The following is a 67,544-nucleotide window of genomic DNA, read 5'->3' as shown; positions in this document are numbered from 1 at the left end:
ACTTTCGTGTTCATTATGTCATCACAAACCATTGACGGATAGTCCCCCAAAAAAAACATTCACGATAGCCCCAAAAACCATTGACAGATAGCACCACGAACCATTGACGGATAGTCCCAAAAACCATTCACGATAGCCCCAAAAAACCATTGACGGATAGCCCCTTAAACCATTCACGATAGCCCCACGGACCATTTCCGGCAAGGTTAGGTTGGGTTAGGTTAGGTAAGCATAGTTTAAAAAGAGAAAAAATATCGTAAGGAAAGGCACGTTTGGAAACACTGTCGAGACCGCGTGACTGTCGACGCTCGCGCCATCTGCAGGTACATAATGGAAACAACGGCATAATGTTGTCAGAAAATGCAAGTTCCTTACATAAAAACTGATTATTTCTTGTTCTGTAGCATTCTATGGTGAACTTTTCAGTTTCCGCGAAAGAGAATACCTCGAAGAACTTCGACAATGCTACAGAAACTGATTTCAGTAAGTAGTTTCGCCTGCAAATTTGAAGAAATCCGTTCGGGCGATATCGCATATTTACCAACAAATCATAGAGGCGAAAGAAGACACCTATTTAACGTTGTTGGTGTTTGGCAGAGACGCAAGGGAGGAGAGATATGCATAAGCGAAAAGGAAGCCAGAAGAAAAAAAAATTCCTGTCATCTTCAGTTCATGAGTTTTCCTGGGTTTATCTCATCTTGGTCGAACGGTAACATGAACATTTCTGGCACACGCAAATGCATGCAGCATTCGATCCATTAACTTAGGCATATGTACGTATTCTGTAAAGCAAATATGTCCAATGTAATGTAACCTTTTGTTGAACAAGTATGCAAAATAGTTGCTGACCTTTCCCAACATAGCTATAATAGCTTGCAAATTCTTTGAAGCATTCCGTGTATCATTAAAGTAAGGAAACCAAGACCAATTATTTCTTCTTCATGAAAAAAAATGTGTTCTCTAAAAAATGTTTACGTGCACAGAACTGGCAACAATCATGTTACATAATCCCGTATATACATAATTATATTTCTACACGCAAGACCGAAAGAACAGTCAATACAAATTAATTTTAGTGTAAGATAATTGATGATAATTGTTTCCACTAATTCCTTACAACATTAAAGTGGTACAAAAGGATTGTTGGCGTTACGGAAGCCGTAGGCTTTAATTTTGAAACGAAACAGGAAAGTAAAGCTGTCTACTATTAAATGGTAAGCCAAAGAAGTTTTACCTTGCAACGCTGTATCCGCCGGGTAGGTGACGTCATACTATAGCAACACAACTGCTGGAGAGAGTACAGACAAACTACACGTGTCTCTTGGAAACTGACTCTCAGAAATAAATGCAACGTTTCGAACCGAAGCGACACGACAAGCTGCACCGTTTATCTCAATACCATGTATAGTGTCGCCTCGGTCTGTTCGCGCATGTGCGGTAAATGTTTTGTGTTTGTCGCTTCGGTCAGAAAGCTTCCTTAAAGCTAACTAAACTAACTCTCTAGCCTTCTTAAACCCGAAGGATTATGGCTGCAGCAACGCAAGCTTTCCATCTGTCCCTATCCTACGACTTTCACATCCATAGCAACGGGTTGTACACAATGCTGGTGACTGCATCGAAGGGCTGTAAAAGTTTCACAGAGGTATGCAACTCTTTCGTATCATTTGAGAATAAATAGTTGCCACTATTAAATCTACAACCCACGTACTTGAAGCTCTTATACCGATACGATAGGATGGACGAATACGACTCCTTCATGAGGATACTATTTGCAGATTCAGACTTTAAAACATAACCAGATGAAACCAGTAAAAAATACAATGAAGACACATAATGTTTATGAATTCAACATGGCCACATTGTTGCAATTGTTAGGAACTAAAATAGCGTTTATGTTTTGTAACTTAAAAACGGTTACCAAGAAACACATCGATAACAATGGCAATTTTAAAGTTTATATAGCTGACATTATCCAGTAAATCCAGTAGACATGTGGTCGAACAGATAGTTGTATCGAAGAACAGGTCGTGCGGGTTAGAACCTGCCTTTGGATTCATTGTCGAGATGAAAATTGGGTAATTTTATTCCTATTCATAAATGTAATGAAAATAATGTTTCATTCCTTAAATTAATGCTTGGGTTAATTGTAATGTTCAAAGATATATTTCTTGATATTCATTGCTGGTATTTTTGCCATATGTCTAATGTTGCAACACTACAGTTTAGCTATTCGTTTCCTTTTCTAAAATATTCTGCATACAAGTTTTAAAATTATATTTTTACAGAAAAGTTTTTACTGTTTTGTGATTGATTGCAAATTTCAAAATGAAAACACTATAGTTTCTAAGTTACGATAAATGTTTTATTGTTGGAAAATGGCATTGCAACAATGTGCCAATTGCAATTTTTTTTTTAAAAAAAATTACGTTTTACTTCAGTTGTGTATTCACTAACTACGGTTGTGGAGTTTCGTCCCCTAAGACAAAAATAGTATTTGTGTGTGTGTGTGTGTGTGCGAAAGTGATATTCTGCAAAGAAAGTGCCTCTTTGGTAAGTCACGGCATTCCATGTAGGCTAATCGGGACTTGCATCTAAATGTGGATTCCTCACCGCTGCAATGTGCTTCGACAGAATCGAAGCGCGGTCCCTTTCATTTCAAGGCAAAAACGTTACAACTACACCAAGGGTGGGGGAGGTTCATCACGTTATTCCTTCGACTCATTATGTTTCCAGGTTCGAATCCCGACCGTGATCCTAAGCAGACAACGGATTCATACGTAAATACACAATCTTCATACAATGCTGAAATCAATGTTGTTGTGTATTATCTTTGCGAATTGTGGTATGTAAACTTAAAAAATGATGTTTTTATTATCAATATTTTTACATGTATTGGCTTTTAGCACATATTTTAGTTATTTTTGCATATAATGTCCATATTTTCAAATATTTTTCGACATATGTTCCATTTTCATGCTAATACTACATTTTCTTTCTTGGTTAAATACCAAAGGTTTACCGTTAATGCATTTGTCATTGTAACATTCTTGACAACAACAGAAAATTCCATCTCAATCTTTCATGTGAACTCCATTGCTTATTTTAAATATACTCCCATTGCTTCCTGTGATATAGAACCCAGTTTTAGTCGATACAAATCTTTATTTATGGACAATAGGAGGTTCACGATTCAGTACTTTTTGTCTTTGGATTTTGCATTATAATTAATGTCATGTAAGACTAATATATTTCATTCATAATTATAGATGTGTGGTTTGTTTAATGACAATGGCAATTTTTGATAATTGTAAGTCCATATTTTGATTAAAATAACTAAATATATATTCACATATCTTAGAACCAACATGGCAGAAATGGAACCCCTGAGGAGAATGTGTAAGTTGTTCAACTCAGTGTCTATTAATAACCGTAGTATCGCACTTTTCAGATTTAGAAGTCATTGTATTTTCTGAACACTGTAGCCTGTACAAACAGGACACAATTAAGATTGTTATGTTCATAATCTCACCCTAAATTAGACATTATCTATATTTTTTGTTTAACCTTATTAATATAAAATACTGTTTCAATTTTAGTGTCGTATGTTTATCATTATGTCTCTTATATGTGCAACTTATTACTCAATATCTCTATTACACTACTACTATTTACATGTATATAAGCTGTATAACTTGTATACAAATATTACATAAACTCTATCAAATCAAGCAATATATGAAATCAGTCATGTTTATAAGTATGTTGTAGATTGAAATGTCACATTTCTCACTTGATGTAATATTACCTTCTTGTTTACTCTGTGAACACTGTAATTTGGCATGTGCCTGTGTGTTCGAAATAAATAAATAAATAAAATAATAAATATAAATCCGTCCCTTGATCATGAGAATTAACTTTACGTTCATCAAAGATTTCAAGTAGCTCAACAGTTAAAATATGTGTTAATATGGATAAGTAAAACAGTATTTTTGAAGCTGTAGACTAGAATACTGTATTTAATTGTATAATTTTAAATATATTAACAATTAGGTGGGAGGGAGGGTATCACGAAGTTTGTAGTTGAGCAAACTTTTGTCAAGAAGGCATTAGAATAAAGCACTACGCTGTAATCCTAGGCCCATGATAAGTCTTAGAGACATAGAAGTACTGACTTTTAGGCGAGGGTGGGGGGGAGAGGCTACTGGGGGGAGAGGTGTTATGTATCTGTCAGATCGTTAAAGTCTGTGGATCTGGCGTTACATGCAGAGTATCAGGTCTATTACGGGCGGGGGGTTGGGTCGTGGACGGAGCGGAGAGGGCTTCAACCCACGGAGGTTGAACTTGGGTCTGAGATACAGTGCTAGAGTGTGCGTCAAATCTCCTGCATTTGGCCTTGAAAGGCTGAACAGCACCAGCGAATCACAGACGTGCGGCGTTGCCTAGTTCCGTGACAAGGCGTTTCGCTCAACCGTGTGAGATTTCGACATGGCACCGCTGCGGTGCGCTGCTATTGGCTATCGCTATATGCAGGAGAGTTGATGCGCACTCTAGTTTCCTTGCAATATGATCTAAAACGTTATGCGAACATCAATTGTCAATTAAGTTGTTGTGGGAGTATAGTGTTCACGAGGAAACTAGAATATTTTATGTGTTTATATTCTGGGCACATATGGAGCCCATAATTGCCAAATGGAGGGGTAGTGGTGGGTAGATATGTTTTATTTCCTTAATATTGATGGTAACGCGACTTGTAACTCTAATGGATTGGGTCAGTCGCCGAGATTTTGATAAAATTACATAGATGTTTCGGAAGAAACAGGCTTCCGAGATCAAGGTTTATCACAAGCAATGTTTTGCTATTGTGTCATCGAGAATGACAGTGGTCGAGTGGAAAATGGGCTGAGGATGTCGAATCAACCCTTCCTAATAGAAATTTATTGTTTGGAAAGGTTATGAATCTAGGATTCCAGACATGTAGGATTTGTGGTCAGAAATCGATTGGAAGTTGAAGAAAACGTAATACGTTTGAGGAACCTCCGTTATAAATGAAACGGTAACAGTCTGATATAGTGAAAACACATTTCACTCGTTTATTTCCGAATTATTTACATTTGTACTTACCTTATATGCATAGCGGAACATTTTTTAACTTGGGATTGTTTTTTTTTCACTGAAAAAAAGCTTAATTTTTCATATTACAAGTATTTATAGGTCGTTGCTAATTCGCTTTCGTTACACACAATATGGCGGGCAAATCTTGACTCACGTTGTCTATCGTCAGCTGATATGCAGTGTTTCCAAACTTATGAACCGAAAAATGCCGCACAAACTATTCACGGAAGGTTAAGTTAGGTTCAGTTAGGTTAGGCAAACATAGAAAATTAATTTTTTTAAAAAAAAACAACCGCTCACACGTCATCTTGTAAAACTACCGCATGGTTGCTACACTGACTCAATCGAACGCACGGAACATTTGTTTCTAGTAGTCGACGGTAATGGTGCCACGAGCTATCGTGCAACGGAGATACATTAATGTCGAAAATTACATTATTTACCGGCCGAATAAGTTGAACGAATGGAAAAAACACTATTCGCAGCTTCCAAAAGTCCACAGGAACTCCATTCCGTAAGTACTTTCCCGTAATTTCTCCTGTAAATTTGAAGAAATGTGTTTTCACTATATCAGACTGCCAATGAAACATAATGAGCCTAATTTACGTGCAGACGTAAGGCAAGGGAGAGGGGGGGGGGGGTGGTACAGTAAGGAGTTCCTAAGACGGAAGTGGGAATGGTGAAAGATTTTGAGTTGAAATTGTAATTGTGGAGGGGAATGAGTGGTTGAGATCTCTCCCGCGGTCTGGTGTCGAGGCTATGGGAGTCAGACAGCACCGCAAATCTGGTGTAGAGATAAGCAGGTTCTTTTGAAGTTATTGCCCTGTAGAGAAGGGTAAGATTGTGTATGTTTCGCAGATCAACTACTTGAGCCAATCTTGTTTTGTGTTGAAAACAGATAAGTGATCCCTTATTTCAGATTGTATATAAAGCGAACACATATACAGGGTGTCATTTTAATGGCACCCACGGACCATAGAAACGTATAGAGGACATCAAAACAAACAAATTTTCTCCGTAACATTTTTCTCTTTGGGGCGTCGTTTGGGCGCTACAGTCGTTCAAAAAAGCCCGTTTTGCAGCCTGAATGCTGACATCCCAACACATTTGATCGGATCTCTGACGTCATTTCCTGCAGTGAAACAGCGCATGCAATGTTGCAAGGAACACACAAATTTTGTGAGAAATGACAGACTACCAACCACATTATTAACAGTAAAAAGAAGCAAGGAAAGCGTCCAGTAGACCGAACATCCATCCTACCAGCACCAGAAGCACAACAGAAGCCCACCAGAAGCCCGAAACGACGCTCCAACGAGAAAAGTGTTACTCAGAAATGTTTTTTTATTTTCATATCCTCTAGACATTTCTGTGGTCCGTGGACGCCATTAAAATGACACCCTGTATAAGCAGAAAGAATGTTAAAATTTCGAGTGAGTGGAGGTTTACAGCCTTCAGCCGTGTGGCGGCGCTAGCGTGCATGGTAGACAAAAATGGTGGTAACGCCGCAACATCATACACAGTGTATTGTGTGCCAAATTTTCAAGTGTTACCAGTCATGTGGACTGCTAATATGCTGGGACGCAAAATTTGCGGCAGGCGAGAGATTGAACTATTCTCTTGTAAATTTTTTCTTTACATTTCGCACATTTCATGAGGATTACACTATATAATGGTAAAACATCGAACAAGAAATTTGAAACGGATCAAATCTTCAATTATCCAATCATAATATTTTTAATCTCATTAATTTTATTACTGCCTTATGACAACTTCGAAAGATAACAGCCTAATAGGAGTTTAATAGTAAAATCCTACAGTCACGTTCTGCTCAGACGAAGACAAAACACTGCCTCCGGAAACTAAGCACAGATGGTAGGAGAAAGAATACCATTGCGTAATATTCGCTACGTCTTCACTTACAGCCAAGGTCAATCGCAAGTGCTTAGAATGACAAGAAGTATAATGGAAATGCAACTTTAAATCATTCCAACCTTATTTTCGAGTGTGCGAGATATTATGTTACCAGGTAAGACTGTTAAGAGATTACAAGTAGAAAGAAATGTATGTTTTCAATTAGCCTGCGTGTGAAAATACGCATGCTTTATGCCAACATGGTGATATTAAAATTATGTCGCTTTAGTATGTAAGTAAGTGTTTCTCAACCGCCGGGCCGCGGCCCCATGCAGGACCCTGGCGTCAGTTACACCGGGCCGGCAGAGGTTCACCTGAAGTTTGCGACTTGCAGTCCGAGCTGGTAACCACCTGAAGAGATGGCCTTTCATTCTGGATTCACTAGCGATAAGAGGAAATTATTTCTCGTCATTGCTGGTGAGAAATTGCTGAGGGGGGACTGGAATGATGAAGCTACTTGCAGCCCAAGCTGGCAATCTCCTGGGTAGACGGGTTCGATTATACAAAATGCTTTGGCGACAGTGACCGTGAGCGATCAAACCATCTGACCGGGGAGGGGGCGTTTGCTTCCCGCCTCCAAATTTCGAGATTGACGGACGAGCAGCAATTTTCATTAACAAATACATTGATGTGGAAATATTCTGATTAACTGGAATTTTCCTGTGTGCGAAATGCAACGTGGCAATAAAATTCAGCACTTACAAGATTTATTTAATGGTACTGGTCAGGTTCGATTCTCGGAGTGAGTCATCCCAGGTGAGAATTCATCTCTGCTTAAGCAACTCTGGGGTCCCTGGTTCGAATCCTGGACTTGGCATGGATGTTCATAGTGACTGCCCCTTATCAATCTCATCCTCATCGCCGCGATGAGTCAAAAGTGGCAGAAAAGCGACGCCAAGTATCAAAACTCAAATCAAATCAATTAAACGCCTTTGGGATCCACCCCGCATATATCAAAATTGGCACCTGTAAGAAAATCTTGGGGTAAAGGCAGTGGAGCGTGGTGATGAACGCATCACTTACAGTTTTGCCGAGATGGCCACCACAGCTGCACTGTAAAGAAATGAACGTCAAATACAGTAAAAAAATACCACGTTGGCTATTGCAGAGTTAACTGTAATGTAATTTAAGTCATTCAGTTTTGAAACATGTGTTAATGGTGCACACAACTGCAATTCATAATTAGTATGATCAGTGGCGTGCCCAGGATTTTCGAAAGGAGGGTTACGAATACTAATAGTAGTCATGTATTATTTTGCCATCTTTTCTGCCTTTTAAGTTATTTTTTTTAGTAATACTAAGCCAAAGGGGGGTTATGACCTCCACGAACTGCCACTGTCTATATGCAGAATAAAATAGTCCCGACGTTTAATATTCCATTCAGATGCCAATTCCATATCTACTTCATATTCTACTCACGTCACGAATAAACGTGCGCTCATGATAACGAAAAACGGTTGCGTCACGTTTTCTTAAATTAACAGGCAGACAAAAATAATGGGTAAATTTCTCGTATCGGACAAACGGATTTCTTCAAATTTACAGGAGAAATTACTTACCGAGTGCAGTTTCGTTATACTTGTGGAAGTTTGGGGCAGTGTTTTCTCGCATCGTTCATTGAATTTTGCCGGTAAATCATCTATTTTTCGATATAAATGTGTGACCGATGCACGAAAGCTCTTGCATCCATTTACTTCCAGGTGGATGTAGCCTGTGTCTGATGACGTAATCCCGGTCAGTGTTTCCAAACACGTATTTTTGTAACTGAAGAAGGTATGTTTCCGCAAATGGTTTGTGGGGCTATATGTCAATGGTTCGTGGGGCAAAGTGTCAATGGCTCGTGGGGCTATGCGAGAATGGTGTGTGGGGCTACGCATATTTTTTCGAAACCAATTTTTAACTATTGTAACCTATACGTGACCCTAACTAACCTAACCTTACCGGAAATGGTTCGTGGGGCTAGGTATGAATGGTTCGTGGGGCTATGCGTCAATGGTTTGTGGGGCTACGTAGGTATTTTTGGGTGCAGTGGGGTGGAAACACTGCATGCCGAGTACGGTAGTGGAACTGTGACCGCCATTTTGCGTGTTACCGAAAGCAAAAAGAAACGAAGAAAACTTACTCGATATGTCGCAAATAGAGCTTATTTCCGTGAAATAAGCGAAATGCCACCTTCAGCAATGTTTCTCAATGCAGAATACGTAAGTACGAATATTCAAATTAAATGAACTAGCAAATTTCAGCCGTTTGTCCGATACGAGAAATTTACCAAATATTGTATATTTTACAGTAGCTTGTAATATTATCTCTAACCAATCAGAGGTTCTGCCTAAGGGAAGCGGATTCCAGCCGCAGAGCCAAAACTAATGCCATCTATCGAGGAAAATCTTAACTAAATGGAGCTGACTTACTTTTGTAGTGATTTCTTAATCAACATTGATCAATAATTATTAGGGACGTGACGCTTTCGTTTTAGCGATAACACCAAAAAGTTGAGCAAAGCAAAATTATGTTTCTAAAATGTATTTGGTAAGTTAAGTATTTCGGTGTTTCGAAAACGCGAAATAACGAGAATTACGCCATTTTTCAATTTAACACCTAATTTTACACTTTAACGCGAAAAATCCTTTGCCTTGATGCAGACCAAAATCGGTTTGGTTAGCATTCTGTCCAAATGCCAAGTGCATGTCTGCAAGAAGACTATGATTCCGATTGTTCTGGACAAAAGAAACTTCTTATCATCACCCAAAGGAGGGTTGTTTCATCAGTTGAAGCCAATGAGTGCTTGAGAAACGGAACCATGAACTTCTTCTATCAAAATGCTGTATAAGAAGCTTATGATAAATGCTTCATGTCTTTGAGTGATCGAAGTATTTCGCCAGGCAAATGTGAAATGCCTTTGATGTTATTCGTTAATCATTCCAGGGTTTGTTTCTGAAAATAACCAATAGATGGCAAGTCAAAAAGTATTGTAAAATGAACAGGAATGTTATTTTGTACATAGATATTAAAATAATTTTCTATTTTCTATATTTCTGTAAAGATTTATTGCAGCGTATAATTATGGCGCACTTGATGAAATTGCAAATTGACAAATTCGTATTTACACGCAATTAATTATTCATTACCTAATCTCAGACATTGTTCTACATCTATCATGGGGTTGCTTAATACCACAACTTCCTTTTTATTCAACATTCCGAGGAATTTCAACGTTTATTTGGAAATGTAACATAAATTGGTATCAGTGAGTATGGATAAGCTCAAGGTTATTAGAAGTATTCGCGATTAAAATTACCACCTGAGCGCTAGTGTCGCTTCCAATATAGCCGCTCTAAGTAGGATAAATCTTTGTTTACATTCAGCAGCAGTACAAAATAGCAGCGTGTTGCCATGACTGGTATGGTAGAAAACTTTTAAATTACGCATTATTTTTAAATATTGCGAATGCGATGTGAATTCCAGGTACTCCAACAAACGTGAAGCTGTACTGAGAACGAAGCATTTAATTATCATAGGCAAAAATAACACGGAAAATGCAGACGAAACTATGTATACGCACTGGTTGTCCAAAGCAGTGCTGTATCATCTGCACGTCATGTTGTAACTGGGGTTCTCGGAAATTATTTGAAAATAAAGGAATTGAAATTGACCTGTACTTGAAAAGCAGGGACAGGAGAAAATTGCGAACATATCGTTGCAGTTCTTTCTCGAAAGAGAAAGGCTGGTTTAATAATAAAATTCATGATTTCATGACCAGGCTATACTCACTGAAAAAGGACATAGTACTGAATGAGACAGTAACATTAGCATGTCCACTTTTTTTTCTGGTTACATTTGACATTAATTCATTCTCAAACTATTTCCATCTTCTCTCTTAATCGACTTGCACCTATTTCAAATTTTACACATACGTAATACCGGTAATACATGGACGCATTGGGTAAGACGCTTCATGATTTTTCGAAAAAAAATAATTATAAAGTACAATTTAAAACTTTATTTTCATGGTAATATATATTTATCTCTCGAAAATAAAGTAAGCAGACTCGTGCATTCTTCGTAATTTCCTTGCCGGATTACAGTGTTATATCCCCCATACCAATCTTATGTCAATTACTTTTTCCCTGATTTATTAACAAATTTCATTTTGTTGATTCCATGGGGTGGAAACACATGGAAACTTTTAATTTGTTCTGACCCATAAAACGATTTAGAGCAAAAAAAAAAAAAAACCTGAACAGTAGACCTTACTCTCTCGCATATTCCCCATGCTTTAAACGACTTCAACACAACGTATCCTACTTAGAGTACTTCCTAAAAATCCCACCAGATGGCATATCGGTTAATTTTAATCGCTAATAGGATAAACGTATGTACGTGAAACTCCTATTTCTACGTGGTCACGTGATCAGATTGGATGGGTCAGATTTGGTACGTATAAACTTATTGTAAAGTTCATTCATGTGTGACTGTGTTTTTAAAAGCATACAATCTTTACAATCAATAATATCAACATATAAATAAACCAAAAGTCAAGTGGATTATCAGTTTGTGATTGTGTATCAAGATTATGCGTGAACGTCCGAAAAGTAGGGGGGCAACGGGGGTTACGTCTTCCATGTAAGATGATTTTGTGATTTGATATTGACATTGAATGTCAACCTAAAATTATATGAATCGCATACATGATTTAATTTAAGCCAGTATTTTATGTTAATTATGAGAAGTATGTTGCATGAACGTAACTTCAAACTGAATGCGTGTTTTTTAAGGGGCCAATACGAACAATATTAACGAATAGCGTTCCGTGTGAGGTTATACAATTCTCTCATAACTTACACATTCCATATTCACGATTATGAAGTAGTATCTAAACAATAGCTTTTCCTTGGGTATGTTCACATTGCATTGCAGAATTATCGTTGGTTTTATATGTCCATGAAAAGCGGAGTCTTAGTACGCTAAATGATGTAATTTTTTCTTAGTTTTGGAGATGACAAGGATCTGTTCTACGGCATTTCAGCATTATGTGTGTGACATTTTACACACAAAATTTAAGATTCCAGACATGAGATTGGATTAAAATATTCATAATGAACTGATTTCATAGAATTATTAAGTACTTTGAGGTATCTCTTAACAAATGAAAAAAATGAGTATGATGGTATAGGCTTAATGCATGAAAGCATTAATGATAATGTGTAGGGACATTGAATTTTCGCGATGCGCGAAATCGCGAAATGTGAAAAAAAAAAATGCAATTTTGAACATTCTACACGTAACTTCACCCCCAATGATGAAATATGCATGAGTTTTATTCGCGAGGTAATGCGAAATGTGTGCTTTTCCACGAAATGAACGCTTTTTCGCGAAATAACCGTGAAATATCATCAAATTAAGTAGAAAACACGCAGAAACTGGCAATCGAGGTTGTGCGCGCAAACTGTCGATTTGTAACGAAACGTTTGCCTAAAGTTTCCTACCACTTGCAGCTGAAGAACATTTTATCTTCCATCACATCAGGCAGACGCTGCAAATTAGGATTTCCCATGCACATAATCTCATTTGGAAAACTTCGCTCCCTGTCAAGCTGCATTCGTCTTTTCCCCCGAATGTCTACTCAACTTCCAGTTTCATTGAACTTGCTAGCTTTCATTGCCTCTGCACTATGGCCTCTAAATACTAAGCCTTGTCTAGCAAGAAAAGTAAACTGTCCTTGTCCCACCCAATCGCCTCTACTGGCAATTACACTTGAAATCTAAGTACTTGTGTATGTGTGCAGTACATAAAAATGAAGTAGTTTATCAATTTATAGCTCTTTTGTATGTTGTTTCCTCTCATGATGAAAAAGTGTGTGCCAATTATTTTTTTTCCACCGCTGGTATATACCGCTGATCTAACATTTTATTTACCGCTCTCCTCAGTTTTTATTTACCATAAATTTGCCTCCCTAATAATGTGTTAAGTGTGTGACGCTTTTAAAATGTAGCAAACTTTGATTTCATTTGTCTGTGAAGTACATAGGCCGGAGGTGTTAGTAACTTTTATTAATAAAATGTGTAAATTACATGCATTCACAATTGTCTAAACCTTAATGAAATTAATAACAATAATATTTGCTTCAGTGGTTTGAAGAAAGTCCTTGTCTGCAGTGATTCGACCAGCGTGCTTCAGACAATGTAATCTCCGAATTCACGGCATCCGGTTGTGCAGCGTATCTTCCGACGGCTCGTGTCCTTAACTGCCGCTGCTGTTGTTCGCTTCTGCTGGATCCCTAGTCACGTGGGCATCAAGGGGAACGAAGCAGCCGATGCTGCCGCCAATTTCTGGTTCACCTTTTGCCAGCTAGCAACCTGCAGAATGTGTTTCTTTGCTGCCTTCTTGACGCTTGGCAGGAAGAGTGGGGTGCGGAAACGGTGAACAAGCTTCACGCTATTCGGTGCTATGATCGGTGCATGGCGTTCCTCGTCCCGTTCCTCTCGTCGAAAAGAAGTTGTTCTTAGCCGACTGCGTATTGGACACAGCCGTCTAACGCATGGTCATTTGCTGCAAGGCCTGGACCATCTGTTGTGCGTACTTGCAACGTTGTCTTAAGTGATTCGGCACATTCTTCTCGAATGTATCGATCTTAATTACTTCAAACAGGATTTTAAGCTTCCCAACGATTTGTCATCTATGTTGGGAGACGATGTCAGTGTTTTAACTATTTTTTTTAGGTTTTTGAGAAAAGTAGGCCTCTTCCATTATTTCTGAGGTAGTTTTTAAATATCCTTACCTTTTCTAATGTGTTGTACTTGACCTATGCTGGTCCATCCTCATTTTTTAACCTTTCTCAACCCCCTTTTTTAACTTATTATTTTTTTAAATTTTGAGGTAAGTGTTTTAGATAAGGGTATATTCTCCGCATATATTGAAGGGTGCAAAATGGCCTAAATTGCAACGCACCCAATAATTGTAATTCATTCAATTAAAAACAAAAGTAATTTTCATATTAATTCATTTTGTAATTAACATGAAGTAGGACCACTTTTCGTGGAATATCCTTTCTAATATTTAAGACATAATTTCTTATTAGTTTAATGCGTCTCTTGATTCGAACATGATACGAGAAAGCAGAAACGGAATTACTAAGAACTCAATCTTGAGATTAGCTACACGTTATCTGATAAGGAATGTTAAATTCAAGGACATATTGCTCAAGTATGTTTTATCACTATTCACTGGCAAGTACAAGTACTTATATAATCTTGAAACCAGTGTTGCCTAATGTAAATCGTGAACACGTTCAGACTTGCAAATTTTAGACTGTGAATAACCTATGCCGTACACGTATTCGTGTGCAAGGGTTTGGAGACAGCTGTGGGAACATTTTCCAACAGAGGCAAGTATTGATTTGATTTGATTTTGATTTAATTTCATTTATTTTACTTCGCTTCTTGTGCCACTTTTGGGTAATTTGCGAAGATGGGGATGAGTGATGATATGATGCAAGGACATCACAAACGTCCATGACCAAGCCAGGATTCACACCCTGGATCCCTGGCGTCGTAGCACGATATGCTAACCACTCCGCCACGGGGGCCGGCGAAGTATTGATTTGAATTAGTTGCTTAACAATGTGTCAAGTCACTTGGATATATTGCTGCTTGTGTGGTTAAGAAAATGCCATACCGAGATTGTCGGTATAGAGTATAGAGTTTGACTGAAAGCGGGATATCCGAGTTCGATTCCCGGAGGTTGGGGATATTTCCGACTTTGTCCCTGTATAAAGCGGCTCTGGGTTTAACCCAGCCTCTGACAAATACGTACCTCGGGTGGAGATAAAGGTGGCCAGATCGTGGTGCTGATCATATCACATCTATCCATGACCGAGAATGTGAATATGTGTGGGTCCTACATCAACATTGCCTGTATGTTCCTTCATAATAATAACATAATATATTACTATTATTAATCATAATTAGAAGAAAGCCCTTAAATAATATTAAGCACGCGCGAACAAACATACACACACACACACATATATATATACTGGGTGTACCAAAAGTCCCATTACCCCCCCCCCCCCCCTTTTTGGTATGGTATATCAATGGTGGTCATTGGTCTAATTTAATGGTATACCATCCTCTCATCATACGCATGCTGTTAAAATAACATTTTGCAAGTTTGTCTACAATTCAAAGGGGGGGGGGGGGTGGTCACGGGACTTTTGGTACACCCTGTACATAACCCAATTACCCAAACTGCCCCATTAAGCCAAGGCCTGTCAAGTAGCTTTTTTTCATTGGGTGAATATTAAATTAAAACTTTTTGGACATTGATAACTGAAATTGTCTATCTATTTAGTCGTCTTGTGCAAGGTTTTACTGCAACAATGACGTTAAAGATATATGTTGAAATGTTTTAGATTATTAAGTGAACAAATATGTTTATATTTTTAGCCAACAATAATCTGAAACTTTTCCATGTATTTATTGCTATACGCTCTTTGCAATGCACAAACTGCCATGCACGTAATAGTTTATTGAAGTCACCGATCCTTCAAGAACAAGTTTACATTTGAAAGCCTAATTTGTGTTAGGACGTTGAATACTATAACCATGGACGTCCGGAAGGGGGCAAGAAAGGGGGGTCACGGTCCCCCCTGGAAAATGAAAGTCTTCCCAAAAAAAGTATATTTCACACATATAATTTCATTTCAGCCACAATAATATAATGTATGTTAACTATTGCATGAACATGATAAATTCAAATTCAAGGAATGTTTTTTGAGGAGACAGTGCAGTGCTATTTTGGCGTAAAATGTGCCTTGTTTACCCATTGGGAAAAAATAGTTTGCTTGCCCCTCCCTGGGAAAAATCCTGCGGACGTCCATGATTATAACACAAATTTAACATATAGGCTACATTAACAGCGTCTTCGAACAGTGCTCAAATCTTAAATTAAAATTGAAAATAATGGAAGTCTGAACCTAAAATTTAACACATTTTTAATACAACATTTGAATTTGCAAATCTAATATTTAATCTAATATTTAAGCTTCCTGTTATTGGATAACAATTCCTTGTTTGAATTTTGTAATAACTTGCTTATTGAAATACATTTTTCTTTGAATACATGACCCACTTTAATCTCTAAAAGCATACAGTCAAGGATTATATACATGAGGATAACCCAGCTACATAAGCCATGGCGAAGGCGGAGATCACTAACAGGATACGGAAGTTGCTATACGACATTTCCGTTGGAGACGGAAGTTGTTAGCGCCATCTAACCGCTTGGACGAAAACTAGCAGCCTTAAACTGATGGACAATTAATGGGATCTGCCCTGTCAAGGTTGTCATTAGTCCATGAGCAGAGGCTAACTCATAAAACGATCGTATAAATTCAAGGGATGTACATTATAAAGTATATTTGTATTAAATTTATGAAGTACTGCGTTACGTCGTACATATTAAAGCACTTGAAATGATTGTAAAGATTTTTGACTTTCATGGAAGATTGTGACGCATCTCACTATTCTCAAAGTTGGTTATTGACTAACCTATGGTAACGCATCGTGGATTAAGTTTTTGTTATAAGTACATTTCGATTTAGTGTGGTTATATTTTACATTATCAACACAGGTTGAGTTTGATCGCTCTAAGCGAAGATAGAAACTCTACATATTTTATGTGTGTGTGTAATTTAAATTCGTGTAGAATTAAATTTAAGTTTAGTTGGAAAATAAATATTTCTTGTATCCTACAAATGAGTTTTGGCTGCATACGTGAATAGTTATTATTTTAAAGGAAAACCTAGACATATTTACAACATTTTGGAATAGTAAGTATTTTTTTAATTAATGCCAGTAAGAAGAAGACAATGTTCAAGGTTAACGTTGACGAATCAAATAAAAAAAGTATATAGTGAAGGTTACAACGTTACAAATTCTTACAGTTTGACATTATGTGGCTAATTCTACCTCTATATTTGCATACGATGAATTTTCATTGTGACTCCACAGTATAATATTTCTTCTTTGATAAATGTGCTGCGTTACGGATAGTTTGTTATTTTAGTGCAATGGGGAGATATTTCGGTTCTATTATTGTCCATCTCATTGCATATCACGTGGGTTGCAATAATTAAACTCCAAGGTAAATAATAGAGAAATCCTGAAATCAATTACAATAATGAACCATCAAGTAAGATTTTTAGTGTATGAATTAAAATGTTGTTTCTTGCCTTGAATTCTACGAAAACCAGAAAATGACCCAATATCACATATGTTTAGTAAATGTATAAGAAATTAGAGTATTTTCTAGATATTTCCTTTGGACAATCCAAGACTAGAATCCGCAATTGTAATTATTCCTTTTTTAAATTTATTATATTCCAATGAAAAAAGTCGATTTGCTTTCCAAGTATCGAGCTCAAACATCGATATGCGTGTTAATCGATAGTTCCTCATTGTTCGAATACGTTGTCTTCCCCCACCATATGGCACTGCTTGTACTGGGTATGAATAGCCTGTGGTTTATAAGGCCTTAGAAAAGTGTTAGCACAAGTCAATGAATAATATGCTCAGTGTCTCATCCTGCAGTACTAGATAATCCTTGATACAGTGGTCTATCCACACAACACAATCTGATGTCACCACGGTTTTTGTTGTTGTACAGTGGGATCTGATAGAAGTTAAGAAAAAGATAAAAGATTGTAGAAGAGATACTGTGAACAAGTCGAGTTGGAGAGAGATTGTCTTTTGTCTTTGTTGAATGTCTTTCATGTAGTTTTTATAACATGAAGTTACAAGTTAAATAAATGTTGTTTTGTTCGTTAACGTTTTGCCTAATTTAAAGATTATTACAATTGGCGACGAGGATAAAGATGGAACGAAGGTACCAAGAATAATGTGTATAAGAAGATTAGTCTTATTATGAATAAGAAGCTATGAATAATGGAGGTTAGTAATCATGTACAGTTTTTTGAACAGTTCGATGTGGAACGTGGCAATATTCAAACATACATTGAAAGGTTTGACCAATTCTGTTTGGCAAATAATATTGCAGAAGATAAAAGAGTTTGTACATTAGTTTCCGTAGCTGGCGGAAGAGTGTACGATATACTAAGCGATTTAGTGGCACCAGCAAAAGTTTCACAAAAGTCATATGAAGATTTATGTTCTTTATTGCTAACCCATTTCAGGCCTAAAAGAAATGTCATAGCTGAAAGGTATAAGTTTCATTTGTTGAGACAAGAGGAAGGGCAGACGTTATCTGAATTTGTAATATGTTTGAAGCATCAAGCAGCTAATTGTTCATTTGGTACATTTCTTAATGAAATGATGAGAGACCAATTAGTTTTTGGCATACGTAGCGAAGTAACAAGAAAGAAATTATTAGCTGAACCAGAGCTTGATTTTATGAAAGCAGTATCCTTATCATCAACCATGGAAATGGTAGAACAAGATGTAAGGTTATTTTATCAAAAAGATAAGACTGTATTTAGTAATGTACATCATCTACAAAAAGATAGAACAGTTAGTCAGCAAAGTAAGAAAGGTGCTTTCAAATGTTCAAGGTGTAATAATGTACACGAAAAGTACAAATGTCCAGCTTGGAATGTACATTGTTTTAAATGTGGATTAAAAGGTCATTTTCAGCAGTGCTGTAAGAATATAAATAGCAATATTTTTAGGAAGGAAGCTTCAACTAAGGTGAGACATGATGTTGATACATCTATGAAGCCTTTGTTGTTAAACGGCGTACATGTGGAAGTTAAACAACCTGTGTACGGTAATAAGAAAAGTAGGTTAGACTTAAGGAGTCTTAATGAGAATTCAAGTGAATCTTCACATGAGAATAATGTACATAAGAATCAATTATATGTACAAAAATCGGATGTTGAAATGAGTAGCTCTATAAGTGAAGCTGATAATTGTTTAGTTAGGTTGATGTGCAATGGCAAACAGGCCCAATTCGAAGTGGATACGGGTGCAGCAGTATCTGTTTGGGATGAGGAATTCCATACAACGAATTTTAGGAACATTCCAGTTATAAAGAGTGTTCTCACTTTACGGAATGCAGATGGGAGACCACTACCAATAGTAGGGAGAGTTATGCTGAATGTGCAGTTAGAAAATGGAGGATTAAAAATGCCCTTGTACATTTCCCGAAATAAATTGAAAACACCTATTTTAGGAAGAACCTGGTTGGATAAATTATGGCCAGAATGGAAATCTTGGTTTCAGTTAACGATTTCTAGGGACACTTGTTTGTTAACAGTATCTAAGCAACCAAGTTTGACTAATCAGAAAGTTGAATACTTAATAAATAAGTACAAAGAAGTTTTTTCTGGTAATATTTGTGAGCCTATTAAGCAATTTAAAGCTACAATACCAATCAAGGAGGGAGCAGTTCCAATATTCAAGAAAGCATACGAAGTTCCATACAGTTTACAACCGAAAGTAAAATCTGAATTGGATAATTTAGTTCAATTGGGAGTTTTGTCACCTATTCAGTATTCTGATTGGGGTACACCTTTAGTGGTAGTAAAGAAAAATAATGGTGATCTATGGCTGTGTTCTGATTTTAAGGTAACTGTCAATAAAGTGGTATAAAAAGTAACTTATCCTTTGCCACGAGTGGATGATTTACTTAATTCTTTAGTGAATGCAGACACATATGTAGTATTGGACCTGACCAAAGCATATCTTCAACTATTACTCGATGAGAGTGCTAAAAAGTTATTGGTTCTCAATACTAAATGGGGATTGTTCACTTACAACAGGTTACCAATGGGTTTAAGCTGCAGTGCACAGATTTTCCAAAGAACAATGGATCAAGTACTGTTAAATTATACATTTGCCAAATGCTACCTGGATGATTTAATTATAACAGGCCGTGGAGAAGAAGAATGTTTCAGTAACACACAACTAGTTTCGGATAGATTGACATATTACAATATAAAAGTTAATCTCGATAAATGTCAGTTCTTCAAAAAAGAGGTAGACTATTTAAGTTACAGGATATCTAGTAATGGTTTTCAACCTTTAATCAAGAATAAGACAGCAATATTGAATTGTCCAGAGCCAACAAACGTTAAAGAATTGAAGTCATATTTAGGAATGATTTCATTTTATCATAGGAGCATGCCAAAGTTCGCTATGAAGATAACACATCTTTATGAATTGCTAAAGAAAGGAGCAGGTTGGTCGTGGACAGATCGACATAAAGCGGAATTTCTTGAATCCAAAGAAGCATTGCGAAAAGCTGAGATATTAACTCCATACAATCCAGATCAAGATATTGTATTGATTGTAGATGGAAGTGGTGTAGGAGTTGGGGCTCAGTTGTGTAATAAGATTGAGGGTGAATTGAAAACAATTGCCTGCACTTCGGCGACACTAGCGCCTTCAGAGAGAAATTACAGCCAATTTGAAAGGGAAGCGTTAGCTTTAGTGACGGGCATTAAGAAATTTCATAAATATTTTTATGGAAAGCATTTCATAGTCTATAGTGATTCTTTACCTGTAAAATATATTTTTGGCGAGGCAGCAGCAATTCCATCGTTAGCATGTTCACGTTTACAGAGATGGGCCTTGTTATTATCACAATACTCATACACAATTGTTTACACAAAACGTGTAGATGTACCGGATTTTTTATCTAGATTGCCAATAGAGGAAGACACAGGGGATGCTGAGGAATCTTTAAATTATATTGACACCTTTGAAATTGAACCTCTATTGTTAGATAACATAGTAAGGAAGACGAAAGAAGATGACATTTTACAAAAAGTTGTACAATGGGTTGATGTTGGGTGGCCTAATTCACTTCCAAAAGAGTTTCAAAATACTGTTGTCTTACATTATTACAGAAGGAAGAATGAAATAACAATTAATAAAGGATGCCTTATGTGGGGAAGACGTATAATAATTCCTAAAGAATGCAGGGAAACAGTGTTGAAGCTGTTACATGCAGAACATGTAGGTACACCTAAAATGAAGATGATGGCTAGAGAATTCTACTGGTGGCCTTTAATAGACGAGGATCTTGAAAGGTTGGGAAATCAATGTGTAGAATGCAATAGTTTTCAAAGAAGTACATCCAAAAACAAATATGTCGGATGGAAACAAACAGATATTCCTTTTGAAAGAATACATGTTGATTTTTTTGAATACGGAGGAAGGAAATTTTTGCTATTCATTGATAGTTGCTCTAGATGGACAGAAATATGGCAGGTGCGATCGACAAATGGAGAAGAAACTATAGAATGTTTAAACAGAAATTTCAAGATATTTAGTTATCCTTCTGTTATTGTGTCAGATAATGGACCGCCTTTTAGGAGTAATCAATTTGAGAAATTCTGTGAAAAGCATGGAATAAGATTGATACATTCACCGCCTTGGAATCCGGAAAGTAATGGTTTAGCGGAAAGGTGGGTGCAGACAGTTCAAGGCTTATTAAGAAAGAAATATTTTCAAAGTAGAAATGAGGGACGTAGAATTGACTGGACAAAAATTATAGATAGTATTTTATACTATCTAAGATTTTCGAAGTGGCAACGATTAGGAATGTCACCAGCAGAAAGAATTATGAGTTATCAGCCGAGAAGTATATTCAACTTACCAAATTGCCAAATAGATGAAAAGGTAGAAAATAATAAATATGAGGCAGAATCTTGGATGCCGAGATCAGGAGAGATAGTTTGGGTAAAAAAATTTCCATCCTTAGTGCCTAAGTTTATAAAAGCTCAGGTGATTAAGCGAGTAGGAGCAAGGCTTTTAGAAGTGAAACTTAGAAATGGATTTACAAAAAGAGTGCACAGACATCAAGTGGGAAAGCTTAAGAACAACTATAAAGGTCAGAGATTGGAGGTTGAGAAGAAAGAAGAGGAGTTGGATGACTTTTGGACGTTTCCAATGTATACAGAGGCAGCACCAGGACATGGGGAACCAGAGGCAGCTGTACCTGCAGAAGCGAGGAACATAGAAAACAGAGAATTTCGAAGATCTTCTAGATCCAAGAAGGAGCCCGATAGACTACAACTTACCTTTGGTAACAAGACCTATGAATGATTTTTTTTTGTTAGAGGGGGAGAATTGATAGAAGTTAAGAAAAAGATAAAAGATTGTAGAAGAGATACTGTGAACAAGTCGAGTTGGAGAGAGATTGTCTTTTGTCTTTGTTGAATGTCTTTCATGTAGTTTTTATAACATGAAGTTACAAGTTAAATAAATGTTGTTTTGTTCGTTAACGTTTTGCCTAATTTAAAGATTATTACAGGATCCATGAGTATTACCCTGCAAATTGTCCATCACCAAGTTCGTGCTCTTTATTTGACCCAATAAGAGCTTCAAGAATTTAAAGAAAACTCAAAACAAACTGTTGACAACTTCTGCACCGGCATACATAAAAACCTGTCGCTTAAAAACACATAGGATACAAGAGTAAAATTAATGAAAATAGTCATGGACAATTTCCACGGTAATACTCATGGATCCCACTGTACATGATCATTACAAAACACGCATGAAAGACCATGCATTCTTATGTAATGAAATTGTGGAAGATACGAGACGGTGCAGAACTCCACAATCGTACATGAAAAGAATGACATGTATTAACTTCGAACATCCTTCATGTCGCATCTTAAATTAAAAGGAATGTAAGATTGGCACTTTGTGAAACTCGGCCCTAAAACACACCCTTTTTAACCACTGGTGCAATAACGGAGAATCACACAATGGAAATTGTTAGTTAGGGCGATTTCTGGGAACGATTTTTCAATACGTACTATTATCTTTTCTGGTTTGCAGAAAAAAGCGAGGGAAAATTCCTAACAGCCTTCATACAGGCAAATGCATACAGAATAATGCACACATAATCGTATTACGTGGCAGTTCAAGATATTCTTCGAGAAAACTCCGGTAGAGTTCAAACATATAGTTCTGGCAAAATATTCAGAATTTGTTAAGGTATATTCATGTGTAAATGCAATACATACAAGAAATTATAATTAGAAATTATATGTAATAACTAATTGTTCGTCACTACTTCGCAAATCTTATATAACAAGTCTTATATAACATGTATTTATTGAAGTGCCTAGAATCAAAACGTTTCAAATCCATAGCAGTAAATTTCAGGAAATGAGAAAACTGTACCTAATAAACTGTGCAGTGTAGGTGGATAGTGTTTATTAATTTCCCATGTACGAAAGTAATTTTCGGGCAGTATTTTAGGAGTCTTAGATCATAAACACACAAACTACTGAAACATTGATTGCATACAATGAATTTTGTTTCCAAATGCAACTTTCCACAATATGAATGTTTGCAGAGAGTTTCTATTAAACTATGAAAGAGTATATACACAATTAATTTGCATACATGTTTGAAACTAATAGGTATCATCCTCTACATTGAAACACACAATGAAATAACTTGTGAGAGAATGGCAAGGCAACTTAATATATGGTCGGTCACACAATCCAATAGAACGTTCTGATAGGACGACAGGGATGTGTTCATTTCTGATTCCGAAAATAGTTAACTGCGCCATGGATACTTCCAATAACCTTGATGTATATGGTGGATGTTGAAATTAAGCACTGTTCTCTGTTCTCAGTTCTCAGTATTAATTTCAACAAAGATGTGGCGGGTTTTTGGGGATATTAATGTTATTATCCAATTCCACGTACGAAGAAGTATAAGACACATTCCTACCTAGTTATTTAAGAATTGGGTTTGGACGGTTTTAATTTTAGGCGTCTTCATTGTAAGTGTTCTGAAATATTTATCTGTAAAAAAAAAGTATTTTATGTGTGTTTGTCCATAAGAATTCCTTTCAGCTTGTTGTTAAATATTCTTTGCTAGGTTCTTTCATGAAATCAATCAGATGATTTATGAAGTACTCTTCTACATTTCAAGAAGTAAAGGAATAAATCTTTAGGCATCAAACACTTACAGAACACTAAAGCATACTATGTCTCAGGCTCGGTTTCAAATCGTACTATATATTGCTTATTTTAATTTTCAGGATTCCTGGTGAATTTTAGAGCATCATCATGATAGAGCTACTGTTCGTTGTTGTCGCACTCATTGTTGGGATTTACATGTTCCTGACTTGGAACTTTGAGTATTGGAAGGAATTGGGAATCCCATACGAAAAGCCTGTTGTACTGTTTGGTGGTCTCAGAGATGTGTTTCTGACAGAGATAGATTTGGGGGACCATTTCAAGAAGTTGTACAAGAAGTACGACGGCAACAGCTTCAACGGGTTTTACCTCCTGAGGAAGCCAGCATTGATGATCAGGGACCCAGAACTGGTGAAGAGCGTTCTGGTAAAGGATTTCGATCACTTTGTGGACAGGTTCTCCCAGGTGACCGAAAGTTCTGATCGTCTGGGAAGCAAGACTCTGTTCAGCACCTCAGGAAACCGCTGGAAGTCTATTAGGATCAAAATTTCACCAGCATTAACCTCCGGGAAGATGAAGATGCTGTTTGAGCTCATGGCTGAGTGTGGTCAGGAGCTTGGAGACATTGTTCGCAGCCACGCTCAGAAGGGAGACATTGTTGAGATCAAAGACCTTACCGCAAGATATACGACGGACAACATAAGCTCTTGCATCTTCGGGATCCAGTGCCACAGCCTGAAGAATCCAAAAGCAGAGTTTCGTGAAGTGGGAAGGCGGATGGTGGAGCCATCTTTGAGAAGTCTTGTCGTGCAAGTGGGGCTCTTCATTTTCCCAGAAATTTCCCGTCTACTTAAGTTAACTTTCGTTGAAAAATCAGTGCAGAACTTCTTCCGCTCCGTTATTAAGGACAATATAAAACACAGGAAGAGCAATAATATTTACCGACCTGACTTACTTCAACTTCTTATTGACCTCAAGGACAAGGGCAGCATAGCAGATGATGATGGCGACGAAGATGAAGATAAGAACAAGGAGAATGCGAATTCAATGCTCAAAATGCCTTCCAGTTATGGTGAGTACACGATGTGAGATTTCTTAATACCTATAGTTGTACTTGATTTTTCAAGAGCTTCACTGTTGTCGTGTATATGAATCATTATATCACAGTTACTTTAAATCTATGTTGACTACTTAGTACTTAGATATGGTATTTTATAATGTATCAAGCTCGTTGACAAATTTGAACTCTGAAAATACTCCCAATACACTTCAATACAAGACAAATATACTTATATTATCAATTTGTCAATTCTACAAATGTGCAGGAAGAAAGGTAAAACGTTTAACACAAACATTATATAAATTTGATGTCTTGATACTTTACCATTTTTCTGACCCAGACCAACCCTTCAAGTACCAAATTAAAAAGTCTTCATATCAACGTAGTTCAATTCTTACTACATTCCTATTTAGTAAAGTTAAGTTTCTGGCAATGCTTTATGTTAAATAGGAATCCCGATCACTACTATATTTGTGTAACCCTTTCTGTGAGCATGCAATAGTGTGTGGTTTCAAATATGACCTATAATTTCTGGTCCAATACTAGATGTCTGTGACAAGCCGATTAAAATGGATGCATATTACGATTAGTATGATGTATGTACAGTGGGATCCATGAGTATTATCGTGCAAATTGTCCATCACCATGTTCGTGCACTTTATTTGACCCAATAAGAGCTTCAAGAATTAAAAGAAAACTCAAAACAAGCTTTTGACAACTTCTGCACCAGCATACATAAAAATCCATCGCTTTAAAACACACAGGATGTAAGAGAAAAATAAACAATAATAATCATGGACAATTTGCCGAGCAATACTAGTGAATCTCTGTACAAGAGATTGCTTCTTTGTCCTATTGATGTTGCTAATATGTACGTTTTGACACAAAGAAACATTTGGTTACATTCTGTGACCTTGTAATTGAAATTTCAACTCTCTACAAGTAATACATCTCTGTACATTGAACATAGAAGTGGAAGTGGATTACGTTCTTTGTTAATATGTCAGTAAATTTAGCTAACTCTGCAATGGACGTAAATATATAAATCTGATTAATATGCAGAGACATTCATATTTCTAGAGCAAAGAAATGAACGAAGTGGACTCACATGTTTCATTCTCTCGTTAGCCTTTAAGTTGATCTGTTATGGTAAATATCTGTCTGTTATATGGGAGACACATTTCTATCGGATATTTTCAGTTTCAAATGGTTCATACTTACCAATTGTGTATTTCGGAACATAGTTCAAGGTGCCATTATGCTTTTTACACGAAAATAACTTCGATTTTTCACATTACGAGTAATTCTTTTGGGTCCTTTCTTCCGTTGCGGAACATAGAATATTTCGCGCACAGCTGTGGATCATCACGCGTCGTGCTTGTGTTTTGTCGATTTGGAGTGGGTATGCAGTGTTTCAACCTTCTTAACCGAAAAATACCTACTTTCGTGTTCATTATGTCATCACAAACCATTGACGGATAGCCCCAAAAACCATTCACGATAGCCCCAAAAACCATTCACGATAGCCCCACGGACCATTTCCGGCAAAGTTAGGTTGGGTTAGGTTAGGTAAGCATAGTTTTAAAAAAATCTCGTAAAAAAAGAAGGCACGTTTTTAAACACTGGCGAGAACACGTGACTTTCGACGCTCGCGCCATCTGCAGGTACATAACGGAAACAACGTCTTAATGTTTTCGCTTTGCACAAAATGCAAGTTTATTATATCAAAAGTGCTTATTTCTTGTTGTGCAGCATTCTACTGTGAGAAAATACCTCCACGACTTTCAAAATGCTACAGAAACTCATTTTCGTAAGTAGTTTCTTCTGTAAAAATGAAGAAATGTGTCTCCGATATAACAGACATTTACCAACTGTTATTGCTTTTTCACTAAACTTTTACTTAATACTGTAAGTATGAGGTGGAAATTATTATGTTGTTAGTTGTCACACAATGCTTATTTACTGCTGGCATTTGCATGCACATTATTGTCAAAGTGAATAATATTTTATCGAAGTAGAAACGTTCTCCTGTTAACTGTCAGTTTTAGCAAATACGTAGTACTAATATTAAACTTCACTTATTTTCAGATAACTTGAAGATAGACGACGAGGATATTTTTGCCCATGCTATGACGTTTTTCTTTGCGGGTTTTGAAACATCTGCCTCTACAATGTGCTTCTCTCTCTATGAGTTGTCCTTGAATCCAGAGGTCCAGGTTCGACTTCGCAAAGAAATAACCTCTGTCCTCGAGGCGAAGGGAGGGAAGATAAGTTACGATGCAATACAGGAGATGAAGTATTTGGATCTTGTTATCAGTGGTGCGTATGAAATGAAAAGAGTGTAACGAAGTTGCCGACCTGATCTGAACAGAAAGATTCGGGAGCAGAACCGTTTTGGTCCCGTGTGCGCACTTTTTCCGAGCGATTCCGAACGTTTGGATGGGTTTCGGTTGCTGTCGTGCCTATTCGGAATCGTTCGTGCATATTCGGAATCGCTCGGGCATATTCTGGATCGTTCGGCTGTTAGTTCGGTTTCTGGAAGTTGACGTTGCGCAGTGACGTTGAATTCGTGCTGCGCGCGCATCTGTTCAGTTCAGGGCCGATGCAGACCTGTTCCGTGTGCCCAGAGTTTAAGATCTTCAGCATAATTTCAATAGTGTTTCCTCCATATTCCTGTGCCTAATACCTTTTACACAATTCTGACTTGTTCTCCTTCATGATATGTATTTATTAGTGATTCTTTATTGCTATTTTATTCCAGTTTCTCTCCTATGTCCCTACCACACAGTTTACTGCACCTTGCCTACCTGTTTCTGCACCGTATTTATTAACTCTGTTGTATCTTTTTTAGATAAATCACGACAACAAGTATAATAATTGAATGAGATAATGAAAATAATTTGTAATTTCTAACATTTCTCTCTATATAGACATTTCAACTTCATAATTATTTGGGGGAATAAACCGTACTACTGGCACCAGTAGTAAATTCAATTTTATTATTTTTTCCACTAGTCGCCAAACGCCTTCGAAGAGAACTTTTCCTTTAACATAGCCTACCGTTGAAATAGATAGATCGCTCTGTAGCTTCTTGCTTTAGTAAGTCCTATATTTCACTCTCCTTTCAGCTTGTTGATAATGAGTTCCTTTATTTCGTGAAAACTTCAATTTGTCCGCCATTTTTAAATATGGCATCCTTAGCGGAGAAGCGATCGCCGAGGACTTTTGATATGTTATTATTAATGTTATAAAGAAACTATGCACAAAATGTTAGCTTGTTGTGGATAAGTTCCTTTATTTTTCCTATTTGACTGCACTATATGATGAGCTAAGAATGAAATGGTGTCCTGTGGTGGAACGGTACTTGGAGATCGACAGATATCTTTTCAATGTAAACATATGTGTCTAAACTTGCGGTCTAACTTTCCCGCCATTTTCCCCACAGAAACTCTTAGGAAGTATCCTGCTTTGGGGTTCCTCGACAGGAAATGTACTAAAGACTACACAATCCCTGGAAGCAAAGTTGTCATCCCGAAGGAATTTCCTGTGTACATCCCTGTGAAAGGTATCCATCACGACCCCAAGTACTACCCAGAACCCGAGAAGTTCATTCCAGAGCGTTTCCTGGAAGAGAACAAGAGGAAAAGACCAAACTACACGTACATGCCATTCGGGGACGGACCTCGTATGTGCATCGGTAAGTTTTCGTTGGCATTGTTTGAATTAGATTAATCTAAGTAGAGGGAGCGGTAGGGGGTCCCACAAATGGGCGACAGAGTATATTTTAACCAAGAGGTCGCTGGTAAATGTCAATTCCTCTTCCACATAGTACACCTTAAACCGTATCTTGCTGACTAACGAGGCTCTGGCGTCTGGACTCACAGCCAGTATAATCCCGAGTGAGAAATTTGTTATGTGATGCCCACGTGTGTTTGTAATCGTCCCTTCATCCATTTCGTCTTACCGCCATTCATCCCCGAATTTGTAATTAGTCAAAAGTGCCAGAAAAGCGAAATAAAATAAAACAATTCAATCAATTCTTAAAAAGTAAGTTCTGAGTTTAGTTTTGACTGCAAATTTTAATAATAGGAGAATGCATTTCTGTACAAATTGTGTCAGCCTAGCCACTAAATAACATAGGAAGAGCGCCAGAGTTCAAGGCAAGCAAAAGATTGACTCCAGCAAATTATTGACTAAGGAACAAAGAGCGGAATTATTTAAGCTATTTATGACACATAGTAAGGTTTTTTCAGAGAGGCTTGACACCGTTAAAGGCTTAGTTTGTGACATTCATCTGTCGAGTAACGTTCCAGTGAGTCAAACACACGATTCCAGTGGCAAAAAGAGAAAACTGGAGGCTGAGCTCCAAAAATGGAAAGATTGTGGAATAATTGCATCCCCCCCAAATCATATCATTCGCGCCCTCAAACCATATCGTATGCCCCTTAAAGTATGACAGCGTGTCTACCAAAATAGCTTCTTCTTAGTTTTACTGAACACTATACTTGATCTGCCCCTCCTCCCAAAACAGGGGTGTCCATCACTCAAGACCGCCCCTAAAATCGTTCATCATAATCCCCAAAAATAGTTTGGATGAATACGTAATTGATGTATATTTGAATTAAATACCATGATAAACTGTCCATATTTTTTAATTGTTCGATTTTCGAAGAAACTTAAAGCTAGCACACTGATTGGTTAAATGTAGTAAATTATGTAAATATGCATATAAATTGTGTTTGTGAGTGGGTTTATAAAACTCACAATTTGAGTATTTAACACGAATTGTTACACAACTTAAGATACAAATAGAAAATTCAACTTTGGCAACCCAAATAACATGCTCCAGTCATATGACCGATTCATGTATTGTTTCACGAGACATTACAGAACCCTAGCTAGTAATTCTTAAGCTCAGGGCGATAATATAATACGGTTCCTTTTTCAAAGAACTACCCCGTTTTCTTGGGGTAAATATAATTATTATAGAACTCATAACAATAATTATGTAAATTTATCTTCAGTGCAAATTCAACTTGTTAAAGTAAAATCTTCATGTGAAAAGAAATTAGAAATGCGCATTCGATATACTTTTGTTCCAAATGATGCACCTGCCTTAAATTAAGCAGCATACTAACACTAAGCATTATATTCTAAGAAGTGATGCTATTTATGAATATCGAGAATGTCACTTACGTCTTGCAATGCAGCCATAGTATAAAACTTCACATTCACGTCAGTAAGGCGCCAAACACCCATGATCGCAACATAGAATTGTGAGCGAAGAGAGCAAGACAATTTTTACATTAATTTCTTTACAGGCTTTCAAGAATATTAATTTAATAGGGTGTCAATACTTTCTTAGACTCCCAAGATATTTAGTCTTTCCCAGCTTCTCCGTCTTCTCACCCCTCCTTCTCCTCTGCTTTTATCTCATATCGCTTTCCCTACTTTCCTCGCATCTTGTTTCCATCACACTCTTCTCCACTTCTCCTATCTCCTCTCCTGTCTTCGATTTCAGATTCCACTGCACTCTTCTTCTCTTCTTTTCGTTCTTCTCTTTTACTCTACTCTCCACTCCCCTCTTCTCGTCTCCTCCTCTCCTCTATTCTCCAAACTCCTCTTCTCCTCTTCTCTCACCTCGTTTTCCTCCTCTTATCTCCTCTTGCTCCATTTTCTTCATCTCTCCTCGCATGTTTTTCCTTTCTCCTCATTACTTCTCCTATCCACTTCTGTCCTGTATTTTCTTTCCTCCTTTACTTTTCCTCTTCCCCTTTCTCTGTTCTCCTCTATTTTGTCCCCTTCCGTTTCCTCTCTCCTCTTTTGTTGGTGTAGACTCATCAGCAATGAAGTACTAGAAAATCGATTTTCTTTCTTTCAGAAAGTATTTCTCATTTACTGATATTTTTTTCTGGTTGTATACAATAATACTTAGATTTATTTCATTCGCGTATTTCATAAATATCTATTGTGCATGTGGCAACCCTGGAATTAAGCCTAACCCTACACGCAACCCACCAACGCCTTGTGTAAATTGGGTTGCCTAGTTTAAAATGTCGTTGTCCTAAAACTTTTGAGAGACACTGTAGAAGGGCAAAACTATATAAGACAATAAGTTCAAACCAGCACCGTCAGTCAAAATAAGCGTAAAATGACAATGACAAGTAAAAATACAAAAATATCTCATCACGAGACAGCGATTTCAACAAGGGTTGAGGGTTCGAGCCCCGACAACAAGAAATCAAGTAAAATTAATATTTTCTTGTGTGTATTAATTGTTAGCAGAATTATTGTTCTTGTAGTTTACTGTTCTTACAAACATTTAAACGTACTTTTTGATATAACGTTCACGTAAAACAACATTCCCTTCACATTCATTGCTGGTTTGATTCACTTTAATAGGATCCAGTAATACAATGAATCTTATCAGTGTTAAATTGTTGGAACATTACGATTCAACTCTGAAGTAAGGAATCTGTTTCTTTATGAAGATCTTATCAAAATTTAATTTTTATCCCAAAACAACAAATATTCATAACCTTTTCTGTTGGATTAAATTTCAATGGCGGTGGCTTCACTCACTTGTGAATATAAGAGTTTCATACTGAATCTATATTATCATTGTTATATAATTTCTTCCAGTGTTCTTCTGTAATGAACGAAGCTTTACAACAGTAACATAAATCAAACTAAAGACAAATGTCTGATAAAGGGAGCTGTGTTCTACTGAAATATGACATCCAAAAATGTGTTTATGTGCTTGTAAGAACAAGAAACTACAGGAAAAGCAACGTTAAACTGCACATGAAGTCGCAATTAGCCTATCTGAGCATGACGTTGACTTTGACGTTGACCTTTCGTGGACACATACAAGTTTGAAAGTAAGATCAGTATGCAGAAAGCACTTGATGGTTTTAGATGTGTTGAAGTGATTAGCTACTATTGTACCGAATGTACTATTTGTGTTTGATGTATGATGTACATAAGTCACTGTTTTATATATCTAAAATATTTTCTTTCGTTCAGGAAATCGCTTCGCCTTGATGCAGACGAAAATCGGTTTGGCGAGCATTTTGACCCAATGTGAGGTGCATGTCTGCAAAGACACTATGATCCCAATGGTTTTGGACAAGCGGAACTTCCTGTCTACACCAAAAGGTGGCTTATTCCTTCGACTGAAGCCACTCACTGTTTAATACCAAGGGAGTTAAAAAGAGAACATAGGTAATCCACAGTTCCCCAAACTTTATCGTTTCACGGCTCCCTTAGTGTTTCAATGTTTTTCCGCGGCGCCCAAGTCAGAATGTAGGCCTATATAACATTTGCAATGCTCAATTGCTGTGTTTAGGTTGCTTGCCTTAAGTTAAAAAAATAAACACACATTTCAAATTCAGATACAGTTTATGTGTAAAAAGTGCTAAAGCACATATTTGGAACAATCACATCATTGACCAACAAGTAAGTGTAATTTCAGTGAAAATATCGGAACATTTCGTGGCACCTCTATAAGCCAGCCATGGCGCGGCGGCGTACAGTTTGGGAACCGCTGGTGAAGTCAATGATTTATCCACACACCCTCTAAAGGCTAAATTTTAGTCTATTTTACTAAATGTACCCTTATGCACCTCTAAATACAACCTTACATGGTAAATTTTGGATAAATCTCTGATTATGGTTATATATTTGATACAGCTATTGATTTGTCACTTCAGAATATTCGCTCGACAGCCAATCCCAAAACTGCTGCCTAGGAAGGGACCAATAGAAATTGGACAAACTCTATTGCATCCGCTGTTGCCACGCTGTGCAGGTTCTAGAAGTGAATTCTCGTGTGTGAGGGTAATGATGTCACGTTTGTAAAGTGTCTCAATATACACTGGACCTACAGTTTAAAGTGGGATCCGAACCACTTTGTGCCTCCACAGGGTATCGAACCCGAGACCTGAGTCAGTTTGAGTTCTAATATGCTGCAGTGATATGATACTATTATAAGCCTGTTTTGAAATATTCACTACAATATTTCACTGTACTCATTGTGTATGCATTATAAAGAAAATAGTTGATCGACACAGCGAATTTTCTGTATTTCCCTTCCGCTAGCAGTTAGTGCGGCAACAGCGCAATAGCATTTGCTGCGTATTGGATGTTCCTTCTAAATGCGTACACCGTATAGAACACTTGAAGACCAACTCCATTGTTGTGCATGATCGCACAGCTGACTATAGCGCTTGTCCAGTCTAATGGCAGACGGTCTACGTGCTGGCAAGGTAAGTGGGGAGCGGGGAAGCGACCTGTAGAACGAGGTGCGCGCAGCACATCCTCCCGCGACGTCATAACTCTCGGCGCTATGGCTGTTGTCTGGTAAGTATGCGAACTCACCCCGCTCCTCACTTCCCTTGCCAGCATGTAGGTCGCCCGCCGTAAGACTGGGTAGGAGCTATAGGTATTTGAACTTTTGCTATATACCCAAACATGGTTTACCTTAGCATTCTGGTGGGAGTTACCAATATTTGACCATTGCTCACTTCATCCGCAACAAATTTTGTTCCTTCCTTTTTCGTCGTCAAACATTTTATATTTCAATATTAACTTTTATTACGGAAACCCATGAAACTAATTCCTCTTTTACAAGAACGGAGATAAATCAGTGGTTTTTTTTGTTTTGAACACTTCGAAAAGGTAAAGTGCCAATACAGCAGAACCACTAAAACGAAATCGCCTCACCGGAACATCTGAAAAGAGAAGAAAAATAATCAACTTCTATCACACAAATTCTGCATTTATATTATTCATGTAATTTTATTAATTTTGTTCATGTCAAAGAAGTTCCCTTCGCTGGCGTCTATACCCTGTTTCGTTTATCTCAGGAGCAAGCGAACGAAAACAAGTCTCTGCGCAAGTGGTGACGCAAGATGACTCCACCAATGAACACGTGAGAGGGAATGGGATTGCGTGGAGGGGGGAAAGCGACTGCAGTTATCAGCCTTTGTTGCAGCAGCGTGTAAACATTTGCTCCGCACACTCGGTTTCTCTCCCTCTTTACTCTTATGCGCGGCCTTGCTCTAGAGATAACCGGGACAGGGTGTAGACCAGTGTTTCTGAACCTCTGGGACGCGACCCACTACTGGATTCTGCCATCACTTCTATGGAGCTTCGAGAGACCTTCCTGAAAAATGATTATATTCTGTCCCGGGAATATATGGAGCGAGCGAACGAAAGCAAATCTCTGCGCAATGAACACGCGAGAGGGTAAGTGAGTGCATGGAGGGGAAAACGCTCCCGAAAATACCAGCAGTTAACATCAGCATGTACACATTCGCAACGCCCACTCGTTTTCTCCCCTTCTCTCTTGTTATGAGCGGCCCTGCTCCACAGTTTCCCAGGATAGAGTATAGATCAAGGTTCTGAAGCGACGTCCACGAAGTACATTTGCACCAAGGCTGGAATTCAAACACGGGAACTTCGGTGACGAGTTCAAAAGTCGACTATTTACGTGCTCGGACACCCACGTCGGCACAAACATATCTTGAGGCAACTGCAGTACGCAGGGGGGAACTGGTGGAGCTAGGACCCTCCCGAAATTTTGAGAATTTCAAATGAAAGTAAGGTAAGAATTCAAAAGAAGGAGAGATGTGAACACAAACCTATATGATAATGACCTCACGTTGCCATTTATCTCTTCGAGTACAATTTAATAGAGTGAGAAGCTACATCCAGTTACAGTTCCAGTACAGTACAGATACAGTTGCATCCCATCCCTAAATAAAAAATCTTGCATAGGCCAGTGTCTTGAGACACCCATGCAGCACCAGAGGTGGCAGTGGACATCGGTCGTTCAGCGACGATACAGACTGCTAAGCCATATCTTAAGGCTCAAAAGAATGATGGAAACAGTTGAAGGAAGACAGGCCAAAGAGAGAGGAGGTCTGTGGATATGGGAGGCCATATCCTGAGGCTAAAGGGAATGATGGAAACAATTGAAGGAAGACACGCCAAAGAAAGAGGAGGTCTGTGAATATGGGAGGCCATATCCTGAGGCTAAATGGAATGATGGAAATAGTTGAAGGAAGACACGCCAAAGAGAAAGGAAGTCTGTGGATAAAGGAGGCCATATACTAAGGCTAAAAGGAATGATATAAACAGTTGAAGGAAGACAGGCCAAGGAGAGGGGAGGTCTGTGAATATGGGAGGCCATATCCTGAGGCTAAGGGGAATGATGGAAACAGTTGAATGAAGACACGCCGAGGAGAGGAGGTCTGTTGACAAGGGAGGCCATATCTTGAGCCAAAGGGAAAAACGTGACCACGGCCAGCGAGTCTTACCCACTCTATTTGGCGGATGTATCTATGGACGTGCTAGATGTCTTAATAGACCGAACGCTCTGAAACATTTATCTTCACATGGAATATGTCAGCAATCATATTTTTGTGTTTCAGCTGTGCTTTGGAACTTTATAGTTTACTTAAAAATATTAAAATTGTAACTTGCTTGGTTGATATGCTACAACACTGGCTGGCATGGACACTTAACCGTGCAGTTCGCAACACTGAGGACATCAGTCGACTCCACCGATGGCACCTCGACTTTCCTTCATCCCTTACCAAGTTATCGATAGGAATATAAAGTTTCCCGCCACATAAAAGAGTCTCCCATTGGCTGATTCAGGGTCGCCTGTTTCTCTTTGGACTCTTGCTAGCATGACTACAAGCAGGCCAGGGTGATGTGTTGCAGGGCAGATATTTTGTCAATACGCCACGAGAGGGTGCGGAAGGTCCCATATCGGAAAAGGACGAATCTTGGAGGTTTACAGGTTGGTTCTATTGAGTTAACCGGTATGAAATAATGAACAACTAAAAGTTAAGAAGTAATTTTGTAACCTTAATGCTGTGATCTAGCACTGCTGGCCTTGCTGTACTGAAATGCACGAGCATGTTGTGAAAGAAAACTTGAACATTTTGTTTTCCTCAGAAAGTACTATGATCAACCAAGCTCTTTTACACTAACATTTTTTTGAACCCCTTTTCCTTTGTCACAACTTCAGTTCCTTTTAACCTCAAGAATACTTGGTCCAGATGATCCCATTAAATATGAAAAAAAAAACCTCACAGAACTTTTTGTGAAATAGTAATAAGAATCTAATCAAAGCCACAAATCAACAAATGTTTGCAACTCTCAACTGCACAATTATCCACCAGTAAAAATTTGTGCATTGGAATTTAAGATGGTCATGTTTTGAATGCTCGTAGTTAGCATATCTGATTCAAGTTTAGCATATTTAAGAATATTCAGATACAACTCAAATATTGTGGTAACAACTCTGATTGGATTTGTAGTGTGGATGAGGGATGATCAGATGAAATTGATACATGGACACTCGCAAACATTCATGCCCAGCCCTGGATACGAACCCGGGACCCCTGGCGTCGTAGCGCGATGTGCTAACCACTCCGCCACGGGGCCTGCTCAACTCTGATTCAATAAATAACATCGTTATATACAGGGTTGTTACAGGTTCAGGAACCACCCACAAATTCTAATAGATTCTATTGGGTTCCGCTGCAGGACCGGAACCTTTTTTCTCGCACAATTAAATTCGGTCCAAGTTGCGTATTGTTTCATTGAAAAATGTTCCTGGACCGAATTTAAATTGATCTGGAAAAAAGGTTCCTGGACCGTATTTAAATTGATCTCATAGAAAGGTTCCTGGACCGAATCGAAATACTTTACAGATAAAAAGGTTATTTACGGTCCAGAACACATTTACGCTTACTGATTTTCTGTCCTGGACCGGAATTGAATTTATTTAAAATTCCTGGACCTTTAACAACCCTGGTTATAAGCTATGTATTACGAATCATTCTAAGATTAATTCCAACTGAATTTTTAGTACTTTCATTGAAGAAAAATCAGCAACCCTCCTCTCAATATTGATCGTATTTGCATCTCCCTTTTCAATTCACAATATTGTCGCATATTTTGGCACTTTAAAGATACAACGAGGCTTTGAATGGAGCGCTAGGCTTTAGTACCTTTAACTTACCCCTCTCTACAGGTCCTTGGACCTCTAGCTCTAAATTACTTAACCACCCAAAATTGAATGGCAATATATACGAGGGCTACCACATAAGTCACGGCAACCATTGAACTTCACTTTCTTTTGCACAATAGTACATGAGATGGTCAGGTTGGCGGTATTAGGCACCTACCACGTCATTGGTAGACGCCATGAGCGACTTGTATTTCGTCTCCAGATCTTGTAGACTATAGGAAAGTATGGCCTGAAGGATGTTTTAAAGCTTTTATTTCTCTGCTTCAGCTCTGAAAAACGGTAGATCATGATTTTAGCCTATTTGGCATTGCTTTTCTGATCCAAGTTATCGTGGAATAAAATAGTTGTCATGGCTTATGTGGAATCTCTTGTGGAATTATATTAGGTACCAAAATGGCCTATTTGCTGTTTCCCAGTAGTTACAAGGTAAATTCAACAAGTTAGTTAGTAATTCATTTAGACTGTCCGAATGAAGTGATTGAGCCTGTTGGCTGGAACTATAGTCCAGTACCTTAAAGAAAAGAAGCGGAATTATCTGGACCTCGTGATTGGGTTCTATGTGATCTTAGATTGCATAGTCAAGTTATCACGTACTACATCTTCGTAGTGATAGGGGTTTATATCTCTATACTGAACGCAGCGAATCAGCGGTCAGTTGAATTTTCTTCGACTAAGATCGGGCATTTTCGAGTCACAAGCTACCGAGCGCTGTTCGCGGGACGAAACAAATGAGCGTTGGGTCCCCCGCATGTTGCCAAATGTACTGTAAAGAGAGAGAGAGTCTTGTCGGCACCAGCAGGGGTTGATGGTCACGTGGTCCTGAACGATGTAGTTTATGGAAGGAACACCCACAGGTCGGAATGCAGGCGGACACACAGCCATATAAAGACAAATGGCAAAAACAAAAGCACGCTTGGCAACGTTGGTTCGGGAGAGCGATGTGATCCCTTCAGCATTTACTTCACAACTAAGTTTGTCGACTCCCATCGGACCACACGCCCCCGAAAATGGTTGGGGGACAGGACGCGCCAGGAATAGCCATCAAGGTCAACCGCCAGTTGGAGCTGCGATCAGTATAGTGCATATTACGATAGCTCATAAATTGTACTTTACAGTAATTTACTTAGTTTAAACTTTAATCTAATGTGCTGTTTATAACGAAGGAAGAAATAACACTGTGTAAGGTGTACTCAATATGGCCTACATAGGAATATATCTATATCGTAACAGCATGCGCAAATGTGGCATTTGATAATCTCATGTTCACGTAGTGTGTGTGGAACTTACTAAGGATGATAAAGGACTTTCCATTTGCTCAGACTGTGATGTGTAATCCATAGTCTTCTGCTAACCAATTGTGACATGTTACTCCCTTGTTTATTGGTTTGTAAACAATGTTATTTCTTTGTCGAAATCTCATATTTCATAAAATGCAAGTGTATCAATATACTTATCTACCTCTAAATACAACATAGGTGTACTTTCTTTAGAATTTCTGTTGCATATTTTGATGAGAAAAACAAAATATACGGGTAGGCCACTTTGGGTACATACGAGGTGTGGCTAGAAAGAAAACCGGATTGATGTTGCTGTCGATAAACGGCAAGCGCGTCGAGGATAAGCGGTGCATGGGTGTATAACGTGATATCTTGCCTACCGGCTGTGTGATTGCCCAGGGTGCGCGGCGCTCAGTTCTTCTGTAGTTTGTGGACGAAGTGAACCGTACACCTGTGCTCCGTCGGAAAAGAAATTAAGTGTGAAAGTGGAACAGCGTATCAATCTGAAGTTTCTTATCAAACTCGGAAAAATCCGCCACAGAAACTTGTGGTTTGTTGAAGGAAGTGTGCGGAGATGTGTGCTTATCACCCACTCAAGTATTTGAGTGGTTTCAATGGTTTAGAGAGGACGAGAAGTGATTGCAAAGGACAAGCGTCCTGGACGGTCTTGCACGTCAAAAACTGAATCAAACATTGCAAATGTCGGTGAATTGATTCGAATTGTGTACCCGAAGGTCAAACTGTCAACCAACAATATTTCATTACGATGCTGACGACCCTTCGTGGGCGAGTTAGAAGACGACGACCTGATTTCTGGAAAAGCAAGTCATGAATTCTTCATCAGGACAATGTTTCTGCCCACACGGCATTGTCAGTCAAGGCTTTATTGGCCAAGTATGGGATCCCAGTGTTAGAACATCCATCCTATTCGCCGGATCTCGCTCCATGCGACTTTTTTTTATTCCCAATGGTCAAATCAGCACTGAAAGGAACCAGATTTAAGACCGTAGAATGTATGAAAACAAAAGCGACGGAGGTCATGGACATGGTTTCGGAATATGATTTCCAGCACTGTCTCCAGCAATGGAAGATTCGTATGGAGCGGTGTATCGATAGTGCAGGGGAGTACTTTGAAAGGGATAATGTTCATATTGTACAAAATAACCAATAAAAGATTTTGTAGCAACAGTCCGGTTTTCTTCTAGCCACACCTCGTATGTAACTTTTTATTAACATCTTCCCTGTACTCACGTTGTTGCTTGGAATTGTCTCCAATTTTCAGTAAACGCCCAGAAATGTTCCCTCTTTTGAATCTTGCCGCTAGTTTTACCTTTCTGACTTTGTACACCACTAGAAACAATCGCAAATCTTAGGTAGGCCATATTGGGTACAGGTACCTTACTTTTAAAAGTTATGAAATAATACGTACCTTACGACTTAAAACACCCAATCAAGATCTCTAGCGCCTTCTCGGAAGCTTCCCGCTTGGCGATTTTACCTTTTTTGCCCGCACCTGAAATATATAAAAAGAAATGTTTGTAGTTTATGCACTCAATTAAACACTTATGGACAATAATATATTAAGGCTCTAAAAATGCTCTCATTCTTGCAAACAGCACATATATATAGAAAGAACAAAAACACCAAGAACTACTGTCTCATTAAAAACTATAGATACTCGAGTTTATACTCCAATTTAAAATTAACCAGTAGACCTACAAAAAAAAAGTCACACCAAAATTTAGCTTATTCATTTCTGTGTTACTCTATATGCTAACCTAAATTTTCTTACGAGTTTTTAATTTTTATCGTCGTGAGAACAAAAAATAACTTCTTTTTTTGGCAAACGCTCGCTTACTTTGAAATGCTTTAAATCAAAAAATCAGGATTGTCCGATCATGATGAAATTCTCGTATGGTGCAGGCAGAAAGGATTTAAAACATAATTTTTAATTTTCAATTTTTTAAAATGTGTAAAATAACACATTATCAATTTTGCAAAACAACTTTTTCTAGGTATTAGATTGTCCTACAAATACAATATTGGTCTTGTTATGAAGCTCTTAGCATTTTTAAAATCCATAATCATTGTCAATTCACACTGCGAAACCGATTTTATAAAGATTTTCATTTGACGAAGTAGAGGTGTACGTGGAGCGTGGCAAAACCGCACGCACTGACTCACAGCCAGTCCCCCGATAAATTTCAATAGGGTCCAACTTCCGTATTAGGCCAGTCAACAAGGGGATCCAATAAGGAAAAAATCCGAGAAAGTTTGATCAAATTTCGTAATAGTGTTCTTACCAACATATTAATTTTGCACCCCTCTACCACCCCTGCTTTGGCCGCCATCTTTGAAAAATGGCGCCCAAAATCATTTTTTTGCAAATATCTATTTTGAAAAGCATTCTACAGCAAAATAGGTTATGACAAAAATTAATCTACATACAATTTACTACAAAAAATGTTCTGTATGTTTTTCTTCTAGGATGTGCCGTTTATGTGCTAGAGGAGCGAGAAATTTCACCTTTTTTCCCCACCCCGTTTTGCAAGACCGAAACTCATGGAAACGTCCTTTGCATGATGTTTTGTAGTATTTCCCTTCTATAAAACTGGAATTATTACATTATGTTCTTTCTTACAGAATGCCATTTATGGGTTCAACTGGTTTTATCATTGCACACAGTAGTATATAGGAAATATTCAGCGTCAACTATGTTTTAGGATATGCTTGGCTATCTTGACTTTGTCCGAAATGGTTATTTCACAATAAAACGATGAAAAAGTTATCTGGTCAGATATGACGACTGAACAGATCGTGAAGCGCTCCATGAAGAGTTGTCTGGGATTGCAGAGTGACTGACTCAGTGCTAACGAAGTGGATTTTTGGCATGTCTACTAGTTTGCAGACAGATACAATAGGAGAGCAGCATGTCGATGCACGAAAGTCTTGTATGTCAATGGATAAGCTAGACTTCCAGTTCTTTGTCTGTGATTTTCATCTCAACCACCATTCCCTGATTTTGACGGTATTGAATCATATAGGAGTAACAAGGGATAAGGAAGTAAATTCTCCTGCCCGTTCTCAGTGATGAGGTAGAGATGCGGATAACCAAGAAGCCCTTTCTTTATGATCGTTTGTTACCGCACTCTTAGAAAGTACAGAAGTTGGGGAAGCTACTCTATGTGATCAGAAGTATCCGGACACCCACCTGAAAATAAAGTGGAAGTTTGGGCAACCCTCCATCGGGAACACTGGCAGTCAATACAGTGTTGGCCCACCCTTAGCCTTGATGACAGCGTTCACTCTCACAGGCATACTTTCAATCAAGTGCCGGAAGGTTTCCTGAGGAATGGCCACCAATTCCTCGCAGAGCGCCAAAATGAGATCGACACATTGTGTACTGTGTGTGATTCATCACTCCACACAACGGTTTTCCACTGTTCTATGGTCCAGTTTCGAAGCTCCTTGCTCCACACGAGGCAGCGTTTGGCATTTGTCTGTGTGATGTTTGACTTATGGGCAGCTGCTCGGCCATGGAAACCAAGTTGCCGCACCTTGCTCCAAACAGAAATGGTGCGGAGTAGATCCTGATGCAGTTCGGAATTCCTGCGTGATGGTGGCGATGGATGATTGACGATAATGCTGTACGACCCTCTTCAACACTCGATGGTCTCCGGAGGTCAACGTGGGATTTTGGCCTGCACGCGTTTGGGTTGTACACATTCCTTCACTATAACATTGGAAACAGTGGACAGAGGGATGTTTAGGAGGGTGGAAATCTCACACACAGACTTCCTACACAAGTGGCACCCAACCAACTGACCACGTTGAAAGTCTGAGAGTTCCTCAGACCATCCCATACTGCTGTCTCACACTGTCTGCAGACTACTGAGTTAGCTGACTATGTGTTCCATGCGGTAGATGGCAGTACTGTGTCGCCCTCTATGATAAACACAAGTTTCGCGGTGTGTCCGGATACTTTTGATCACATAGAGTATTTACATCATGAATGGAGAATTTTTGATTCACAGAGTTGCTTGTTAACAGCGAGAAATGTTTGATACCATTCTAGATAGGTGCATTAAGTACGAAAAGAAACACTGCAAGAAAAATAACATCATCGTCTTTGATGGATACCGTGCGAATGTGACAGAAAAAATTTCCAAAGCTGCTGAACTTGTTCGTCGACTAATATTCCCTTCTAGAGAGTTCAAATTTGACGAAACTATGCCTGCGATAACCAGTCAAAGCACGTTTAATTCAAATGAGAGGAACAAGGTGGGGTGGGGGGAGGTGCTCATCGAAATAGTGAAGGATGAAATAGGCTGATGAAGATGCACGCACATCACCAACACTGCTATTGAAGCATCCTCTGTGAGTCAATCTGTGAAAAATGGTAAAGATGTTAACTTTTCTATATCCTCACTGCCTTAGTTCGGTAAAAATCAAACTTATGTGTATTTCTTAAAGCAAGGGAAATGGGACATACGTAGAAACAAAATGCGCACGCCTAGTTCCATGAAATACACGGAGAACATACAGTTCGTATTGCGTTCAGCGAGGTTGATACTGCTTCAGCATTTTTCACGCACGGAAAACTAAAGTTTGTTTGTCCGGAAATACAAGAAGCTGCACTGCAATGGCGTGCTCAAAGTGTGACAATTTTCTAGAAGACGGAAGGAGCTTTTAAAACAAAGCGACAAGCTGGACGTGTTACTTATCGCTTCGGTGTGAAATCACCATGTCGCTTGTCGCTTCAGTCTGAAACCTCCAGATAACTGTGATGATCTGGTTGATATTCATTCAGAAGAATTCTTGCTGGTAGAAGTCAGGAGATAAACGTGTAAGAAAATGCTTTTTGTTAATAACAGTAGAAAGAATACAGTCGTTATGTACATTTTTTGTGTGAAACATTACAAAATTATTGTTTAATTATATACAGATATTACAACTTGAAAATATATTTTTCAAGAAACGTTATTCGAATATTTAGTATAGGTGATACGTAACATAATAACCCGTGGCTCACGACTATAGACGAACCACAAGGAAAGAGACCTGCGCAGAACCTCATCGCGCTGGCGGGTGGGCGAAAGGACTGCGCGGCCACGTCAGTGTTGCCAGACGTATTGATTTCTCGGGAGAATTCCTTAATAAACTATTGCTATGGAACCTCCAACAGCCTGCTCAAAAACACGTTACCTGTTCATCTTACTTGAACATGGAGGGGATAGGTAGAGTGGATTAGGCGGACAAAAGCTTTGATAAATGTTCAGTCGGTAAAGAAAAACCTCATTCCATCTCACTGTTTTATTGTATTGGTGGGTACAAAACAAGGGCGGGCGTGTGTGTGTGTGTGTGTGTGTGTGTGTAGAGGGAGGCTATTCTAGTCTAAATGTTTTATTAAGTGTTAGATTTTAATTCTATTAATAATGGTCAATCAAATTTCATACTTACATTAGTCTTACATTCGTTTTTTATCTTTATTTTGTTTGTGTTGCTATACCCAGGATTTTTTAGAGGAGGAGGAGGTACATCCGAAAATGTTTAACAAAGAGAAGATCAGAAATCCTGTGAAGTTCTTTGAATTGTTTTTTTATTTGCTTTTCTTCCAAGTTTGTCTAATCGCGACGATGAGGATGAGCGATGATATGAAATTGACGTGATGGAACACACAGAACACCTATGCCAAAGCTGGGAATCGAACCCAGAACCCCTTTTCGTCGTAGTGTCAGGACCACTGAACACACACGATGTTTAGAAAAATATGTGTTTGTAAATTAAATGATACGTGTTAGCAATGATTATCGGGGGTGGCTCAAGATAAAATTTTTACTCGGGCAAGGTTGATTTCTTGCGCCATCTACTTTCCACTCTGCCACCCCCTCCCAACTTTCTATCCTCCACTTTTCTCCAATTTATGGTTTTATTTTGAAATATTATATGTCTTTAGGCATGTGTTACATGATATTTCAATGTTATTTTCGTAATTTTTATAGGTTATAATAATAATAGTAATAACCCATGACTCGACAGCCCTTGAAGGGCCTTGGCCGATCTCCCGACTGCCAGTCTCCCTACCACAATCCTACCTAGAGGTGTGGAGATCTTCAACCAGGAATGGAGTGACGTTATAGGAGATTTCCGAGACCGGGTTACGCTACTCCTTCGTAGCTCCCCAATTTCCTTACGGTGGTGGATTACCACCGGTCCCATTCACAGGCCGAAAACCCAGAGACTGAACCCAGGCGGACTCGAACCCATGCCGTCTCGCAGTTGGAGCCCGACTGTTGGAGGATGGGCATGGCCCCTTCCCTGGATCTCGGGTAGTGTATAAAGTTGTATCATTTAATAGCATTAATGCCACAAATGAATGCACACGACTACTACTACTACTACTACTAATAATAATAATAATAATAAAAATTAATATTAAAATAACAATCGTTTGATTTCATTCATTTTACTTCGCTTTATAAATCAATTCGACCAATTGTTATTGTTCTTCTTCTCCTTATTATTATTATTATTGCATCCAAAGTAAATAGATAAACAGAAGATGTATCATGTCTGTCGCTCTCGTCTTATTGAGTTTCGTTCACAATACCAGTACAGTTGTGTTCTGTCACGTGCCAGTTTCGATGACACAATGAAAGTTGCAAGGAGGAATGGTTTCTCGGAATCGACGAGAGATGGCAGCACGCTATATAAAGAGGAGCAAAGGAAATTATAAAAAAACTTAGAGCGGAGAAGAGGGATTATATATATTATAGTAAATTGAGAAATATATAAAAGAAGAGTTGAAATACTATAAAAGAAATACATAGAATGTTGTATATAGTAAATTAAAATAATTAAGAATATGGCCGCATATGAAACGTTTAGGAAAGTTATTAAGTAAGCGAACGAATTCAGAAATCTATCTCTCCTTTTGATTCTCTGGCGAGGAGAACGTCGCCATGTTTTGGTTGCTTGTCCCCGGTGGCGCTGTTGTCAAATTAGACGCCCCGAAGCACTTTACGGTTGCGCTCTTTATTAGTCGCACTGGGCCATCGGCAGCGCTTGTTATTAGCGATCCTGGTTATTTCCCTTGGTTGTTGTTTTAGGAGGAGGCGCTATTGTCAGATTAGACGCTCCTAAAAATCCTCTATAACTTTGGTTCAATTCTCTACAAGGAATGCAGCATAATGATTTGTCTATATTATTGAGAAGAGATATGGTAAAGAGAAATATTTGCGATAAATGAGAGAAATAAGACTTTTCCAGTGGCAAAGAAGAATAGAAGAAATAAGAATTTGCTGTGGAAAGAATAAATAGAAGAATTTATCTAGAATATAAGAATATCTCGTCGGAATATAGAAGATAATAAGAATTGCTGCTGAAAGAAGAAATAAGAATTGATATGAATAGAGGAAATAAGAAACAGCGATGAATAAAAGGGGATGACTATTTTTTGTAAATAGAAGAAAGAGATTGTCATAAAAGGTAGAGGAAAGAAAAAGAAGATTATCCTTTTACCAAAGAAAAGAAGTGGAAATTGAAGAAAGAAGAAGCCATTCACATATTTTTATCATAGAAGAAATTGACGAAAGAAGAAGAAGCCTTTATTTCCTATAGAAGAAATTGATGAAAGAAGAACGAGCCTTTTCATATTTTATAATAGAAGAAATTGATGAAAGAAGGAGAAGCCTTCCTATTACCATAGAGGAGATTGATAAAAGAAGAAGATGCCTTTCGATAATCAAAGAAGAAGAAGCCCTTTAAAAGAAGAAGAAGCCTTTTGACAATAAAAGAAGAAGAAGCCTTTTAAAAGAAGAAGAAGCCTTTTGATGATAAAAGAAGAAGATGCCTTTTCGATAATCAAAGAAGAAGAAGCTTTTTGATGATAAAAGAAGAAGAAGCCTTTTCGATAATCAAGGAAGAAGAAGTTTTTTTTTCTATAGAAGAAATAGATACAAGAAAAGAATACCTTTTCGATTATATATATTTTTTTTCTCTGTATTTTGTATTCATTATCAGAACATAGATCCGCATTTTACTATATCCTCTTGGCTATAAAACGCTTTCTTATTTGGAATTCTCGAATAAAGAACCTATCCCCCTGAGATTAAGATATCTGTAGCCGTGGTAAATAACATTTAAGTACGTACCCCCAAGGGGCGTAGCAGTTCCTTCGTAAGAAAACTGAATTATAGCAGAATGTTCCTTTTCATTTAAATGTGCTATTCTAACAAAGAATAGAAAATTATCGGACTCTGGTATATTACACAAAAGGGAAAATTATAAGACCGCAGATGAACAAACTACAGAAAAAGAGGCATTTCATAGCACATAACTGACAACAATAGGAAATAATTATTCTCCTCCTAGAAGCTTCTGGGAAATCCATCGCTCTTCCGAAGCTTTGCGATTAACGTCTCCCAAGAGAAAAATGCGATAAACGAAACCTGTCTTGTCACCGTGAATAGTCATTCACCTTCTGACTGCCCGCAGACTTCAGATAAATTCAGTACAAGAACATTCCCTTTCCTCTTCATCTCTTGTTTGCAAGAATTAATGTAACAAGAAGTTATATAAATAAAATAGACTTCCAATGTTGTGGCAGGAACTCAGATCCGGTACCAAACTGCCACAACGCAGTTTTGGTGCTTCCGCTTTAAGCACTGGTACCATTACGCGATAGAGGCGGATCCCACTTTGAAACTGTAACTCCAGTACAGATTAGCTTATCTGTGCATAAAGTGGGCTTAAAACATCTCTAATACTGTTAAAAACAACTGTAAAAGGGTCCTAAATATATGGTCATCCGTTGCAAACTTTTGACAACAGCGCAGCCAAGCTTGCTGTCCAGGACGACGGCAATGTTGCTCATTTGTCTGCAGCAGGCGAAAATCGGCCGTGGGATGCGATCACTGAGCTGAAGCGTTCGAAGAAATTCCAGTTTCCCGGTGATGGCTCGCAAGTGAGCCGCTCCGAACGCAGCATCACAAGAATAGAACAATAGAGTTTATGACAGGGAATCGTTAGAAGGTTGCGACCACAAACAAGAAACTTAACGGTGTTAGTGCTGGTACTCTCTTTTCACAGCAGGTCAGTGTTGCCATATGAAGGAAAATTCCCTTTTTGCAGGGAAAATTGAACCTAATTTTAAGCCTAAAGGGAAGAGGTAAATTGAATAAAAATGTTTTAAAAATTAGGAATTTGAAGACACCGGACTCAGTATTAATACAGATTACGTTAGGTCTCGGTTTCGTATTCGCATTTTTTCCGGTCACTTCTTATTTCTACTCCTTTGAATATAAGTCTATTATGACTATTTGTATTTCTATTTTGTATTATTTTACCAACGATAAGGATGACTAATGAACTTATGAAATGTATGATGTAACAAATTTAAGGTTTTCACATACACACACACACAAGGAGAGGTCAAGGGGAAAAATACTACAACTATTACTGCTACTAATTATTATCATAACTTTTTATTGTTATTATTATTATTATTATTACACGATTTCTTTAGATGATGGGAAAAATTGGGCGAGAAAGGGGAATTTTATCCCTTGGAAAGGGAAATTTGGCCCTCAGATTGTGGCAACACTGCAGCAGGCTCGCTGTCCCCGTTTTTAATTTCGGTTTCCTTTCTATGTAGCTGATTGCAAATTATGCTGTATTGCTAATGCAGGCGTTCTTTCTTTTATTTTATCTATTCTAATGTGATCGATTTTTCACGAGAAATGAATGTGAATAAATAAAAGAGTCAATAACAATAAATATCTCGAAACACGAGGCCCTCTGCTGTGGCACGCGTCGCACACTCCTAGCGGCGGCCCTAGTGTGTCTTATGCGCCGATACTCAGGTTTTTACATTCGTTTCTGGAAATGTTCTCTGTTCTGACTCTTTCTTGCTTTCTTGCAGTGTGTGACATTTGTTTAAACTAGACTATACCTACGTATGGCAGGCTTATTATAAACGATCTTCCAGGTTTCAGACTCATTTGATGAAACTCAGATATAAAAAGGTGTTACGTTCCCCGGTTTATTCTCAACAGATCTACTTACTTTTATTCCTCGACGGCGAGCATGAGACTTATCAGCCTACTTTGAAGCCCTCAGGTTGTGGGAAATCAGATAAGGATATGCTAATGTTAATATATTACACTAGAACTCACAATTAAACTCCTTATTACAAACAAAATTGTATTAAGATCATCATTGTTCTTGACTACACAATTAACACATTCACATTTCCAAAATCACTTCCATTATCCATTCTTCTTCTTCTTCTTTTTCTGACCCTATCAACTGGTAGTCGATTTTAGTCATCTTTCTGAGGTTTTTTTTCAATGTAGTAGTGTAAAATATACTAATACTGGATCGATAAATGATGAGGTGTTTTGACTGAATAGAAATACTTAAAACTAAGGCAAAATGTCTATAAAATTTTATTGTTACTGTATAAAACCTACGATTTTTGTAAAAAAAAGTTTCCGAGAAAAGATGACCCCCTCAAATTGATGTGGCTAAACCTGAATTTGCTAAAATTGCTGTTTATAAATTTGTTAAAAATATGGCTTTTCTCAATATTGTTTTAACTACACTTAAAATTAATCCAAGATGCTGTTAAGAGCTACACCTATACCTATACCTATACATATTTATTTTTGGTCGATTTCTGGTTTTATTTCTGGTTAAAAATATGCCTGATATCGCCCTATTTTATTAAATATATGTTATATTTATACTTTTACTTATCACCGAGTGGATATTAGAAAACGGCAAACAGAATTTGTTGTTTTAGAAATATGCAACAGAGCCATCTATGTGCAAATGTCTGAACTTGGTGAACAGACTCGGGTTAACAAGTCAACTTTTTTCAGTACGTCAATATTTTAAACTCTCTCTGCCAGCAATAGGGAATGGTAGTAAGCGTTAGACAAAGTACTTTGAAGCTGAATATGCCTTTCTTAAGACGTCGTATATTGCTAAAATATCTTTAATTCACATATTTCTCATACCGCCGTATCTTGTTCTATTAGACCTCTTCAAGAAAATCGCCAATTAGCGAAAACTAATTGAGCACAACAGGTGCTAATAGGGCAAGCATACAGTGATATGGGGATATGTGAATTGTCGGTTTCTTCGATTCAGATAAATGGATCGAATTGAAACTGGGATATTTTGCATTTTTTTAATATGATAGCTAAAAAAACAGAGATTTTGATTAGCTAATAATTTATACGTGATTAGTTTAAGCAATCAAGATTTCTATTTGCTCTATAAATCTATATAAATCAGAGCACAGTGCCAATTTCTTACTTTTGCTAGATTAGCAGAGGAACCGAGGAATATAACATAGCTCTGCCAAGCTCCACCAAAGTATTGATCCACAGAAAACAGTGACCTACAGAAGCGATACATAACACACGCCATTAGGTCATTGCTACATCACGACGTGCCTGTGATTACATGCAATTGAGGTAGGTTAGTGCTTCTGTAGGTCACTGTTTTCTGTGGATCAGTACTTATTCTACCTTTGTGTGTGTAAGCCATTGGCATTACAATTTGTCATAGTTTTATTAAGTATAAAATTTTGATTTGAATCCCAAGAAATCTGATATTTGTATGAATTTGTATTTGTATTGAATTTTGAATTTTTTCCCGAGAAAATTTATATATAAATACCAGAGCTGAAAAAAAATATTATAATTATAACTATTGTTTTTAAGTTACATTTTATCAATTATCATAAGTTTAAAAGTGTTTTTTTCTAGTAAATAGAATCTTATTGAATTTTAACTTGATTGTGCATTTTGTATTTTTCCCCGAGAAAATTTATATATAAATACCGAGAAACTTCTATTGAAATAACATCTTGTAAAAATGACAACTTGTATAACCGACTTACCACTTGAACTGCTGTACAAGATTTTTGAGTACACAGATGAGGATGTTGCGAGGCTCGTTGAGTTAAGCAAAATAGCGCCTGAATTTCGTCCACCGTGCGAGATGATTTTTATGGATAATCTTCGCAAAATATGCGGTATTAAAAAGTTGCAGAATCCCGAGTCTCTTTTTCGGGCTGCAAGCAAAAAATTGGCCGATAGGATGGACGAGCTTCATAAGGCGAGGGAAGGAAGGAGACGATATACAGATAATTGGTATTAGTCAAATGCAGAAACCGACAGTATTATCACACAACTCATCGTATTGACTGAGGCGCGAACTTTCTTTCTAACCTGACATGATATATAAATAAAATACTATTACTAACAAGAAGATAAACGGATTTAAAGTTAAAGATGCTAAAAAGATAAATTATTCGAATTTGGAATACCTAAGAATCTTGTTAACATGTCTGACAAATGTACAATTTATGAAAGGTTATAAAACAAAGATGCATCATATTTATTGCTTTTTAATTTTGCTTTAGAATATGCTGTTAGGAAGGTAAAAAAAACTAACGAAGTAATGTGACTCAACTGTTTAGCATATGCAGATAATGTAAATATAATTAAGAATAATGCTAAAATATTTTTAAAGCAAGTAAGAAAGTTAGTAAAGAGAAAAGTACAGGTCGAAATTAACTTGTTTAATTTAGTTTTTAAATTTAAGTAATACTTACAAATGAAAATGATATTAAAGAAGAAATGAAAAAAGAAAGCTTAATGCATGTTATTTTTCTCTGTCTTCTCGTTTAATATCTAAGAAATTAAATGTTGAAATATACAATAACTGTAATTGTGCTTGTGGATGCAAAAACTTGATCTCTTGCATTGATATTGAGAGTATTTGAAAATAAGATTCTTAGGAAAATATTTCAGCCTAAAAGGGATAAAGAAACAAGTGAATAGTGAAAGTTGCATAATTTAGAAGTACATAATTTATGTTAATTTCCAAGTATTATTAGATTGATGATTAAATCATGAAGACCTAGGTGGGCACGAATAAGAAAGGAATAAAGGAGATTTTATAGGATTCTTGTTGGGAAACCTGATGGTAAAGGACCAAAACGAAGATGGAGATGGACCTAAAAGAAATCTGTAAAGATTGGAATAGAATATATATAAATTTTGCTTAGGATAAGTACAAATTGAACTGTAACCACGAATTTTCAGAATCAAGAGGGCTATAGAATTAATTAATTAATTAATATTTAATGTAATAAAGGTAGTAATATAGTATTCTTATTGAGAAGAGAATTTCTACAAAACTTATTTTCCTAATACATTTACTAATAGCAGTTACATTTGACATGTTTGACTAATCGCGAATCAACGTACGTTGAAACGTTTATATAGGAACATCGTATATAGGAACATTGTTCAACATACTTTGAAACGTTTATATAGGAACGATGAATATTCTATAACTACAACACAAAAATAAAACAGACTCGTATAGACGATTTTCTAGACGTAGAGACGTATATAAACAACCATGATACGACCAATCGTTGACGATCTTAAATTAAGAGACTATCTTGTATAACGATTCAAGGGATTGAAAAAAATCAGAGAACTGAGGTTTTTATGAACAACACAAGTTATTGTAAATCATGCTCTGTAATTGGGCATTGATTGCCACTTATCAAGTCACAATGTCCCCATGGTAAAGTATGTATGCCACATGACAAAATACATCTCTTATCATCATGTGGATCTAGAGCTATTTTTCTTACAATATTGCTAGTTAACAAGTGATCCACACTCTGAATTCTATTTTCTGATGTTTTGATTAACCTCTGTGACTTGAGACAATTTTTATAATCTTCAAATTCAAGCTCTTTGTCTACAGTGTCTCTACCAATGCCCTTAGCTTTTTTGGCAACAGCACCACTACATGTTTTAAAACTATACATTTTAGCTCTTAACCCAGCAAATCCTACAATAACATCGCCAAGTGTCTCATCTTTTAACTTGCCAGGAACCTTTTTGTTGTGGGATTGAATTTTTGAATGTTCACTGGTATCAAAATATTTAATTAATTCAGGATGTGATATATCTTTATAAACATCTTCTGTTTGAATATCAAGAATAAAACTATCTGTATCCATATACATTAATTTTATACTATTACCATAAAAAGGTTTCAACACATCATAATATAATTTTAACATATGCAATTTTGCCAATTCTAATATCACCGCCCCTACATAAATAGGTTTATCAAACTTAATTTTTGTTTTTTTCATATTAAAAAGTGCCATATTGTCATCATAAATTCTTCTATAATTAAAATTCGGCTTTGCCACTAATTTTTTGCTCCGGCTGGGGTCGGTAACTAATTTAACATCACTATGCTTTCTAACATTTTCTATTGTTTTGCCATATACTGAATTTACCATTAATTTAAACAAAGTTTTATCAAATTGGCTTACTGCAGATGTTCGAAGCTCGGTATTCGTATCAATATATGATTTCAACCATCTTGAGTGCCTGAATCTCAAAACTTTGCCAACCTTGGTCACTTTAACACCATGATGCATCAAAAACTGAAGATTTTTGTAATATATTACATAATCTTGTTTTGATTCCAAAGTCATCATTAGCTTTTTTTGTTTAGAATTAGGTGAACACTTAAATTCAGAAATTGGGGGCAAATCAGAAAATTTGTTGTGTAAATCTTTAGGAATTATCAGATCAACTTCTAAGATCCTGAAGATCCCCAATACCAATAAATGTTCAACTAACTTGTTCTTAGCAATTTCTGCATTTTTTTCACGAACACCACTCAAGCCCTGCATATGGCAATTTATCCATCATAGCATACCCATATAAACTGTTAGCATCCACATAAAGTATATAATTTGATGGCAATTCTGGATCATAATCAGAAATATATTTATTATTAGCTCTGGCATATCTCTGAGAACATTGCACCATGCCTCCTCTTATACATTGCTCCATAAAAAGATACATATCTTGATCTTGGATTAAATTCAATTCTATTTTAGTATTCAAAAACATTGCAGACCATGCTAGGCCTGGAGCACTATAAAAATAAATTGGATCTAGCCTATAATTTTCTATTGAAGATTTTCTAAATGCCTGAAGTATATCGGCTAAAAGAGTTACATCAAGTTTTAAATATGCCTTATGATAATCACCAAATGTCTGGCATTTTAAATTAGTCCACATCAACTGAGCATGGTGATAATCTTCATCAGTGATTTCGGTGGCCCTGAGTTTACTATAGAATGCTTTTTGTGGTGGCAAAACACACTTATCAAATTTAGAAAAATCTGTAACATAGTCATATGGGTATACACCTTTTCGCCTAATTAATTTCAAGTCCTGATTAGGAAACGTGTCACAAGTAATTTTAAATTGATCATCAGATAATTGACTGGCCAGAGTAGCTAAGCTAGCCGACAAAATTCTGTATGAATCAAGAAATCTTAAGTGAATAGGAACACCATTAACTTTAATTATCTTGCTAATAGCTATATATTTCTCATCATTTTCTGCTAAAATATTTAAATTCTGCTTGTCAAACCCCTCGTACCTGATCAGATGATGAAAATCATAATTAGATGCACCATGGCAAAATATTGGGACAAATTTTGGTCTCTGGATCTTAATATTACAGTTTTTACACAGAGCCATTAAAAATTTACCATTTGTATGGGAATGGTGTTTCACCTTGATATTTGTATCTGAAAATTCACAATCACATACCGGACATTTTTTTGTATTTTTGAAATTTTCAATTTGTTCTTCTGTTAAAGGTATCATAGGTCTTGATTTTAATAAGATATTAGATGCTATATCATGGCACTCATTTCTATTCTATGTGCAAATTCTTTGATAGCATTTGGTCCCATATATAATTGTGGTTCACTAGCTACACCACCCCGTATAACTATATAACAAAAACTAGAAGGTCCATGTAACTGGTATGATGTAATTAAAGATTCATCAGGATCTGGGTTGCAGAATGCAAGGGGTTTGAGGTTTGATTCAAAATCACAAACTATATATGCTGGGTGTTCCAACAAAGCTTCAAATTTTTTGAATTTGGCATTTTCACTTGGACTAGGCATCACCATATGAACAGGTTTGTGATTTCCACAATATTTTAAATGTTCAACTAACTTGTTTTTAGCAATTTCTGCATTTTTTTCACGAACACCATTTATTATTTTTTGACCATCAAATACAGTTAAACATCTTCGGCACAACTTGAATATTCTATTAAATTTGTCTATTTGTTTTCTTACTAAAGCTTCAAGATTATGTATCAAAGTGTAATGGTATGTGCTATCTACCTCAATTAAAAGCAAATCAATCGGAACAGCAAAATCATCATCAACTGTACTAATTCTGAGAGGTTCTATCAAGCAATTCCCAGCACCAGTGGAACAAATAAATACATTAATAGATAATGGTTTACCATTAATATCTCTGGCCTTTTTTTTCAAATTTATCAATATTCTGAACATACATTGGATATTCTAAGCCCTCCATTGCGTCATCAAAATCGTGTTCATATTTTTTATAATAACTTATTCTCTTTGAATTATTTAAAACTGGATACAAAGCAGCTAAAATACACCACAAAAAGCATTTCTGATCATTATTTTCTATGTTAAGCACAGCTTTTTTGTTTTTAATATTGTCAGGTAATGGCACATATGTCGAACCTTGTAGTGGGTTAAATTTAGAAATATTAATATAAAACTTGTGTGGACTTCCACATAAACTCCATCCTGATTCTTTTGCAGCAAATTCAGAATGTTTAATAATCAATTGCTCTATCAACTTGCTTATTATTTTATCTAAATTTCTATTTGAATAAACAGCTACAGTTTCTGTTATGTGGGAGTGTGTAAATTTTGTTCCATTTGGTTTCTTATATTGTGTAAATAATTTGAAAGATAATTTATAAGAGCTATTTTGTTTATTTCGAATATCCTGCACATCAGAATTTATATTGTTCAAAAAATTCTTAATATCACATTTTGGGTCTGATATAAAACGGTAATCCTTTAGTTGACTATTAAAACTACTATGAATAGGTGCATAGCGGAGCTGCTTTGCTGGTTTATAATTAATAGGTGTTTCAAGTTTTCTTTTTAGACCAGATGAAGATGTAGATAGTTGTGCAGAACAATTATTTTTATGTTTATATAAGAAATATTCCAGACTATATTTTCTATGACATTTTGGGCATATTTTTGTGGGAGTTCTATATTTGTCTGGATTACAATTCTTTTGGTGCCTAGCCCAATTAGAGCTAGAAATATTCGTATTGCATTGATCACAATATTTTTGATTTGGCATTTTTGTTATTAGTTATAAAATTTCTTGGGGTTTAAATTAAAACTATATTTAATATAAAATATGAATTAGGTTCAGCAGTGTATTTTGTATAATTATTGTATATATTTAATATGTTAATATTATTAATTTTTATCCTAGGTTTATTATATCAAATTTCTTGGGATTCAAATCAAAATTTTATACTTAATAAAACTATGACAAATTGTAATGCCAATATAGCTTACATGCACGAAGATGGAATAAGTATTGATCGACAGAAAAGCAGTGACCTACTGAAAGACTAACCTGCCTCAATTGCGTGTGCAGACCTGCATAAAAAGGCAATGACCCAATAGCATGTGTTATGTACTGATCTTGTACAACACACGGAGACAAATTACAACAGCAGCAGGCCAAAACTCTAAATATAAACTAATTACAGCTAAATATAACAAATATCAGACTTTTTTATACAAAATATAAGATTCTTGTTCAGTATACTAGAAATATGTTTAATATAAATAATAAAAAATTCAGTATATCAAACCAAAGAGAGCTATAATATGAGGAGCACTGGAACAACACCTCTATACTCTTCAACTATTCTCACAATATTAACTGATCTATAATACAAGAACTCTTTAAATAGCCTAAGCGCAAATCGCATCTGAAACAGTGAACCAATCAGAAGACACCCATTACATCATAACCAACCAATCAGAAAACAACACACGTCTAATAATTTGTTGCATAATATTGAATAATAATTTGTTTGCACAACATGATGCAATAGAAGTAGACCAGAAGTAGACTTGTATGTGTATGTGTGGGTAAATATATGTAGGTGTAGGTGTGTGTGGGTGTGTGTGGGTGTGTGTGGGTAGGTGTGTGTAGGTAGGTGTAGCTCTTAAGAGCATCTTGGATTAATTTTAAGTGTAGTTAAAACAATATTGAGAAAAGCCATATTTTTAACAAATTTATAAACAGCAATTTTAGCAAATTCAGGTTTAACCACTTCAATTTGAGGGGGTCATCTTTTCTCGGAAGCTTTTTTTACAAAAATCGTAGGTTTTACACAGTAACAATAAAATTTTATAGACATTTTGCCTTAGTTTTAAATATTTCTATTCAGTCAAAACACCTCATCATTTATCGCCCCAGTATTAGTATATTTTACACTACTCAATGTGTATTTAGTTCGCTATTCACTTATATTTCACAAGAATGAAAAAAACAACATCTATAGATATTTATTTATACTGTTTGTTAGATCGTCAAATTACATCTTCTTGCATATCCATAAAGAAGTCATATGGTGGGAGGAATGGGATCCGTGAGCAGGGCAATTAGAGATGTAGGGAATGGAATTCTATGTCGACGCAAACCACTATATAATTTATCTCGTTCTCTGTCGAAATTAGGACATTCTAAAAAGAGATGTGTAGCATCTTGATTATTTTCTCCACATGTGCAGGCTTGTTTTGTTGTAATATGTAATCTTGATAAATGATCATTAGTGCGAACATGACCTGTACGTAGACGTATTATAAAAGTAATAACTGATCTTGGAAAATTATATGAGTAGTACCAAGGTTTGTTTTGTGAATGTTCTGCAAGCCATTTATATGTGTTGCCCGCGGATTGAAATTGTTCCATACACCACTGTTTCCATTTATCTTGAAATTTATATTTAACTCTTGGAAGAAGGTCCGTGTATGGAAGTCTCGCAAGTGAGGTAGATTCCGATGATCGGGCGGCTTTGGCATATACGTCCACACGTTCATTTCCCGTGTTTACTTGGTGAGCCTTTACGTAACTAAACTGGACGTTGATATTTCTTCCATTAGCATACTGGGTTTGTTGGATTATAAGTATGATGAATAAAGGATGTTTACAAATCTGAGGATATGAGGAACTCAGCGCCATTAATAGCTTAAAGCATCTGTTATGATGAGAATTTTTGTGTAATTATTATGGATAGCGTATGTGAGAGCTTTATATATTGCATAACTTTCTGCAGTGAAAATAGAAGTGTCAGGTGGTAAACGGAATTGTTTGTTTATATTTTGATCTGGAATGAAATAAGCACAACCCACACCTAGGCGGTCTTTGGATCCATCAGTATATATGATTAGGTGTGTTGGCCATTTCTCTTTATACATGACATGTCTTCCTAAATCCCTGAAATGGATATTGCATTGGGTATATAAGGGTATGTCTAATTGATAAATTAAAGGATGTTGGAAAGTGAAAGACTTTGCACGGGATTCCGGGTCTATGTATTGGCAATATACAAAATAAAAGAATGTGTGTTTAGGATCTATGACTTTAGCTTCTGTCCATTGTTTTTGTATTTCAAATAATTTATTGAATGGGTGCGTATGATTTTCCCAGGTTTTGAGCAGAAATTTTATTGTTAATTGGATCCGTCTATGTGTCAAACTAGTTTCTCTGCTTTCCATATATACACTGACATTAGGACAGGACTGCATGAGACCTAAGCAGGTCCTCAAAACTTTTCTCTGTAGTATGTCTATTTTGTCTAAAAGACTGACTTTTGTACCCCCATAACTAAAGTCTGCATACTCAAAGTTTGATCGAAAACAATTCGTATAAAATATAAGTAAGATGTTGGGGTGGCCACCCCATTTAATTGTTGTGATACTACGGAGTATATATATTATTTTACGGCCTTTATTGATTAAATGCGTGATGTGTGTATTGTGAATCGCCTGTCAAAATGTATACCTAAATATTTATGTGTTTCTATTACTGGGATATTAGAAATGTGTGATATATTGTTAGGATGAGTATCCAATCGTTTATTATTAAAACAAATAATTTTTTATTTTGTTTCGCTGATGGATAATCCTTCTTTGAAAAACCACGCTCTTATGATGGAGATTAAATTCTGCATTACTATTATGCCTTGAGTAGCATCATCTGTAATGTTATAGAAACAGAAATCATCTGCATACTGAAGGGGATGAAATGGTAGAATTGGTAATGCATGTATCTCATTCGTATAAATATTAAATAAGAGAGGGCTCAGAGGTGAGCTTTGAGGTATGCCGATTGAAGTGGAACAAGGATCACTTAATTTATCGGCGAACCATCTGAATATAATCCTGTTGGAATATAGATTCCACACAGTTGTTGAAAGTTTTGGGTGTATATGAAGATTCTCTAATATATGACAAAGATTATTTAAATTTATAGAATCGTAAGCTTTTTCAATATCTATAAACAAACTGAAACATGTAATTTTACTGTTTTGAATTGCTGCTGTTAGAGTGGCTATAGCATCTTGACTACTAAGATTAGTTCGAAATCCAAATTGTGTGGAATGAAAAAAATTTTCACGTTCTAATAACCAGGATAGTCTATTTTTCATTGTGCGCTCAAATATTTTTTCCAAAACTGAAATTAGTACTATTGGTCTGTATGAGGATGCATGGTCCGGAGATTTGTTTGCTTTTAAAATTGGAACAACTACATGATTTTTCCATTCTAACGGAACTATGCCGGTTTGATATATATATTGTTGTAATGTGAAACAAGAATATCTGTTCCGGTATTCGGTAAATGTGCTATGGCAAGGTACGGAATACCATCAAGACCTGGTGCTGTGTTTTTCACATTTTTAAGAATTGTTGTTAATTTCTCTCGGGTTACAGGTGGAAAATCTTTTGTAAATTTTGAAGGGAGATTCTCGTTATTATCATAATGTAGGTGAACAGATGGTGGAGTTAATTGGGAGAGAAATTGATGTTGCCAACTGTCATCTATCGGTCTTTTTTGAGGAGAACGTGGTGTGCGTAAAGAATTGAATTTATGCCAAATATTTCGGGATGATTCCTGCATGTCTATCGAATTGCAGTAGTTAATCCATGCTTGTCGTTTGGTTTGTAAATATATTTTTCGTGCTTGAGCTACGGACTTTTTCCATGATATGAGGTTTTCAGGATTGGGGCATGAGGCATATTGTTTTTCCCTGATTTTTCTATTTGATTTTGCCTCTTCACATTCTGTCGTCCACCAATGTATTTTTGGAAACATTGTTTCACAATGAGTATTTTTACGCGAGGTTAGTATATCTAAAGCTTTAGTAATAGGAAATTTTCGTGAGATAATTTCTAATTATAATATAATTTAATATAATACATATTATATAATAATAAGGAACCTCTCTTTATATTTTAAAATTAAAGTTTTATTCTATTACCAATTATATATTTTATATATTTCATTATATCCCCCGCAACACTACTATTATGAGATAAAATTTTAAAAAAATGACTTCTTGACTGACACTTTAAGTGTATGTCTTGAAAACATAAAATAGAATGTAAATATTCTAGAAGTCTTCACATTCTAATAATATATTGAAGTAGCAGTGAATAAGATATAGGCTGGGAGGAAGTAAGATGTTTTCTTAGAATAAAGGAATCTATTAATATTTTATATAATTCCCATTTTACATTGTTAGTTTTCCAGCGGAGAATTGGTAATTGGACGGGGGGAAAAAGTTGACTTGGTAAAAATTAGGCACGAATATATATGGGAAAATGAAATTGAGGGAATAATGAGTCCGATGTTATAGTTAGATCAATTGATGTTGGATTACTTCCATTTCGAGGTATGTGTGTTGGTGATCCATCATTTAAAACGATGAAAGAGTTGTTGTCCATCCAATCCACTATACTAGTGCCAAGTCTACCTTCCATTATCCAGCAACATTCATAATATCTCACAACCCACAATCAAATGTTTTAAGGTTAGTCCATAACCATAACAGACTACCCAATTGAACAAAACAAATTACGTCATCATAGACATTTAACAAATTAAACACTTAAAACGATACAATAAGTGGGTGCGTATCAAAGGTTATATGAATGTGAAGAGTAACTCGTGGAGTTTTCATGACCTCGCAAGTGTTCGATGTGAGTCCCTTTGGTAAAACGTGAATGGATCCGTTCCACTGTTTCCTCGTTTACTGACGGGCGGCCAGTTCACTTTCTCTTACAGATGCATCCCCTTTCTTTAAAATCAGAACCATTTACGAATCGAATGCCCACTGGGTGGATCTCCACCAAACTTTATATGGAAATGTCGCCGCACACTAACAACGGACTGGTGTACAAGGGAACCTACCGCACAAAACGCTTTCCTGTCTTCGCCGGCAGCCATTTTCTCTTGTAGTTATTATGCAGCAGCAGTGTTACCAACCGTATCTGAAGAGATACGAAATAAAACTTTGAGTCACTCGTTACATTGATGTAACCCTTTTTGTATCTGAGATTCATTAAACGTGATTTACATGTGTCTGAAATCGAGAAGATTATCTGTAGTAACCCTGTGTTTTACGCATATCACACATTAGAAAGCTAATGATTATATGCATTTATCCACTGAATGACAATTCAATAATTTACTGAATTAGTTCTAATGAAAATTGCATTGTGAGACAACATTAAACAATAATTACTTTCGAACTATTCCCTCGTAATAATCACACCACGATTGCAGTTGCTGAATTTCTAAGCTCCTTGTCAACCAATAAATTCACGTCATCCACAATGAAAAGGCTCATATCATGAGATGCATGTTATACAACGTAACGTTCCTATTGCGAGGGTCAAAAACAGGGTTGTTAAAGGGTCAGGAATTTTAAATAAATTCAATTCCGGTCCAGGAGAGAAGATCAGCAAGCGTAAATGGGTTCTGGACCGTAAACAACCTCTTTATCTCTACAGTATTTCAATTCGGTCCAGGGACCTTTTTTTCCGTATCAATTTAAATACGGTCCAGGAACCTTTTTTTCTGCGGATCAGTTTAAATAGGGTCCAAGTTCCGTATTGATTTGAAACAATACGCAACTTGGACCGAATTTAAATTGTCCGAGAAAGAAAGTTTCGGTCCTGTTACGGTCCTCCCATTAGAATTTATGGGTTTCTGAACCTTGAAGAACCATATATATATATATATATATATATATATATATATATATATATACTTTAACATTTCAATAGACCAGGTTGCAGCAACAGTGATTTATTTACACCTTCAAAATTTCCTCATCGCCCCTTAAAAGTTCACACAAAGGTCAAAATGATCATTCTGGCTCAAAGTGTATCCTTACATCCCAATTGAATTCGAACTTGCACCCCCAAGATGGAAAAATTCTGGTTAAACCCTTGCTGCAAAAATGTTCACATATGAATCCAGAAAAGGGCCTCCCCGATGGCGCAGTGGTAACGTCGTCGCCTTGTAATGAAGCAGTCCCGGGTTCGATACCCGGTGGAGACACATAGTGGTTTGGATCCCACTTTGAACTGTATGTCCAGTCCCAATTAGCCTTCTGTGCATAAAACTGAGCTTAGAACTCAAATCAAACAAATGAATCCAGAAAAAAGTCTGTTTTCATTTCGAGCTTTCTTTCGACACAAGGGCATCCTTTTCCTTCCTATTAGGGAAAAGAAGAAACACGAAACAGATTCAGTTTTTTCAAGAAAAGCAGGTTTTTTAAATACAGTGTTGTCCTCAAATTAAGTACTCATTATTAGCAAACATTTGCGTGCAACACGACCAACAAGGGAAGGATGATCCGTGCGTCATAGCCAAGAATTGTTGGTTATATCTTCACGGCAGATAACGCAACATATGTTACACAACCGGATTATTGTCACAACAGTTGTATTTACCAGTATTCGACAACCAATCACTTCCGTTGCTGCCTCTTCAAGAAACGAATTTTGTAAAAGTAAGTGAACTTATACACTGGGATCGTAGCGTAGCATACCCGTTCGATTAAGAAATATTGACCCTGGCAGATCTTGTCAGCTCCTGCTCAGAAATGTGTAGGGTAAGCCTTTCACAGGAAATGGTAAGAACACTGTCCTTTGGCAAGAGGTGACGAGAGGCCAAGCGAGGGTTTAAATAGGTGCGCATGAGAGCGACACCAGGTCTTTTTAATCTGGAATCATCGGAGAAGCAGGAGCTACTGGTCTTATTTCTAAACCGAACAGGGTAAGCTAGTCTACACCCATTCTGCCATTCGCATTGCTCACTTCAGTCTAAACCGAATCATGAGTCTATTTTAATGATAAGTTAGATATTTGTACCTGCCCGTTCAGGGCTGTCTCTACCATCAACAAGTATTAATCGGGAGGGGCAAGTTACATCCCTATTTAAGATCCCCGCGTTCATGTTGGAACGCTAGGTAGGGAATGAAATTCACTGGCATTTTACGAGTTATTGTGGTAGGTGGCGATGTTTTCAGTGATAAGATATATGCATTATTTATACAGGGTGATTCAGTGAAAAGTGAACCGAAATAGGCATACACTACTACGAGATACGGATCAACGTCTCACTCCAGTCGCAATGTCCGGAACCATCTGGATGTTACCTTTCCTGTTCGCTGGATTGGGCTTCTATTCTCTGGCCTGCGAAGTCAACCGACCTGAATTTACTCCATATCAGAAATCGCTTGTTTGTGAGACCCCAGTTGATACCGACATGGAATTTAGTTGCCAGGATTTTCGCCGCTTGTGATGTGATTTGCAATACACCAGAAGTATTATAAAGGGTAGTACAGAATCTTGTGAACTGCTGTCATGCTCGCATTATGGTTGGTCATTTTGAACAACTGTTGTGAGGTACATAAATGTACGTTGTTATCACCTGTATGTCAAACTGTGAAACTAGTTTCTAAACGTTATGCATGTACCTCATACTAACTAACTAACTCTCTAGTCTTCTTAAACCCGAAGGTTCATGGCTGCAGCAACAAAGGTCTTCCATCTGTCCCTATCTTGAGCAAGATCTATATACTCTTTTCCATCCCTACCGATTTCCCTTAGGTCCATCTCAACGTTGTCCCTCCATCTTCGTCTTGGCCTTCCTACAGGTCTCTTACCATCAGGTTTCCCAACAAGAATCCTGTAAACTCCTCTTTCCTCTCCCATTCGTGCCACATGGCCTGCCCACCTAAGTCTTCTTGATTTAATTATTCTAATAATATCTGGACATGAATACAAATTATGTAGTTCTAAATTATGTAACCTTCTCCACTTACGTGTCTCCTCATCCCTTTTAGGTCCAAAGATTTTCCTAAGGATCTTATTTTCAAATACTCTCAATTTATGTTCCTCTTTCAATGTAAGGGACCAAGTTTGACATCCATATAATACTACAGGCAAAATTACGGTTTTGTATATTTTAACTTTTAGTTTCTTAGATATTAAACGAGAAGACAAAAGTTTATGAAGAGAGAAGTAACATGCATTTCCTGCACTAAGCCTACTTTTATTTCCTCTTTAATATAATTTTCATTTGTTAATATTACTCCTAAGCATTTGAATTTGGAAACTGGTTCAAACGAGTTGTTATCAATAATTAGATTTTGATTATTACCTAACACTTGTTTTCGGCCTGTAAGCATATATTTAGTTTTCTCTTTGTTAACTTCCAAACCTATCTCTTTAGCAGTTTTGAAAAATATTTTAGCATTATTCTTGATTGTATTCACATCATCCCCCAGTAAGTCTACATCATCTGCATATGCTAACAACTGAGTCACACCATTTAATTTTAGTCCTTGTTTAGTTTATTTTACCTTCCTAACAGCATATTCTAAGGCAAAATTAAAGAGCAATGGAGATAATGCATCTCCTTGTTTTAACCCATCATGAATTGTAAATTTGTCAGACATATTAATACCCACAAGAATTTTACTTTCTGTTTCACTGGTGCATATTTTTATCATACTAACAAGCTTCTTAGGTATTCCAAACTCTACTAATATATTATATAATTTATCTCTTTTGACCGAATCATATGCTTTTTTGAAATCAATGAATAGCTGATGGACATTTTGATTATATTCCCACTTTTTTTCAAGTGTCTGTCTGATGTGAAAAATTTGATCTGTAGTTGATCTGTTACGTTTAAATCCACATTGATAATCACCTATATTTTCTTTAGCATATGGGGTTAGTCTTGTTAAAAGAATGTTAGACAATATTTTGTATGTTGTTGAGAGTAGAGAAATTCCACGGTAATTATTGCAGTTCATTTTATCACCTTTTTTAAACACAGGAACAATTATGGATTCTTTCCACTGTTGATGGATTTCTTCTTTATTCCATATTAAACAAATTAATTTATGAATTTGACATATTAATGAATTTCCACCATATTTAATTAACTCAGCTGGTATTAAATCAATGCCAGGTGCTTTGTTATTCTTTAGCCTTTTAATAGCATCTTTAACTTCAGTCAAGTTAGGTTCTGGAACTAAAGGTTCTGCTGTGTGGACTTCATTTACTTCTGATATATCTCCTACATGGACATTTAAAAGGTCATTAAAGTAGTTCTTCCATCTATTTAGAATTTTACTTGGGTCAACTAGAAAATCACCGTCTTTATCTTCTATCAAGTTTACTTTAGGTTGCCACCCCTTTCTAAATTCATTTACACCTTTATATAAATCTCTGATATTTTTATTTTTGCTGTTTGTTTTAATTTCGTTAATTTTGCTTTTCAAGTAATCTCTTTTTTTACTTCTGAACGTGCGGTTAACTTCTCGCTTTATTCTATTATAATTGTTTAGATTTGTATCATCAGAGTTATTTAACCACCTAAGTCTAGCCTGATTTCTTATTTCTATTAGATTATGACATTCATTATCAAACCATGGCTTACTTTTTCTCGGTTTATGGTATCCTATACTTTCTTTAGCTGCTGATTCTATTGCATTACGTATGTGCTCCCAATTCTTATTTACTTCTGTTTCATTTATATTTTCATCATCATTTAAATCCCTCAAAACATCGAATCTATTTGACAGTTTAATTTGGTAATCTTTCTTAATTCTTTCATCAGTAAACTTTCCTGTATCAAATTTTAGAACTTTTAGATTTTGTTGCTTATGGTTTATCACTGCGAGTCTTTCTCTTAATTTAGCAATTACTAAATAATGGTCACTGGCACAGTCAGCACCTCTATGTGTACGAACGTCAATTATACTAGTATGCCTTCTCTTATCAATGAGAATATGATCTATCTGATTATGAGTTTTACCATCTTGAGAAGACCAGGTATATTTATGGATATCTTTATGTTTAAAAGTGGTACTTTTCACAATTAAATTCTTTAAGGTTGAAAAAGTGATCAATCATATACCATTATCATTACTTAATTCATGAAAACTTTCTTTACCAATCGTGGGTTTAAATGTCTCTTCTTTGCCAATCTGTGCATTACAGTCACCTAACAGAATTGTCATATCATATTGAGAGAATTTATCAAAGATCTCTTCTAACCCTTTATAAAAATCATCTTTAGTATTATCATCTTTATCTTTCGTTGGTGCATGTATGTTTATTAAAATAATTTTACACCACCTATCCTGTAAAACTGCATATGATATCCTATCATTAATAAATTCTACTGTTTTGAGAGCCGATATAATTCTATTATTTATGAAAAAGCCTGTTCCAAAATTATGATTTTCGGTACCACCATAGAAAAAAGTATAATTTTTAGTTTTACAATTCCCTTCTCCTGGCCACCTAACTTCCTGGACAGCTACTACATCTAATTTATATTTAACTATTTCATTAACTGTACACTGAAATGCCCCAGGCCGGTAAAGGCTCAGAACATTCCAGGTGCCTAATTTAATATCCTTATTCCTAATGTAGATCTTATCCTTAGTCCAGGGACCTCCCAAAGTAGTCCCCACCCGGAGATCCGAACGGGGGACTATTTTACCTCCGGAATATTTTACCTTGGGAACATCCATGGCCTTATATTGCTGTTTCTTGACATGTCTTTTTACAGTGCAGAGTTGTCAGCTCTACGCCTAACCCCCAATATGAATGGAGGAACTACTACTCAAGACACACACAGACACATTAGACAGCACAATTACTACACAAGACGAACACAAACAAATATGAATACTACGCAGTTAAAGTTGGAAGAATTTGATTCTATGCCAAAGGATTTAAATGAGAAATGCATTAACTTAGAGCAAAGCGATGTTATTTGTACTAGTATGGTTAGATACGTTCTACAACCAGATAAAGAATTAAGTAATGTTGATGCACTTATTAATGAACATAGGCACATAGCATGCCAAACTGATACAAGATTAAATTCTAAAATAAAGCATGTTGTTTTTAGTGAACACAATGAATGCGAAACATTTACAGGTAATTTAGAAACAATTACTATAATTACATTCTAAAAAGGCCAAAACTCTTACACCAAACGATGTTACGTTCCAGGTTTATACTCAGTGGATCTACTTACTATTAATCCACTACGACGAACATGAGACTTATCAGCCTACTATGAAGCCCTCAGGATGTGGGAAACAAGTACGGGAATGTTTACGTAAAATTTAATAACTCTCACACACTAAAATACCTTTAAATGTCATTTGATGTTAATATCCTACACTTCTCGAAATTAAACCTCTTGTTACAAATAAAACTGTATTAAGATCAAAATTGTTCTTCGAGTACACAAATTAACACATTCAATTTTCAAAATCACTTACATCAACCATCAACATTCATGTATCTCATACGCGTAAATCAATGTCAATCGTTGTTCGTCAGCAATTTCGTCCATGCATGCCACTGATTTGTCGTTCCTATGCTAGAGCCTGACATGTTTCAGCCCATATCTCGTTACGGTGGCTTCTTCGACGCTATGTTCCCCATGTCAAAGTGTTCGGTGGTGCATCACCTATTTCGTGTTTCATTTTTGTATGCCTTCACCGAATCACCCTGTATATAGTATTGTGCTGCAGTTAGTTGAGGTTACTCATCATGCATCATAGTGAAAGCAATTTTAAAATTCCACTTGAGGTGTAAGGGGGTGGCTCAGAAGGCACTTAAATGCTCACCTTCCTTCCATGTAGTGCACCCTGGACTGTATT

At 36.8% G+C, this 67,544-nt stretch overlaps 1 protein-coding gene and 1 pseudogene across 3 annotated transcripts in view; both read left to right on the top strand.

The window, feature by feature from the left end:
• Positions 1 to 7,101: 7,101 nt before the first annotated feature.
• LOC145996074 (cytochrome P450 6k1-like) lies at positions 7,102 to 33,059 on the top strand. 2 transcript variants are annotated; one of them, XM_083132309.1, is made up of 5 exons: positions 7,102 to 7,141; positions 24,055 to 25,004; positions 27,081 to 27,311; positions 28,438 to 28,689; positions 32,019 to 33,059. In XM_083132309.1, exons 2-5 carry the CDS (start codon positions 24,083 to 24,085, stop codon positions 32,186 to 32,188), a joined length of 1,575 nt encoding a protein of 524 aa, XP_082988435.1. In that variant the 5' UTR covers positions 7,102 to 7,141; positions 24,055 to 24,082; the 3' UTR covers positions 32,189 to 33,059. The 2 variants fall into 2 exon arrangements, with proteins under 2 accessions (XP_082988435.1, XP_082988434.1); XM_083132308.1 differs by lacking the exon at positions 7,102 to 7,141 and adding an exon at positions 14,326 to 14,410.
• Positions 33,060 to 62,316: 29,257 nt separating this feature from the next.
• Positions 62,317 to 67,544, top strand: part of LOC145996329 (cytochrome P450 6k1-like) — a 33,725-nt pseudogene continuing 28,497 nt past the window's right edge. Inside the window, exon 1 of the transcript XR_014442761.1 lies at positions 62,317 to 62,351. The product of XR_014442761.1 is annotated as a cytochrome P450 6k1-like (transcript). The remainder of the gene's footprint in view (positions 62,352 to 67,544) is intronic.

The sequence above is a fragment of the Lepisma saccharinum genome, chromosome 12 (assembly GCF_977018435.1).
Source record: "Lepisma saccharinum chromosome 12, izLepSacc3.1, whole genome shotgun sequence".
NCBI classification, from domain to species: Eukaryota; Metazoa; Arthropoda; class Insecta; order Zygentoma; family Lepismatidae; genus Lepisma; species Lepisma saccharinum.
Note: the sequence above shows the minus strand (reverse complement) of the source record. Positions and strands in the feature narration are given on the sequence as shown.

Excerpts from the sequence above, each read along its gene's own strand:
- LOC145996074 (XM_083132309.1), top strand. The coding sequence starts at position 24,083 with ATGATAGAGCTACTGTTCGTTGTTGTCGCACTCATTGTTGGGATTTAC. Across the intron at positions 25,005-27,080 it reads CAAAATGCCTTCCAGTTATG|ATAACTTGAAGATAGACGAC; the intron begins GTGAGTACACGA and ends ACTTATTTTCAG. Across the intron at positions 27,312-28,437 it reads TTTGGATCTTGTTATCAGTG|AAACTCTTAGGAAGTATCCT; the intron begins GTGCGTATGAAA and ends TTTTCCCCACAG.